Source organism: Pollicipes pollicipes, unplaced genomic scaffold (genome assembly GCF_011947565.3).
Source record: "Pollicipes pollicipes isolate AB1234 unplaced genomic scaffold, Ppol_2.1 Scaffold_4881;HRSCAF=5763_pilon_pilon_pilon, whole genome shotgun sequence".
Lineage (NCBI taxonomy): Eukaryota > Metazoa > Arthropoda > Thecostraca > Pollicipedomorpha > Pollicipedidae > Pollicipes > Pollicipes pollicipes.
This window is the reverse complement of record NW_023596576.1, coordinates 32,582,371-32,652,659: the sequence shown is the minus strand read 5'-3', so window position 1 is coordinate 32,652,659 and position 70,289 is coordinate 32,582,371. Positions and strand designations below refer to the sequence as shown.

General features: G+C 54.1%; 5 protein-coding genes across 6 annotated transcripts in view; 2 read left to right on the top strand and 3 right to left on the bottom strand.

Annotated features, from left to right (window-relative positions):
• Positions 1-14,030, top strand: part of sev (receptor protein-tyrosine kinase sevenless) — a 130,994-nt gene extending 116,964 nt beyond the window's left edge. Inside the window, exons 34-42 of the mRNA XM_037223375.1 lie at positions 7,922-8,220; positions 8,391-8,594; positions 9,309-9,541; positions 9,766-9,957; positions 12,470-12,636; positions 13,106-13,159; positions 13,597-13,618; positions 13,688-13,822; positions 13,934-14,030. Coding sequence (XP_037079270.1) covers positions 7,922-8,220; positions 8,391-8,594; positions 9,309-9,541; positions 9,766-9,957; positions 12,470-12,636; positions 13,106-13,159; positions 13,597-13,618; positions 13,688-13,822; positions 13,934-14,030 — 1,403 coding nt within the window. The remainder of the gene's footprint in view (positions 1-7,921; positions 8,221-8,390; positions 8,595-9,308; positions 9,542-9,765; positions 9,958-12,469; positions 12,637-13,105; positions 13,160-13,596; positions 13,619-13,687; positions 13,823-13,933) is intronic.
• A 1,258-nt stretch (positions 14,031-15,288) lies between these two features.
• LOC119100902 (ataxin-8) lies at positions 15,289-41,588 on the bottom strand. The gene is made up of 4 exons (XM_037224098.1): positions 41,388-41,588; positions 17,927-17,993; positions 16,674-16,795; positions 15,289-16,099 (listed from the first exon to the last, which is right to left on the bottom strand). Exons 1-4 carry the CDS (start codon positions 41,427-41,429, stop codon positions 15,899-15,901), a joined length of 432 nt encoding a protein of 143 aa, XP_037079993.1. The 5' UTR covers positions 41,430-41,588; the 3' UTR covers positions 15,289-15,898.
• Positions 41,589-42,025: 437 nt separating this feature from the next.
• Positions 42,026-49,425, top strand: LOC119101487 (stromal cell-derived factor 2). The gene is made up of 6 exons (XM_037224826.1): positions 42,026-42,182; positions 45,096-45,221; positions 45,419-45,617; positions 46,752-46,876; positions 47,708-47,804; positions 48,451-49,425. The coding sequence occupies exons 2-6, from the start codon at positions 45,158-45,160 to the stop codon at positions 48,614-48,616; spliced, it is 651 nt and encodes a 216-aa protein (XP_037080721.1). The 5' UTR covers positions 42,026-42,182; positions 45,096-45,157; the 3' UTR covers positions 48,617-49,425.
• An 8,375-nt stretch (positions 49,426-57,800) lies between these two features.
• On the bottom strand, positions 57,801-62,643 carry LOC119101288 (pacifastin-like protease inhibitor cvp4). The gene is given in 4 exon segments (XM_037224580.1): positions 57,801-58,158; positions 58,160-58,404; positions 59,343-59,462; positions 62,538-62,643. Coding segments are annotated over 4 exon segments (687 nt in total). The 5' UTR covers positions 62,599-62,643; the 3' UTR covers positions 57,801-57,897.
• A 4,444-nt stretch (positions 62,644-67,087) lies between these two features.
• LOC119099955 (uncharacterized) overlaps positions 67,088-70,289 on the bottom strand; it is a 4,978-nt gene continuing 1,776 nt past the window's right edge. The window contains exons 2-5 of one of the 2 annotated variants that reach the window (XM_037223059.1): positions 69,444-69,593; positions 69,090-69,194; positions 68,089-68,257; positions 67,710-67,802 (exon numbers count right to left, since the gene is read on the bottom strand). In XM_037223059.1, coding sequence (XP_037078954.1) covers positions 68,133-68,257; positions 69,090-69,194; positions 69,444-69,593 — 380 coding nt within the window. In that variant the 3' untranslated portion in view covers positions 67,710-67,802; positions 68,089-68,132. Of the gene's footprint in view, positions 67,803-68,088; positions 68,258-69,089; positions 69,195-69,443; positions 69,594-70,289 lie in introns of both variants that reach the window. The other variant, XM_037223060.1, reaches the window with a different exon arrangement.

The window sequence follows — 70,289 nt, the reverse complement described above, 5'->3', positions numbered from 1 at the left end:
CACCGAGTGCGCCGCTTCGGCTGCGTGCCTTCACGCGACGCGACCAGCCCATCGTGGACGCCCAGGTACGGTGCAGGCGGCGCCTCTCGGGACGGCTGACGGCCGGTGAAGGAGCTCGGCAGCGGATCCGGCCTCCGTCGTGTCATGTGCTCATAATGGATCTCACTGCAGAACATCTCACTGTGAGTCTGGCATCTAGGTCTGCTCCGATTCGGCTGCTTGGGTTCACCGGTCTGTTATAGTTCTGTAGTGTTAAAATGGTCTAATAAGTATCGTCTGCTATTGGGGTCCTCATCTGTTGCGCACTGTTGATCTGCAAGAGTGAGTTGATCATGTGGTTCAGCAGGTGTGATAAATGGCAAACTAGTTTTCCTTGAAATACATACTATACATTTCGAGGATGAAGATCGTTCTGGAAACCTGTCGTTGAGAGGTGGCGATTCAGGCAGCTTTGTCAAACTAGCGATTGTTACATGCGCCCCGTGCGCTAACACCCGCGGTGGGAGGAGGTCCCGTCGGATCCAGGCACTGCGCCTGCTCCTGACGGCCGGCACGACCCCCACTGACGGTCGGGTGTCGGCGCTGCCCCTCAGAACTGGACGGCCGTGGTGCGCTGGGACGCGCCCGCCTCCCCCCGCGGCGTGCTCCGACAGTACCGGCTGGTGGTCCGGCAGCGGCGGCCGGACGGCGTCTCAGTCAGCTTCAGCAACGTCACCGTCAACGGCACCCGCACGGAGGCGGTGCTGGCCGGCCTCAGCTCCGACTCCACGTACCAGGCGCAGGTCAGTGCTCGCGCCGCTTCGCTCTGCAGACTGAGGGGCTGCACTGGTGCGCGTCGGTGGACCGCTGTGAAAAAGCAAGCGAATGTGTACTCCGCCAGTGTTGGCATCCGCACGTGTCAGGCCACATAGGCGTCCTCTCGTCTCTTGGCTCTTTCCTAACCGTTGGTATTTGGTTAGGCTTAAATAAAACACGCTGAAAATGAAGCACTCTGAAGCGTTGTTTGGTCCTGTTTAACAGATATATGCAATGGTATATGCTGGGTACCATGCCACTCGACATTATGCAACGAACAAATTGCATGAAACGGTGACCAGACAGCTGGTCACCTCTCTCGGAATTTCTCCCTTCGATGTAAACACTGTCCGAGATGGTCGATCGCGCTACGCAAGCGGTGTTTTTGATACGCGGTCCTCAAAACGGCACTTTTATTCCACAGTTTGATGTCATGATGTCACACCCGTCCAGGTTTGGGCCCTTTTCCTGGCGTCGTGCCGCGTTTTCTGGTGTCGCGCGTCCATGTGTCTCGCCCCTCACGAGTCACACCCCCGCCGCTCAGGGTCGTCGCTCTCACGTCCGCCGGGGTCGGGGATCTCTCTGACCCGCTCACCTTCGAGCCACGTGACCGGGCCCTGCCCCGGCTGCTGGTGGCCGATGCCGACCGGCTCCGCCTGCTCGACCTCGACTCGGGTCAGGTCACTGACCTGGTGACCCAGGAGCGGGTCGTCGACGTGGCGACGGATGCGCGGCACCGCAGACTCTTTGTTCTGACGGCCGACAACGACATCCTGAGTGTGGACCTGCAGACGCTGGAAAAACACAAGGTACTATGCACGCCGTGTCGATCGCGCGAGCGGTGATCGGAAACACCCTTACATTACAGGCCGATCGTATGAAACACGTCAGGTCTGTTTTTATTTCAAGACCCGAAAACTGTTAAACGGATGGATTCCACAATTGAGCTTGTGTGAAGCTATTTGCTAGATGGCATGCATGCTTACTGAAGTTTTACTGAAATTCAGTAAGCGAAACGCTCTTGTGTCGTATCTCGCGGATAAGCGTAGTTTTGCCCCTTGCTATAGTTGTTGTTGCTGCTGGCAGGTGGAGAGTCTGCGAGGCACAGGCAGCAGTCTGACCTACGACTGGATCGGCCGCAATCTCTACTGGGCCGAGTCGCATTCCATGCGGCAGTTCAGTGCCATCTACCGGTTGAACCTGGACACAAGAGTTCCTGGCCGGGCCGCCGAGCGGGTGGTGGGGCACACTGGCCTCATCCAACGGCTGCGAGTTGATCCCTGGAGCAGGTCAGGGGCTCACTGTTGGCCAGTACCTGCGTGTGTACCGTGAAGATGCCATGTCGCTTGTGACGGTATTGGCGCCGCGTGAGCTCAGCCTGCTTGTACACATATCCGTATAATGGTATCAGTCACGGACTTATCGTCCAATGCCGACAGGCCTGGGACGAGCGGGACCCATTAGGTCGTCGTGATATGATACCTGACGTACTGATATGTGACATTGGTGTGCTCCAGCCGTTTGGTGTGGAACATGGTGGGAACGGACGGCGCTGCCATGCTGATGAGCCGGTCCAGAGATAACAACACCATTGTGCCATTCTTCAACGGTGACCAGCCTTCAGACAGGTGAGTGTTTTTAAACTTCAGATGGGTGCACGCTCTTTTAATTGTCTTTGACACGCGTGAACGTCGGGTCAGTTAACGATGCCAGGATTCAGTCTGGCTGTATAATGGCTATGAATTGGGGACGGCGTGCGATCCCAAGCACGCGACGTTCTTTGGTGCAACAAACATTCGAATGATAAATGACGTACCTGAAATTTTCGGGGAAACGCACATTTTTGTGACAATTTTTCCATGAGTCAGGCACGGCCATTTATTGTGACCAGCCAAGCCGGGCACCTCAGGATCCCCAGCAGCTAGCCACGTCTATCTAACCCTAACATAAGTTTTTCCATGTCCCGTGCAGCCTATCGTATGTTTGCAACCTAACCATTTTCGCATTACATTTTCATGTTTATCTTATTTTCGTTTCCCTACACTTTCGTGTTATGGCGACGGAAGTATAAAAGCCGCCGGAATATGTAAATGCACCGGTAGGCCAAAACACATACAAATCTCATGCGGCGCTTTTGCTCATCACCTCCGTCAGTGGCCACTGTTGGGCCATCGCAAGACAAACGTATCAAAGTTCGGTGACCGCCTCTTCTTCTGACGTCTCACGGCACGATGGGCAGTACGACAGAGCCACACGCACCGCCGCTGGCTAACGATGCCCCCCCCCCCCTCCCCCCCGGCCGCTCGGCAGGTGCAGCTGCCCGGCAGCCGGCCGCCTGGTGGCGCTGTCCGGCCGGCAAGCCGAGGCCGACCGGCTCCTCTGGCGGCTGGCCGACTCCGGGCGGCTGGTGACGTCTGACGCAGACGGCTGTCTCTGCCAGCCGCTGGCCTCCGTCCCCGACCAAGGTCAGTCGAGCCCCAGATCCCTCCTCGGGTGCGCCGCGTGCAGCCTGCACGAGCCCCACCTGGCACAGGACAGCTGACGGAGTTCCCGCGCTTATTTATGGCTGTAGATTTTGCGGATTTCTTCGCGGGACATGCGGCCAAAATGTTGTTTTTCGGCGTGAAACTGATTAAAACGAACGTCGCACACTGTGCACACCAGCTGCTTTTCGAAGACGTTGTTAATCTGTTTGTTTCTTTCGACGTCAGCACCGCTCTGTTTTCAGCTCACCACGTGGCTGTGTCAGACGACAGTGTGTTCTGGGCCACTAACGGCTCGGGGTCCGCGGCTGCCGGCGCCGCCTCTATATTCTCCAAGCGGCTGGAGTCGTCCTCGGATGGCGAGCGAGTCTACTCGGGCGGCGAGGTCCGTGGCCTGTGGCCGCTGGCGGCCCCCGCCGCGCAGCAGTTCCCCGAGAGCCGCTGCCTGCTGCCTGGTCCGCCGGCCAACCGGCCGAGGGCCATCGACACCAGAGCTTCGTCCGCCACCGTGCAGATGTCGCGCCGATCGCCGCCGCCCGGCTGCGGCGCGGTGTCGACGGCCGCGCCACGCTACACCCTTTACTACGGGCCCAACACTGGCGAGAAGCAATGCAGAAAGCATCTCCGCTACTGCCAAAACATGGTGAGTGTGGGCCCAGTGCCAGTGCCAGTGCCAGTGTTAGTACCCGCCAGTGTGCTGGCAGCGCCAGTCTTGGACAACAGGCGTATGTGCTGCACTACTGGCTGTTGTCTAGACAGCAGCAGATGGTAAGAATTGACGCAAACAAAGCTCTAGGTTGTTTTGATCCGTAGCTCACATTTACAGCTGCTCGTATACGATGCATCATACACGACAGCTCACATCTGGACGAGCTTATTGTCCATGTCGTGTTGCGTCTCGAAGCGTGGGTTTTCTTGCAGACGAACCGTTGACAAATGCGACAGAATCGCCAGCTGCATGCAGCGGTCGTCGCTTGCGGCTGTCCGCCCGCCGCACGGTGAGGCAGGCGCCGCGCCTCCGGTGGTCGTGCGTGAGCGTGACGTGCCTCCGACGGCAGACGGTGAGCGGCGACGAGGCGCGCCTGACCGGACTCAGGCCGCTGACGGCCTACGCGGTCCGGCTCGCCGTCAGCAACTACTACTCAGAGCTGCTGCACGCCCCGCCGCCGCCCACCACCAACGTCACCGTGCTCACCACAGCGCCCGGTCAGTGGCGTAGGGTGGCACTGCACGACAAGGCACCACGGCTCAATTTGACAAATTATTTGGTGCTTGGAAAAGATGAAACGATCGTAGGTTTTGCCCTCTCTGCCTTTGTGTGGTTGCGTCGTTCCAATTTGATGAGAAGATTATTCAAATTTCCGTCATCACGCGTGTAATTCTGTTGGAGCAAATGGTCACCTTCTTTCCGTGCAACTTTCACCCGCCATTTTGTACGATATTTCGGTACTTTGCTGCCGCCTCCGCTTCAATAATTCAGAACGATTGCCAACAAAATGAAACTGCTTGCAGTGCCTCAAATACTGAAGTGCAGTCCGTAGCGACAGCGGGCCTCGTCTTCCCTGACCAGGGCCTGACCCTGACCGCTGCCGCTGTTCGCAGCGCCGACCGAGCCGCGCGAGGTCCGCGCCGAGCCGCTCTCGCCGGAGGGTATCGAGGTCAGCTGGCTGCCGCCGCTGGTCCTCCGGGGACCGGCTCAGCTACCGCGTCCACTGGAGGCCGAGGGTGTCAGCGGCAGTCTGCGCGCCTACGGGCCGGTGTTTCGGCCACCGGAGCCGGCGCTGGCGCCGCGCCCGCCGCCCGCCGACGCTACTGCTACTGGTGCCCGACCTCACCGCCGATACCAACTACCATATCTGGGTCAGTGGCGCACGGTGGTGTCAGGAGGGGCTCACTCCCGTACACTACCACATCTGGGTCAGTCTCGGACGGCGAGGTCGGGAGGGGCTCACTACCCCCACACACTACCACGTCTGGGTCAGTCGCGGACGGCTCGGTTAGGAGGGGTTCACTACTCCCATACACTACCACATCTGGGTCAGTCGCGGACGGGCGAGGTCGGGAGGGCTCACTACCCCCACACACTACCACGTCTGGGTCAGTCGCGGACGGCGTGGTTAGGAGGGGTTCACTACTCCCATACACTACCATATCTGGGTCAGTCGCGGACGGCGAGGTCGGGAGGGACTCGCCACCCTCACACATTACCACATCTGGTCAGTCGCGGACGGCGAGGTCGGGAGGGACTCACTACCCCCACACACTACCACATCCGGGTCAGTCGCGGACGGCGGGGTCAAGGAGGGACTCACTGACCTCACACACTACATCTGGGTCACATCGTTTCAATGCAATTGACCACCATCTCAACTTTTCCATGCGTTTCTTACCAGCAGCGAGTCAGGCGTTACCTTACGTTTCTTACACCACCAGGTGAGCGCCCACTCCTCGGATGACAGCGCCGCATCCAATAGCAGCATCGTCAGTGCTGCCACCTACCCGTACCCTGAGAACGTCACCACTGGAGTACGCCAATGTCAGCAGCATTGTCGTCATGTGGCAGCACGCGCTGGACGGCACCATCAACAGGTACGGGAGACGCCTCGTGGATGGTCCTCAGGTGGAGGTGTGGAGCATACGATATCAGAGCATCAGAGAACTGGATAGTGCTGGTGCAGCATACAATGCTCGGTCTACAGTGGTTTCGCAAATCCGATGTGATCATGACACTTTCCTGGTAGAGTATCACCTTGCCATGGAACCGAATGTCACCTTGTGTCTTGGGTCTGTGCATGTATTCTGTAGAATTAGTTGCTGTCAAATGCGGATGTTCTGTTTAAAGTTTGTCTATGTGAGCCGGTTTAGGGACACCCCAGGCGCGGAGCTCCGCCGATTCCACGCCGCCTATGCCGCTCGTCTTTCTCCCGGTCCCGTCCCGCACCTAACGCCCGGCCGGGCCTGGGCCGAGCAGCAGCTGGCTCGAGTACCGCCCAGCCCAGCAGCCAGGCGGCTGGCTCAACGGCACGCTCAGCTCTGCCGAGACGGTGTCCGGCCGGCGCGTGGGCCGGTATCGCGCCGAGCCGCTGCAGGCGCGCACCGAACACCTGTTCCGCCTGCGGCTGCGTTACCGCTCCGGCCAGCTGTTTGTCTGGCCGCGCGACGCGCCATTCGCCTTCCATACGACCGGTGAGTGCCGCGCGCCGGCTCCGAACGCGTCAGCGATGACGGCCGGCTGGGAGACCGTCAGGCCGCGGCCCAGTCTCTCCAGCCTGCTGCCAGCGGCCGCTGAGCCGATCAGGCGGCCGGCTGGGAGACCGTCAGGTCGCGGCCCAGTCTCTCCAGCCTGCTGCCAGCGGCCGCTGAGCCGATCAGGCGGCGTTCTCAGCCGTGCTTTCACTCTGTAAGAACTGTCGTTACAGCTTACGCCCAATGTGTTGCCTTTGTAAAAGATGCGAAGTGTCCTTTGAATCAAAACGTGGCAGCCAGATATGTTGCTATAGCTAAGCTGCCAGATGCCACTGCGACAGAACCCGCAAATCCCATGTCACGATTTGAGCGAGCGAGCAAACTCAGCGAGCCGCAGCGTATCCTAGTGGGGCTGGATTGACGTTTACTCACCCCGCACGCCTCAAGCCCTCTGACGATCGTGCTCGCGGCAGGGGGCCGACCGGACGAGCCGGCGCCGCCCGAAGTACGCGAGCTCCAGGGCGCCGTGTACCAGGTGACGTGGCAGCCGCCGCGCGCTAACGGAGCCGCCATCGACCTGTACTGCGCTGGAGGCCAGCCTGGCGGCGCGGCGAGCTCGCCGCGGCGCCGAGCCCCGCTGGCGGCTCGTCTACAACGGCTCCGGTGAGCGGCCGGGCCTGGGGCGAACCCCGCGGACTCGAGGACGCTGAGCTGGCCCGATCCGGCTCGGACGTCCTCACCAGTCAACCGATCAAAATATAACCGATCAAAACCGATCGCCGCTCAGCGTTGCATTCCGGCCGCGCGTTTGAGCAAGGCCTCACTTCGGCTCCACGTCCGTGGCCTGCTTCGTCGCCTTGCCAACTCTCACAGGAGGCCCGTCTGTCGCCGTTCCTCAGACCCGTCGTGGATTATCAGCGACCTGGACCCGTCCCCCGGACTACCGGTTCCGCACGCGCGCCCACAACGCATACGGCTGGAGCGACTACAGCGCCGCCTCGCAGTCGTACCAGCTGGAGAGCATGCCGTTCAGGGCGCAGCCCTCGGACACGGGCGTCATCGTGGGCGGCGTCGTCAGCGCCGTCTTTCTGGTCATCGTGCTCATCGTCGTCGCTCTCGCGCTGCGTGAGTTGCGGGGAGGAGATGCTGACGCTGAAAGATTCACTGAAGTTCTGGAGTCGTGCTGCTGGACGAGGGCAAGAGATACCGGTGCTTTGATCGGTTTGGCGAATAATTTGGCACTTTAAATTTGTTCCCCGGTCCATGTTATTGACACCAGTACTGTCACCATTTCAGTGGTTTATGGATAAAGCAGAATGTCGTTTCCCGGGCATCACAAACAACTTGAGCCAGTTGCTGTTCCCTCAACGCCGTTTCGTCACCAGATTTGTGGAGAGGCGTCTCTGCACTCCCCGGCTCCTTCGTCCCAACGCTGACTGTCTGTCGACACTCCTCAGGCTTCCGGCAGCGGCCTGAGGACAAGAAGGCGCCGCGCTCGCCGGACCAGCTGCCTCACGACGTGGAGCTAGCGCAGCTGCGCGAGATTCCAGCCCACTTCGTGCGGCAGAACAACGCCCTGTACGCGCCGCCGTTCGCGGACGCTGAGGACGCGGGCGGTCTGCCGCGCGTGCGCCGCGAGCACATCACGCTCACCAAGTTCCTGGGCAAGGGGGCGTTCGGCGAGGTGTACGAGGGCCTGGCGCAGCAGCTGCCGGGCCGCGAGGACGACGACCACGGCTGTCGAGTCGCCATCAAGGTGCGCAGCCGACAGCGGATACCTGCGGCCACCTCTGGGGACCTATCTGTCGCGTGACGCTGTGGCTTGCGATTAATTTCATAATGACGAAGAGAAGTCGTGACGTGTATGGAATGGACATAACTGCTTCCCAAGCATGCTTGCTTTGATAGACTCCAATGCGTTTTCAGACGTTGGCAAAGGGAGCCAAGGACGAAGAGAAGATCGAGTTCCTGAAGGAGGCCCAGCTTATGTGCAATTTCCGACACCAGCACATCATCTCGCTGCTGGGGGTGTGCCTGGACAACGACCCGTACTTCCTGCTGCTGGAGCTGATGGAGGGCGGAGACCTGCTGAGCTACCTCCGAGCCAACCGTGGCACCGACTCCGACGGGGTACAGTGCCGACTGGGAGGGGGTCTTGTGCCGACTGGGAGGGGTCTTGTGCCGACTGGGAGGGGGTCTTGTGCCGACTGGGAGGGGGTCTTGTGCCGACTGGAGGGGGTCTTGTGCCGACTGGGAGGGGTCTTGTGCCGACTGGGAGGGGTCTTGTGCCGACTGGGAGGGGGTCTTGTGCCGACTGGGAGGGGGTCTTGTGCCGACTGGGAGGGGTCTTGTGCCGACTTGGGAGGGAGCGACTGGAACGTGGTGAGTCATGGGAGGTGGGAGGAACACGACGAGTTTTCATGCGCACCACAACGCGCTATCTGTTCCTTCATCAGAAATTTAAGGCTTGGCGTGCTTAAATGAAAGTGTAATTTGGTTATTAGTCATGCGATTATCACAATTCACTTGTCATATACTCCTGTTTGATCTCAGCTTCTTTTGCGCTCGTGAGCACATTTCCATCCAGATATTTAATGATCGACCTCGACGGAGCTTCGGCAGGTACCTGACGCAGATTTGGGACGCTGGGCGTCGTTGCACATGGGGTCCCCTTGACAGCGCGCTGCATTATGACTCACAAGTCTCCATCACATTCGAACTCGACAGACAACCCGGATACCTGGCGGTGCAGATGTCTCCACGGACTCACGGCCGTGCCGACTTCCGCCCCGAGCTCCTGGCGACGCCGGCCTCGGCGCCACTGACGTTAGCGCCGTGTTGCAGGCGCCGTTCCTGTCGCTGAACGACTTGCTGCAGATGTGTGTGGACGTGGCGCGCGGCTGTCAGTACCTCGAGCAGCTGCACTTCGTGCACCGCGACCTGGCGGCGCGCAACTGCCTCGTCACTTCGGGCGACCCGCAGCGCCGGCTGGTCAAGATCGGCGACTTCGGGCTGGCGCGGGACATCTACAAGAGCGACTACTACCGCAAGGAGGGCGAGGGACTGCTGCCAGTCAGGTGAGCCGCCGCGCCGGCCGCTCCACACCAGCCGCGCAGCGCTGCAGCCACCCGGGCGACGTTGCGACGTCGCATCGCCTTGTGCATCGCTGAGCCGCGTTTGCAGTCGCTCCTCCGCTGGCTTCACCGGACGCGGGCGCTGGCGGCCGTGGCGCTGGAGCCGGGGCGCTGAGCCGAGCCGTCTGTCGACCGCCTGGTGCTGACGCGGGTCTCCCGGCCGGCAGGTGGATGTCACCGGAGTCGCTGATTGACGGCGTGTTCGCCAGTCAGTCGGACGTCTGGGCGTTCGGTGTTCTGCTATGGGAGGTGATGACCAAGGGCCAGCAGCCGTACCCGGCGCGCACCAACCTGGAGGTGCTGCAGTACGTCCGTGAGGGCGGCACGCTCAGCAGGCCCGACCCGTGCCCGCAGCAGATGTGAGTCACGTGACGGGCCCCACCAGGCCTGACCGACGTGGTCCGCTGCGGGTGGGAGACACGTAGATGGATCGCTGGCCCGAACAGCACCGTTTGAAACAGACGAGTGTCGCACATCATTGCCTCAACTGCCATCTCTGGCCCAGTGCTCCCAGCACACCGCTAGATCGCGTTTGAGTCCATGGCGTTTAAAACTGATGTTAAGAAAAATTACATGTTTGCCCCCAGTGGTGTGGGCAAGGAGCAGGGGACACATGCCCTTTTAAGTTTCTAGGAGCCCTTCGAGTCCCCCAAAACCGACGATTAAGGGCCAGATTTGAGGGCCTAAATGGCCCGAAAGGCCGGAAGAAGGTCATATCCAGGAGCCCTGACCCGCCGCTTCGGGCACTCCCATGCTAGCCGGATGCTCTTTTGCACCGATCGGGGGCTCGTAATCGATAAGGGCCTATATGTCGGTCAGACACCATCAGTCCCACACTTCTGGCTCCGTGTCGGTATGGGTCTTAGGACCCATTTCCCATTCAGGGACAAAGCCGTAGTCAGCGATTTACATTGGTTGGGGCCCCAGCGTGTGTCGCGCCCTACCGCCTGGTGCTACTTGCAGCGGTCAATGCCGTGCCGTTTTACAGAAACTGCAACCCCGGCCCAAGAGCACTCAGGATAAGATTGATGTGATCTGTTACATCAGTCGATTCTAAAAAAGAATGGCTGTCCTCTGGCAAACATGGGCTGGCCTTTTTGATTTTTGATCTCATTTCAACCCACTGTTTCCAGCACTTATGAAAATTTCTACTTTTTTCTGGGCAAGGTGCCCCGTAAGTACAGCACTAGGGAGCACATCATCGTCCCGGTCAAGGGCTGGAGTGCCATCCCGTCGCAGCGGAGGGCCTTCCGGCTGTCATTCTGGCGACAAGGGCGCGGGGTCCCCTGGTTGATCTGGTGGCCCTTAAAAGAATGTATCATACCACATTGGTCGCCTCCCTGACGCGGGAGGCCTTCTGACCCACGCAGTTGGCCCCTAATCGACGCAGGAACAGTCATTAACGCAACAAGATCCCTGATTGCCGCAAGTGATCCAATAATTGGCACATAAACATAGTTCGGTTTAACAGACCCATGGCTGGAATTTGGTTGGATGGATGCGCTCTCATCGCTTTTTTCTCATCGCTTTTTCCAAAGTTCTCGGGTTTCCTTCCACTGTCAACGGGCCCCAACCAATGTGCGAGGCCCTCTGGCATGCGGGATTCTGTCCCCGTCTCTGTTCAACAAATGCCCCCCATGGCCGACTCAGGGCCCCTTGCCCATGTTATGGCCTGTTATGGCCCCTTGCCCCATGGCCTTGCCCCATGGCCTTGCCCCATGGCCCCTGTTAAGCGCATGAGCGAGAACGACTGTTGCGAAATAATTATTCCGTAAGTCTTTCCAAATGAATTCATATTCCACACAATTCAAAGATTAGACTGAGGCGCATCTGTTCTCAAACTTTGAGAATGTCCTCCGGACGGGTTAACACTTAAACGACACGAAGAATAGAGACTCTGCTTTAACGTTTTCACAGGGGTGTAGTTTTCTGTTCGGTTGGGTTTCAGCTCCCCGACCCTAGCTTTAGGAAGTGGGCAAATCCGGAGAAACCCCTGTCTGTTGGCATATTTTGGGGCAGGTTGGGTGATTTCTCACCGTTCATTCCTTCCCCAACTCATTTTGCGAAACTACGCCCGCGCTGTTCCAGTTCCACCTCCAGATTTTGTCTGCCCGTCGGTCGCAACATACAAAGTGTTATCCACGGGGCTGACGCTACGTGGCTTATGGAAACTGCAACGCCTGGCGTCCAGGTTTTGTTTTTTTAAATTTGTTAGCGCGTGTCCAAAACTACGGTACAATACTTTTTATCATGAATCAATTCTGACAGCGTGCTAAACACTTCTGGGCAAATTTGGGTTAGCCATGTTAATACAGACAGTGCATCCATCGATCTTTTACGCTCACGGCGTTCTCAATTTCTCTGAATAACCTATATCAAAATTATGGCACAAGTCCTGAGTTCTACCGGTCTAGAGTTTGATTAACCGCTTTAGAACAAGGAACGTCAACGATTTATTCCATGCAGTCGCTGAACGCCGAAGTTCACCAGCTTATTGACCTTAAATTTTAAACAGAATTTATCCCGCGGTAGCTTTTGGCTTCTGGTCCAGTAATAGAAGGTAATTATAGTGCTAAAACAAAGAAAACCGTGCCCCTCATTAACAAGTGGGCCATACCCGGCTTTTTTGGGAAGGCTTTAACCATCATGGGCGCTTTCCCAACTGTGTTCCCCTTGCCAAACGTTTGGCCGTGCCCCCGCTTACCTCTGCGAGGCGATGGGACATTATCGTCTCGATGTGCGGGTTGCGTCTAGGGCGGACCGTCTCCGACCTCTGAACGCCAGCGGGTCTCCCAGGTCCGGCCGCTCGATGCCGACCGAGGGCCTCTGTCGCGCCGTCCTGACACTCGCGCCCTCGGCCTCACGCTCCAGGTTCGAGCTGATGCAGCAGTGCTGGGAGTACGTCGCCGACGACCGGCCGACCTTCCAGCACTGCCTGCAGTGTCTGCAGCAGATCCAGGTGGCGGCACTGAGCCGGGCGCCCGGTTTGGTTCAGAGCGGCATGACCGTACACAACGCCCAGTACGCCCGCACACCCGGTACGTCCGAGACCGACCCGGCCCGCGCCGCCGGCGCCCGTCCGGTTCGACTGGGCCCCGGCCGACTTGCACTGCGCGCCGCCTGCTGCTGGTTGGCATTTTGAACAGTCGTGTGTGGCGATTTGTGCCTGACGCTTCGGCTCATATTGCATGATTGTGCATACTGTGCAGTGCTCGCTCGGAATACCCTCGTCCAGTTAAACATTTCATATTGCCATATCTACGATCAGAATTGTACGCTGTGAATAAGCAGGGGAGGCGGCACCCGATTAACCAAACATGTTTATGTCAACCTATTTGGATTCTATGTCGACCTATTCTATTCTCGCATTAACCTCTAGCTCACCCTCGACATGTTTCTTCATTGAGCTCCGGCCGTCCGCTTGCTTTGTAAAAACTCGCATTCGAGTAGTCTGTTCATTGCTTCACTATCTTTGCCAGCTTGGTTGATGTCTTGTCTCTGTCTTAGGCGCTTTTGATAATAACGCCTACACCATCGACGAAGAGGAAACCACCGAAGAAGGTGAGAAATTCAGCATGCTTGTCCTATGTCTGCTGCATATAGATGTACATGAATCACAAGCTCGGCCGTGGGTGGGAGCATGTGAAGTAATGCACATTGCCAACTCCAGGGCTAAATACCCGTATTCGGTACGCAATGGGCGAGGCTGCCGACCTTCCGAGACCCTGAGTTGGCGTCCAATCTCAAAGGCAAGGATCATCCATCAAGCCGCATAACCGTCAATCAGTAGAACGAGTCAGCGCCCACGTGTCACAAGACCGCACGCATTAACCTAAAACGGTGCATGGAAATAACGAATCCGCGGAACGACGAACACGTCCTCGGACCAAGTCAGCATCTGACCGTTAAAGACACTACCAGCTGTGTCACTCCCACCCTGACACACAAACATCTGTACCACCGAATGGCCTGTACTGACCGTCATCCCGATGCTGCAGGCGGCCGGTGGCGGCGCAGCTCGAGTGCCACCAGCGGCCGCGACAGTTCGCACCTCCTGCCGGCCGACGGCGACGCCGACTCCGTGTTCAGCGACTCGTCGGCGGCGCAGGCGACGCTGCCGAGCCGCGCGCGACTCCGGCTGCCGCAGAAGCACAAGTACCTGCAGCTGCGCTACGACAGCGAGTCCGGCTACGAGGTGCCGATCGGCTGTGGCGGCAGGCTCGAGTGCGCCGGGGCAGCGGCCGCCGCGCCGCCGCCGCCGCCCGGCTACCAGAACTGCGCCGCCGAGCGGCTGCCGGCCGGCTCGGTGGACGATATCCAGTTCTCGTTCGACAGTGCCGAGCGCGACCCGCGCCACAGCGTGGCCAGCTTGCTGTCGCAGATCAGCGGCGTCGCCATCGACGTCGACCCAGGCAAGACGTCCTGGTGTTAGTGGCCGTCGCGCGCCGGCTGTGAGCGTTTGCGCGCGAGCGGGACAGGCGGCGCCACGAGCGTGGCCGCGCCCGGACGAGGCCGGCTGGGGGCTCCGGGCCAGTCCGCGGCGCTGGACGTCAGGTGGCTAGTCAGTGACTTTGGCCGGCGGGTCGGCCCGACCGCCGAAGGGACCGCCGAGCGACCCCGGCCGGCCGACGAGGCCGCTCTGAATCATCAGCACAGTAAGCCCATTCCTAACGAGGGGTACGCCAGGCCAGCGGCCGCAGCCTGCCGAGTTGAGTTGCCTCGTCGGAGCCCAGTCCCTGCTTCGCCGGTCGATGGGGGGGGGGGGGGGGGGATGGGGTGCTGCTATTTACGTGTACAAAGCGACGCAGTTGCGGCAGGTCGCCGTGTCAATAGAGCAGTTTCGGTCCAACATAAGATTGCGATCCATGCTCCAGGAATACTGTTGCTACAAATAACAGGAGCGCGATCCCTGCTAGGGACACTGTTCCGCAAATACCTTGGCGGGATTTGGACGTGCTGCAACTGCTCTCAATCAGCATGTGGCATAGTGAGAAAAGTTACGTCAACAGCTGGGCGGCGTTCAGTGAACGTGCCCCATCTCGCCCCGCGCGCGCCTACGGCTTCAGATGACGCCTCCCTTCACCTAGCCGCCCCGGATCGAGACACATCACCTGCAAAGCTTCCCCAGTTACGCGACATGAGGTGTCGCACCCACCGATATTACGTGTATGCAGCAGCATAAGCCAAAGGTTCTTCCAGCCGACTGTGTCGGCCAGCGCGGCCTGCCGGCAGCCGCCGCAGCTCAGTGTCCTCCGGCCGGCGCTCAGTACAGCCCGGCGGCGGCCGCCCCGTCGGGTCCTGTCGCCGGGAGCGCGGCAGTCGCTCGTTGGTCCGCACCTCCTCGGGTCGGCCCCAGGACAGTGTCGGCTGTTTTGTGTGTAACGCGTATAGATTTATTGCGGATAATGCTGTGCCAATTCTTGCGATGACAATACACCATTCCATGATGATGTACGCCGTCGGGCAAGCTACGAATCTGTACACCCATCGTCAGCCGCTCCACAGCACAGCCCAGCCGGAGCGTCCGCGGGCGAGCCTATCAGCCCGCACCGCGGTGCGCTGAGAGCCGCTGGTCGCCTGGCCGGTTGGCCTCATTGGACGGCCCTTTATGTGCCCGCGGCCCCCTAGAAAATATGTCAGAAAATCAGATCTGTCGCCGTCCTGGCCGTTGGCACTCGAGCACACCCTGATCGCGGCATTACGTATGGTTGTATTCTTACAAACTTCTGCCGTGCAAATGTCGCCAAACTCAAGCCGTAGTCTACAGGACACATAACGGAGAGTGACAATGCGGCACACAATATACCCAAGCATTCAGGCAAATCAACCAAATGACTGCGATAAAAGCAACTGTCTCATTTCGTGTGCGACATGAGATATTACATTCCACCGACCACTCGCCATCAAAGACAACTGCCACGGCAGCATGGGCCCTTTGTCCTTGACATTCCACAACGTTAACAAAACTCCTTCGACAGCTAACACTAGTTCCGAGACAAGCGCTACGTTACCCAGTCATATCCGCCAGCAAATCCCCATTTAAAATGGCGGACAGCCAGCACAGTGGCGCCACGCAGCGGAGACTAAGCAATACATCACCAACGGAACGACGCCTCCGCCTCCGACCCACACCCCCTACCCCAACTCGTACGTGGCGATCACGTGTGTTGTCTGGTGCTGCCAGCCCTCTGTCCCGGCCAGAGCGACGGCGGCTCTTGTGCGCCGGGCTGCAGCGCAGCAGGGTGCAGTGCCAGTCCATTGTCTCCAGCTCCAAACTCCCTGAGCAGCATCACTGAACCACTACTGCTGAGGCTGCTGCTGCTGCTGCTGCTGCTGCTGCTGTTGCTGCTGTTGTTGCTGCTGCTGCTGTTGTGTAAAGGACGATTGCTGCTGCTGTTGTTGATGCTGCTGATGCTGTTGCTGCAACTGATCCTCCTCTACCAACTTCTTTAGACCTTCTGGTAGTCGGCCCTCATCAAGTTCTTGATTCCACTTCAAGTACTGCAAAATACATATGTACAGATGTTACTTACACTCATCGGGACAAATCCCAGGGGAACGCAAAGTAAAACCGGACGTGTGTGACCACATGACCACGCAACAGAAATGAGAGCCTCCTCTCGGCGTCTGCTCCACAGGTAGCTCGCGTCACGTTTGACACTAGCTAAATGACGACTTTAGCCATGCGCCATGAATGAAACCTCTACCTTTCGGGTGCCCCGACAAGAGCTTTGCTACGGCCTCGAAACGAGTGCAAGGAACTTGGACCGACCCGAAGCCAGTCAAATTATCTTCAAACAGGCGCCCGCAGTACCATTCAAATCCACTTACAACCCTTCAGCTCGCCTTCAGCTGACCAGTGGAAACCAAAAGACGAGCCCAACAAAGGCGTGACGGGCCACTGGCCAGGCTACCGCAGTTCCCCGTGGCCTGCTAATACCTTACGTCCCATCCCCCCGCCCCCCCCCCCCCCCCCCCCCCCCCAGAGACCACACGCTCTTAGGACCGCCACTGCCTTGCCTGCTGCGCGTTCGGCAACCCCACACCCGTCACCACGCTACCCACCACCGCTCACCTGCTCGAGCTCCTTGCGCAGCAGCAGGTTGGCCTGCTCGCGGGTGCGCACCACCTCCTCCAGGTATTGGTAGCGCAGCTTCTTCCTGGCGCGGCACTCGCGCGCGCTCTGGCGGCTCCGCTCTGTAACGGCCATCACATCGACGTTGGTCTAGAGCGCGGTTGCGCGCACGTGCCGCCCGGTGCCGGCCACTGACCCGTATCGGAGGAAACCAGACAGCTCTGCTGCCCTGAACGAGGCGCCGGACACGGCTCCACCAACATCTCCGCCCCTGATGCAGCAGGGGGCACAGCTGTGGTTCTAACACGCTTATAGCTGCCTCCCGCCCCTCAGTACGGTACGGTACAGTGTGGTTCCGTACCTCGCTAGCGGTACCGGACACAGCCCCGCCCCCGACGGGACAAGGTCCTGCGCCCTGATGAGGCGTTAAACACAATTTCATCCACCGAAAAGGGACGAAATGCCACCCATTGCTGTGATAAGATACGATGCTCAGCCCACCCCGACGAGGGACGGGACACAGCCGCTGCACCCTGACGAGGGATGGGACAAGCTCCTGCCCCCGACGAGGGACGGGACACAGCCTCCGCCCCCTGGAGAGATACGGGACACGGCTCCTGCCGAGGGACGGGACACAGCCTCTGCCCCTTGACGAGGGACGAGACACAGTCTCTGCCCCCCCCCCCCTCCCCTGACGAGGGACAGGACACAGGCCCTGACGGGGAAAGGGACGACGCTCTAACCCCTGATAACGCACGGGATTCAGCCCTGCTTCTGTGACGCTCTAACCCCTGACAACACACGGGACTCAGCCCTTCCCAACTTGGTGCTAACAAACAAGACAAACACGATCAATGTGCGGACAATAAATAAAGAAATGCCAAAGGAACTGGAATGATGCAGCACGGTGCCGTGCAAAGACTGCGATGTAAAATCGTAACAAAATTCCAAACCAGTTCGCAAGACTGCAAACGACTTCAAGTGATTGAGCCGTGGAAAGATTCAAGAGCATTTCAACGCGACAATGAAGTGTGCATATACTGCACAACTCAGGCTCGCATCATACGTACATTTTTACTTGAAAAATAATTTGGAAAGAGACTCAGCGGCAAGTTCTCGCACACCCGAGCACGCGAACTAGCGCCCCATTTACTGTGATTTACTTCCCCATCAATTCAGGACAATTCCGCCATGCCACAGGATAACGCGTCACCTCTCACTATCCACCACGCACTGATTCCGCAAAAACTGACCTAGCTTGACCCTCATCTCCTTGGGTCGCCGGGTGGAGGACTTTTTCGCCGCCGCCTCGCTTCCAGCCTGCAACAAAAGCGGCTGGTCAGAGGGCGCTCCGTGTCAGCGGCGGCAGACGGGACGGGCCGCCCCGCGCAAGACACGCAGGCGCCGACGGTGGTCGACGGCAGCTCAGACACCACACGCTCCAGAGGGTCGCACACCCGCGACGGCGGGCACACGGCGGCTCCGACACCGCACGCTCCAGAGGGCCACACACTCACGACGACAGACGGCGGCTCCGACACCGCACGCTCCAGAGGGCCACACAACCACGACGACAGACAGACGGCGGCTCCGACACCGCACGCTCCAGAGAGCCACACACCCACGACGACGGACAGACCAGGCACGGCCCACCGTCAGCAGCTCAATGGTTTTTGAAGAAAAAAAACGTCGATTCATCGCGACGAACCTGACGCTACGCCATCAGTCTAGCAGTCCCAGTTGGGCCACTGACCTCCACCTTTTTGAGAGTCTGACCTTTTTGCATTCGATACAAATGATATGATCATGCCATCTGAGGTCCGGCGCCTCTCGCAGATGAGCTACTGGGACTCAGAGCCACCAGCTGAGCTACCGGGACTCAGTACTACCAGCTGAGCTACCGGGGGAGAGTACCACCAGCTGAGCTCATGAAAATCAGCTCTACCAGCTGAGCAACTGGGACACAGTACTACCAGCTGAGCTAATGGGACTCAGTACCACCAGCTGAGCTAATGAGAATCAGCTCTACCAGCTGAGCTCCTGGGACTCAGTACTACCAGCTGAGCTAATGGGACTCAGTACCATCAGCTGAGCTAATGAGAATCAGCTCTACCAGCTGAGCTCCTGGGACTCAGTACTACCAGCTGAGCTAGTGGGATCCAGTACCACCAGCTGAGCTAATGAGAATCAGCTCTTTCAGCTGAGCCGCTGGGACTGGGACTACCAGCTGAGCTAATGAGAACTTGCTCTACCAGCTGAGCTCCTGGAACTCAGTACTACCAGCTGAGCTACTAGGACTCAGCTTAATCAGTCGAGCTACTGGGAGCTGACCCTACCAGATGAACTGCCGGGACTTAACTCTATCAGCTGAGCTACTGGGACTCAGCTTGTTAGCTTATTGCAATGCGTACTAGGACAGAGCTACGCAGACCACTCAACTGAACCATTGTAATGGTTTAACCGTTATGGTCAGTTATAACCCATTTTACTGTGTCCGGTAAAATACGGTACTGTACCGTATGCAATGGATCTACCATATTCAGGATATAATCCCTCGAGGTTTAAACGATTGGCAGTACCTTATTGCATAATATTTCAACGCGCTGTGAGCAGGCGCGCTGTCAGGCTGGGCCCCATCATTGTCATCACGCCACATGTCAGGTAATTCAAGACGAATGTTCTCCGCCAGACACCTCAAAAGGGTTTAGTAAAGCCAAACATTGACAGTCCGACCACGTGGGACAAATTCGCACAGCACAACCCCGGAAAAATCACAAAACGACAGGCATACCCTTGGTTACGTCCCTGACCTGGCTCTGTCTGGGAGAACCTCGGGTGGCGCGAGCTCTGAAGGGGCGGCGTGACACCGCGACCGCCCACGGGGCGTTGAAAAGGCCCGAATGGCCGCGCCAACACCATCGTCGCTCCCCTGCCCAGACCCCCCCCCCCCCCCTTGACCCCCCACTCTGGAAGATATACTTCCAGCCGCACGGTGGCCGTTTTGTCGCCGAAGAGGAGACTCAGCGCGACTGTAGATGGTGATCGCATGTTTTGGGGAAAACGTGGGACTTCCAGGGACTTCCAGAGAGCGCTCCAAGCATGGCAGAAACACAGGAAGCTGACCATTATCGCACTGGGTCACTTCCTTGCGTGAGACGACAGTCAAATTTAGATCAGGCACGGTTGTTACTTCTTAAAGGCGTAACCTCTGAGCCTTTTATCGCACTTCGCATAGTCACTCAACATCTCCAGGTTCAATGGACACGAAGATCCCGTACACAGACCTATAGCCACACAGCGAAGCGTTGGTTTTCCACGTTTCCATCAGCTCTGAGGAGCATATAGGTCAGTGACCCAATAAGGTAGCAAGTTAAAACTTTTAGTCAGGTGTACCACGTTTGCAGCTAGGCTATTCCTCACATCTTCCCTTATTTCCCTGACGTCTGTGGCAAGTGATTGTCTGACCATATACTTACATCCAGTATGGGTCATCGCCACCCTCCTGCTTAGCCACCTGTATTGGGTACTGCCCGTGGCGCAGTACCGTGTATCGGGTGTTAAGGTGTGGGACCTAGAATGACTGCTTATTTTGAAATATTTCTATTGGCAATGCCCGCCCAGATTGGGGCTATTTTACTCTATTCTACTCTATTTTTGACTGACTTTTGATTGACTCCATTTTTCCGTGTATTTGTCTTAAACGACATTTATGTTTAATCTCGTTCCCTCGCGTTTACCAGTACAGTTCGAAACGTCGATTTTTGCGGCATAACCACTGCTTTCCTCAAAGCATCGTTTCACGCGCGCCCGGGTGGCCGGTGGGATACCACACGTTCGGGTGGGGATCAATTTGACCCCGCCACTAACATCTCAAACCCTTACGGGAGCCGGAGATACCAAATTTACAGCGTGGATCAACCTGTATGTGAGCTCGCTTGCGTCAAAATTTAAGATTCCTAGTTTATGGACTTAATGTCGAATAAGGTCAAACATGGTCAAACTCTACATTGGTGCCCCAAGTGCCCCCACACCTTCTCACACAACAGCCTTGAACCTAGACACCCGTCCTAAGCAAAATACAACTGGTGTTCGCGTAAGGTTAGTGACCTTGTTTGACCTTTAAAACGTCATAGTGACTAGAAACCTACGAGATTCTTTGATTCTTTAACTTGAATGAGCGTCAGGGACTGCGCTAGGCTCTATGGTTCTTAAAAATGAGGTTAATCCGGGTCATTTTAGGTCAGTGACCTACTTGACCTTAGATACATGCATGGAACATATGTTGCAATCCCTGCTTTTAACAAAATCGAAATAGGCATTAGAAACTTCTCCATTACGCAATTTATCCAGTGAAAAACAGGTTGGTTTTTATCCCAGTCTGACCTTTATACCTGACCTAAGGGCACTGGAATTTGTCATAATCCTAAATTCTAGTCTGTCTAAAGAAAATATCTCAGAGGTGTACAACTTCGGTTAACGCTCCGTTGTCGCATCCGATTGAACGACTCCCTAGTAATGACATTCGCTGACAGCCAATGCCTAACTTTGACCTGTCATGGGTCAGCAATCTTACAGGGTACATACAATTTTTATTAAAAAAGATCCATAATTAAATTGTCTACACCTGGGCAGAAATTGCCCCGGCTACACTACACCTTTCAGAAATTATTCAGAAAAACCTTCGGGGGGGGGGTCGAACTGACCTTAATCCGAGAGCATGTTAACCAGTAACTCCTGCTACACTGAAGGCAGACTGTTGTATGCATACAAACACCCACCATGCTGAGAAAACCAGGGGCTCAAGGTTTTCCTTGCTTATGTGAAGCTATCGGGCTAACCCATGTGAGTCCTCGAAGGACACCAGTGGCTTGCGATGGCCCTCTCAAGGTTGTAACGGTCATATTTCGCAGTGACGCGACATATAACCCACGTTTGTCGACGAATTATCGCGCAAATGAGACCAATCTATGAATCAGAGCTACGAGATCAAATAATCCATGGTCATTTAAGGTCAAATGTGAAAAACTAACACCTATCAAGGAACAAAAGCTGGCCTATGAAGCATTTGGGCTTTTTTGGTTTACATAGGAGCCATTGTGCTGTAGTCCGACATGCACTATCCAACGTTCTTTGCTTTATTGCCGCAACATCATGGGTTGCTAAGATAATGGGTGCAGCCTACGTACACTTGTCCTGAAACTAATAACATAATTTTAAGTCCCGGGCCCACCCAATGATCGACTACTACAGGTACACGATCCAGTTTGCCAAGGAATCGTTACGGAATTTGCCATACGGAATCGTTTTTCCAACCACAATATCGCGCGGCTTTCTCACATAAAATGGATACCCAAATTCGCTGATTCCCCACTCATTTTCGCTTTACCTCAACCTTTGTTATAAAAAAAGGATTATATATATATATATATATATATATATATATATATATATATAGTTTTGTGTTAGTAACGGTATCTACTCTTGGCGAGCTGACATCCTACTCGTTCGTTTTGTGTGTTTCCATAACGAACCAAGGACTCGGACCTGGGCTGTGTGTATCAGATGCCGACTCTTACTTGGATTCGCCGCAGCACTGTCTCAAACTGAACATCCTATTGTCAAGCTCAAAGCGACTTGGAATAACCCGCCTCAAGTCACGTTGGACTATTGCCATTGCACACCAGCACCGTGACAATACTCGTATACAATATGCATATGTATATATATATATATATATATATACACATATATATATATATACACATATACATATATATATATATATATATATATATATATCAACCTATCAACCCAAACTGATATATATATATATATATATATATATATATATATAGGGTTATTCCAAGTCGCTTTGAGCTTGACAATAGGATGTTCAGTTTGAGACAGTGCTGGGGCGAATCCGAGTAACAGTCGGCATCTGATACACACAGCCTCAGGTCCGAGTCCTTGGTTCGTTATGGAAACACACAAAACGAACGAGTAGGATATCAGTTCGCCAAGAGAAAATATCGTTACTAACACAAAACTTGCAGCAGGGCACCTTATGCCTAACTCGTCCAAACCGAAGCCCATTCTAACCATCGCTCACCCTGTTTCAGGTCTTGGTCAGCCAGAAACCGCATTGGCATCCAATTTCAGTCACGCAATGACGGCTTCTACGAAGCCAAAGTATAAGCCAATCTGGCACAACCGAGCTCAATTACTTCTTTACAAAACCCACCTGACCTGAACAGAAATCAACCTGATCCACCAAACCTAACATGACCCACCCAACCCAGCATGACCCGCCCAACCAAACCCGACCCAACCTGATCCGGCCCAACCCGACCCAACCCAGCCCAGCCCAACCCAACCCAACCCAACCCAACCCAACCCAACCCAACCCGACACAAGCCCAAGGTATCCTTTTCACAGCGCGTGTTTTACCATTATCACGACCCCTTCATCCACAGTTCAAGATTGAATGAGAACCGAGGTTTATTCCGAGTTCCAGGTTTCCGGATTTTATCAAAGCCCAAATCTGAGTCCCCGGCCTAGAGTCAAGTCCGAGCCTGAAATCGAGTCAAGAGTTTTTCGTACCGGTGGCGCGGGCTGGAGTCCGCTCCACAGATGACATATTCATGGATCCGAGTCCGGTTGGTATCGGAATCCAGCACAGAGGGTAGCGTCCCCGGACCTGTACTGTGTATAATAACACGGGTAGAGACCAGACGTTCGCCGTTCACTACCGTTCGGCAATTATATTCTGTCTGCATCATGCTGAATGTGCAAACGACGGGCATTGCCATACGATCGCAACACCGTCCGAACCCATTACCTTTGCCATATGATCGCAACACCGTCCGAACCCATTACCTTTGCCATACGATCGCAACACCGTCCGAACCCATTACCTTTGCCATATGATCGCAACACCGTCCGAACCCATTACCTTTGCCATATGATCGCAACACCGTCCGAACCCATTACCTTTGCCATACGATCGCAACACCGTCCAAACCCATTATCTTACAAACCAAAACCGCTAGGCAAGCGTTTTATTCTAGTCTTGGCGTGCTGCCCAAGAGAGGTGTTATTCGTGGAACGAAGAAACTGATAAGCAACCCCACCCAGCCTTCCTGATCACGAGCCGTCGGTGAGCCTCAGATGACCTGGCGGCAGACGCAGCGGTTTGGCCCTACGCATCGCCTCAGTGATTAGCAGCCCCACCCACTCTCCCTGATCACGAGCCGCCGGTGAACCTCAGATGACCTGGCGGCAGACGCAGCGGTTTGACCCTACGCATCGCCTCAGTGATTAGCAGCCCCACCCAACCCTCCTGATCATGAGCCGTCGGTGAGCCTCAGATGGCCTGGCGGCAAACGCAGCGGTTTGACCCTAAGCATCGCCTCACACTCGGCTAGCTATTGCGATAAGAAGGAAGCGACGGCCTGTGCTTCTTTGAAATGACACTTGCTGTTTAAAACTTGAACAATTACACATGGGCAGTGTCCTAGGATTGCCGACTTTGGGTGTAAAGCACCACCCTAAGCAGGAATTTTTCACTCCTTTTCCACATATTTTATGTGAATTTTTCACTCCTGCCTGACATTGTCTAATCGCACATGCCAAACCCCTATTTCCTTTCGGAGGTTTTCAGATGTCATCCAAAACCGAGTTCACTTGAAACCACCCAGCATTAACGAGGTTCCACAGAACCTGGACACCTATGGCTATGTCCTGCCTCACCTACATCTGGATCATGTCTATATATGCACAGAGCAAGGGCGCCAGGTACCTCCAAGCCCACGAACCCCAGCGACCCCAGCCGCTTGCACGCACTAAGTTAAGTTTGTTTACAAAATGCATCACAATCTGCAGCTGTACGCCAAATGCAAGGATTTCACGCATCCCCTATTTTTTTGGTCTCACCACCACACCACGAAAGCAGAACCTGATGCAAACACCAGCAAGGCCCGGTAGAGAATTTACTTACTCCACGTATTTATTTTTCCCCGAGGAAACTTGGCCACTAAATTCCATCACTCCCGAAATGCATGAGTGAAAAGTTCAAGAAATGTCTTCTAAATAAAACTTACAACATGACTACCCCCATTTGAGCACTTATATTAATGATTTAAGTCAAATCAGCTGATTACAAAATTTTGCGAGAAAAGTACCAGTCGTTATATTTATTTAGCTACTTTTGTTTTGCTTGGTATCATACCACTGTGATACCACTTTATTCTTCCACACTTTTTGATTGTCTTGAGAGGTACCATCTGCTGCTTAAAATTTTGACCAATTTCTCTGCAAGATGCTCCAACTGCAAACTTGTAGGTGTTTCATACATAAATTGGATTAATTCGCCAGCTGCCCAAACGTGCTTGATATGCACCCAGGCGTGCACAATTCGCAGGGAATGAAGGAGACTTGAAGATTTGAAGCACGGAACTTATTTTTACCGCCATTTTTGCCCTCTTAAACCTTCGGTTAACCGTTTTCTTGGCTTATGGCGGCGATCAATAATGACAAATCCAAGCCTTTCAAGTGTCTGACACCAGGCTACCTGGCAAGGCTATTCTAATGCTGCCATGAAGAGCCTTGGGACAGACCTGACGCAGCTAATACAGAAGTGTTTTATGGCGAAGTTCTACCCTCTTGAGATGTTAATCATGCACACCCCTTACTTCTTCCGCATTTTAATCTCAACGTTGGTGGGCATGATTGATATTTATATTTGGGGAGTGAGTCGGATGACTCTGTCTGCCAGCACACCATGCAAAAGGTACGGAATTTTTGCTTTTAGGGAGCAGGAAGAAGCCAATAAGTCTCCTGTGGACCAAGTAATTGCTTACCTTACCTGCTTCCAACACATGATTGGTAACCAGAGTTCGCCATTTTCTGTTTTAATGCATCGATTTTTGCCATAAGACAAATTACGATGCCACAAGGCATGCAATGGGCTTATTTGCTCCATATTCTTGGTTATATGCCCCAAATTTCTTAAAGTGGCCCCTCATGGCTGCTTTAACCAGATGTTTTCTATAGTTGCCATGGTTTGCTGACAGCCAAATGACTATAATATATAAATATATATATATATATATATATATATATATATATATATATATATATATATAGATAGATAGATAGATAGATAGATAGATAGATAGATAGATAGATAGATACAGATATGTATGCACTATATTTTTAACACAGGGATACTCTAAGCTGCATAGCAATTACAATGTGAGGTTAATGCTGGTATGTAACAAATAGTCAGACCACCCCATTTAAAATGTGAAGCCAAAGTCTCAAACTTTGTCATTAAATATGAATAAACAAGCCCAGATGGATGCATTTCCTGCAGCTGAAAAGGCAAGCAGCAATACTGGCATGGCCATCTAAAAGTTGTGTTATTTTTGGAGAAGAGAGATTGTTTTATGGAGCAAACCCATTATTGCCCTTGACATAGGCTAACCATGACAATCAAAATAAGTTGTTCAGCGTGATTTTACGCGTTTTTATTTGTGTGTTGTCAATTTTGTCTGATGTCAAAAAGCATACACAAATAAACTGAATACAAATGCAAGTTGAAACCAGCCAAAAACTAGCTTTAAATATCATGTTTTTATCACAAGTGCTGCTGTCGACAGATAGGTGAGTTAAGATGATGTTCATCATATGGGCTACTCTTAGTTAGGTTAAGCTGGTCAAGTGCATGGCAAGTGGCAATGAGAATTGTGCAAGGATCAGTAACTCTTTACTGCTGCTGTGATACAAACACGTTATACAAAATGAGATGATGTAAGGCCTCTTTAGGTTAGGCATAGGCTACTTTTATGGAAATAAGCATTGGTAGTTTGCAAGAAACAGTGACAAAATATTTGTTTTCCCTGACCCCATCTTACCAGAAGCCAGAAGTATGTCCATTGTGCTCGACTTGGTGATGGGCTGATGTGTAGGAGTCCCAGGTTTTGTTTTAGTGTTTTCTGCTCGTTGAATTTTCTGTTGCTATTTTGTTACTGAATTCCTTTGCTTTATTTTGTTTTTAAAGTGCTGTGGAAGGGAATTGAAAAGTGCAGCATCAATTTATTGGTGTTAATAATTTGCCAGGCTCAAAATACTGTCATGAAATTACCATGCTTTAACACGCGTCCGGTTGGCCGGCTAGATGCCCTTCGCTCGGGCGGGGGGGAGGGGTCAATTTGAACCCCTCTGAGATCTCAGGAACTAAGAAAGCTAGAGACACCAAATCTACAGGGCGTCTTGACCTATACGTGAACTCACTTAAATCACGGTTTCAGCTTCCTTGGTCATGACCTTCAGGTCGAATAAGGTCAAACAAAATCAAATTCAGGTCGGTCCCCAAGGCGCCCCCAGAACCCAGGCAACTGTCTCTAGGCAAAAGTTCACAAGCCCATTTGAGGTCACTGACCTTGTTTGACCCTTTGAAGGTCATGGTGACCACAATTATACAAGACTGCTCTGAGGTTTGCATTTGAATAAGCGACAAAGATTACGCTAGGCAGTATGTTCCTAAAACAAAACGTTCAACAAGGGTCATCTTAGGTGAATGGTCTGTTCTGACGAGAAGTCAGTTGAAGACGTATAATGCAGTTCCTGCTGTCAATAAATTCGAAATGACAAAAAAAAACTATCCCATACAGCAAGCCCTAGAGTAACAAATCAGGTTGGCTTTGTCCTTGATCTGATCACCATGCCTGACCTTCGGTCAACGTAATTTGCTCATTCAATATTTGTGGTGCCTAAGAAAGCATCTCAGAGATGTAGGTCTTCGTCAAACATTCCGTTGTTGTACCAGATTGAACGATTCCTTAGAAATTGCCTTCGCTGAAACCATGGGCTGACTTTGACCTGCCATAGGTCAGCGACCTTACAAGGTACATCTCAAATTTGGAGGTCAAACGATCCGCTATGCAATTTTCTAGAGCTATGCAAAATTTGGCGCGGCTACGCCGCGTCGTTCAGAAACCATTCGGGAAAAGACCTCGGGGGGGGGGGGCAATTTGCCCCCCACCCGAGCGTGTGTCAATGTATTCTGTTTCACTTTAAAGGCCTAAAATGTTAAAAAATTACATAGTTTTGTCAGGTTCGTGATGTTACGTACATGCCAACTTGAAATAGATGTCTTTGTTTGCCGAAGTATCAGTCACGAGCTCATAAGTTCTATCTTTTGTGAATTGATTTTTTTCACTCCCGCAGGTCTTTTTGCGATGTAATTTTTCACTCCCACCCTAGTTCAAAAGCGATCCTAGCTCCCTGCACATCGTCCATCGCGTCACATAACACTTTGGTGCGCAGAAACAAAGACGTGGGTCTGTATCGTCTATCTGAGGCTAGGGGGCGTTGTGTTCGCGTCCTCCTCCCCCTGCCTCGTTGACCCAGGCAGCATACTATTATTTTATATATGTGTATATATATATATATATATATATATATATATATATATATATATATATATATATATTATGTTAGCCTTACACCATATTATTTAGCCCATGTTTTTCTCAAACAGACAAATAACGCTAAATTCTCACAACGAATGCACCGCAAAGGGACTTCTCAACTCCTTTTCTAATTTGTAGCGTTCTTAAGTGCATTAGTACCGTTCTGGTTGCTTTTACTGGGTCAGCCATATTCAATCTAGGTCACACTTTGACCTTTGCGACGAGATTTCGCAGCTTGGCGGTCATACAACTTATACCTCAAAGGCGCATGGCTTACGGCTTGAGAATGCCTTTCTGGCCTGGTTTTACACACTGGTGTAACTCGCCTAGTTCTTAACATAGCCGAACGGCCCAATTCAACAATCGCTTTCACCTCTTTGACTAACAAGACATGCCGCATGTCCCAGCGTTATGTTGTCCCCTTTGTCCTGGTACGGTCTGTTCGCCACATAAGCCAAATTAAGAACACACCTATCTTATCTAGCTTGATGAAAGCTTTCCAACGCCGTTTTCCGTATAGCTCCAGCTTGCTCAGTTTTTTAGATTTTCGAAGAGCCTTTGAGGCCTCTCCCAAGGAGCGAGGGTGCAAACAATTCTCGCAGGGCGATGGCTAAGGCTGGTGTGTTTGAGACCTGAAGGCGCTAGGCCGAAGCCCGGTCCGCAACATTTCAAGTGACCTCGGCCGTTGGAGACCCCAGTCCCTTGCCGTCCCTTGGACTGTGTCTGTGTCCGCAGGGCCGCATAGTATTTACTTCAAATGGCTCAATTCCAGCAGTCATGTCCTTGATATCCTGCAGCACAAAGACATTAGGAAAACTGGCCGACAACCAGAAGATGAGGTTCGAAGGCAGGCGCACGGTGACTCAACTAGCATAATTCTGAGCACAGCCAGACGTCGCAAGAACTGATACCTCCTACAGAGCAGCGCACACGCACGGCAACAAGCATCACTGCTGTAAGTCTACAACTGCTCCTTAGTCGGTGCCTTTGTTTATCATAATATTCCACCACGCTAAGTTTTGTTGGGGGCATGTTACTCAACGTGTGTACGGCTGGCAAAGGGAAAGAAAAATGAAGATAGCTTGCTCTTTTAAAATAATAGAGAATCAACGCATCACGGAATGCACACATCAACTCATACATTACAATGCATGCAGGCCAAAATAAGAATAACCTTGTGCTCATAGCAGAATGACCTAGTGCAGAAAAACGTATACTTACATAACGTCGCAACACATTTAAGGAAACCATCTTTGACCGCAGTCAGTCTACATGGATGGATGGCACGGCCTGGCAGCCGTGGCACCCACCATACTAACTTTCCTCGAAATCCGCCCGATTGATCGCCTTGTCACTCAAAATCGCTCGGTTCGGCGGGTTTGGCACACCAACTTCTCTCGACGTGCTCCATTCCGGAACGACGCACGCATAATAGCATGTTTACAGGCGTGGAAGTTTGTGGCGTTCGTGGAATTCGCACATTACTGACACAGGCAAAAACAGTTAGTCGACCGTTGCTCCCGACGGGCTGAGTGGTCCAGGCAGTTCTCCGCCCGCCCAGCGGTGCCGAACTACTGCGGCATCCTCTGCCTGATGTGGGTTATCATTCTGGGGTATCATCTGGTCTTAGGTTTATCTTTTACGCATCCTTTTTATCTTTTACGCTGCAGCACTTCTACAACCCTTTGGCTACACCACCCAGCCCGTGGGGGAACGGCACACCATAGTGTTGCACGCATTACGCCAGCGCTTGAGACCATTACACAGGACCGAAGTCCAGGAAACTAGCGAGCAACTGTTGTGCTACAATGTTCATGTTGTCGCACCTCTCTGGATGACAAACTGCTTTCTGGACCACATTTCTCGTTTCGTGCTCGAGGGTGGTAATGCCGCCTTTGGACACATCGTTTTTGCTCTGCTTTGAAACATAACGTCGAAAAGCTGTATGATGGGCTTGCGAGTTGACCCACTTACGTGGTGTCCACAGGCAGCGGCCGACACTGCCGAGCCGAGCCCACTTCCGTGGTGTCCACGGGCAGCGGCTGACACTGCCGAGCCGAGCCCACTTCCGTGGTGTCCACGGGCAGCGGCCGACACTGCCGAGCCGAGCCCACTTCCGTGGTGTCCACGGGCAGCGGCCGACACTGCCCAGCCGAGCCCACTTCCGTGGTGTCCACGGGCAGCGGCCGACACTGCCGAGCCGAGCCCACTTCAGTGGTGTCCACGGGCAGCGGCCGACACTGCCGAGCCGAGCCCACTTCCGTGGTGTCCACGGGCAGCGGCCGACACTGCCGAGCCGAGCCCACTTCCGTGGTGTCCACGGGCAGCAGCCGACACTGCCGAGCCGAGCCGCGCCCCCAGCCACGCGCTTCTCGAACAACTAAAGCAAACGTCAGCCGCGGGGGCGCCATGTTCTGATGGCGCGCTGCGCAATTAAACACCCGCTGCCACGTCGGCTGGCGCATCGCGGGACCAGAATAATCCGCTCCAGCCCAGGGGGCTAAGTGTTTAAACGACGCTCCAGCAACAAATCCATAAATTTGGTTTGCCTTTTAAGCTACATTAACAGACGGCATGTCCCTTAGGACCACGACCGCTGCTACGAAGTACTGTCCCGCCCACACAGGTGGGTAACATCACGATGTATCCGTCAACCAGGCAGCTACCGGGCAGCAATAACAGAGCTGTCCACATAATATATGACACATTTTTTGGTCACCCTTCATGCCCCTTCGCTGGTTACACACTGGGAACGCAGAGCGAAATTCACCTCCATTAATTACTCTGCCTCAAGCATAACGTCCCAAAAGGTAACGCCTGTTTAGCTCTTAAGAAGTGAGAGGGGAAAAACAACTGGTCTGTCACTTATAATGACTGGAAGCTAACGGTATGCAGTTTTATGATCTTAAAACATATATTCTTGTCAAATTTTGGTATGATATGCAGCTATAACCAGCTGCAACATTACGCTGTTTAACTACTCCGACCCCCACTCACCCTGCTACGTTTCGATTCGAGACTAGGCGTAGCATCACACACAACCAAGCGTAACATGAGGCATTACGCCGTCCCATCTCCCTCTCCCTTGTTACGTTCAAGTTCCGCTCCATCTACCCCCATTCCCCTTCCCTTCCATTCGCACCGTGCATAATTTCTGGTTGGCCCCCCTTACGTGGCGGCAACCACCGTCAGGGCCACTTGCATTAAAGATGGTTGGGCAAGTTGCCTATTTGAAGGTCCTGTGATCCCACCACTGGAGCAGGGCAACAGCTAGGTGGTCAGCCCTAGACCCGAGGTGGGCCGTGCCGCCTGGGTACCGTGTGGGCGACAGGTCGGCCGCTGGCCTGCGCCGGAAGGCCACTGCGGCCGCGGCCGGCGGCGGGCGTACCTGGTCAGAGCCGTGTTCCGTTCACCCCGGCAAACGTGTCGTCAGCCGCCAGGAGCGCCGGCCCAGCTGCAGTCAACACCCACCTACCCTTCACGCCCGGCCCGGCTCGACTGCGCCGCTCGCCGGCCGGCCGCCGCCGCCATCAGCACGCCCGCCACCGTCGCAGCGGCCGCCTACTACGCACTACAGCGGCGGCCGGCCGGCGCACGCCAATCTCGACCGTAGCGACGCCGGGCGGCGGCCCGGATACGGTCGCAGCTCGGCGCTGGCCGGGCCGCGGCAGCCGCGCCGGCCGCTGCACCGCAGTTCTCGGGCCAGGGCGCGGCCGCAGGGCGCGGCGGGCGCCGTGCAGACGTGCCCGGTCCGCCGGGTACCGGGCTAGCGCCACTGACGACGCCGCTGCCACAAGGCTGACAGTCGCCTGGCGACGCCTGTCTGATCAATGGCTTGTTTCTGTGCGAATAAAACGGACCACCGTCTCGCGCGATAATCCACTACTGCGTCGAATTGTCCGGCCGGAGAGAGCGCCGCGGCTGGGCGCGGCGCAGTAGGCCCACTGCGTCGTTACCCGGGCGGCGGCCGAGCTCAGCACGCGCCAGTCGCCGCCCGGCCGCGACGCACCTGGCCGCCAAGGTCGCCGGCGGGGGAGGGCAGCCGGCTGGCGCTCTCCGTTGACGTGCCGCACGCATTCCCAGGCGGTCCGGGCCGGGCGGCGGCCGCCGTACGAGTCAGTGCAGGCGACTGTGATCCGTGCCGCAGGGCAGGGCGGCGGCCGTAGCGGGCGACACCGGCTCGTGCCAGCCCGCCAGCGCTACCTCACCGCACGTCTCGTGTCTGGTGCCCGGCGCGTCATCACCGCCTGATCAACACTCAAACAGCGGCGCCCAACAACAAGGAGGCCCAGTCTCGAGCGGCGAGAGGGCGCACCGGGCCACAGTCGACGCGTCGATGCCACTTGACTGACCGATAATCTTGGTGTCGCGCGATAGGCCGGGCTGCCTTAAAACCGCGCGATTACACGGTTCGCTCTCACATCATCCAACTTAAAATGCGGTTGTTTGTTTACGGCATGAAAAAGGCATTCAATGATGGTCGTTATTGTTCCCCTCAGCGATAACTTAGCGAGACTCTAAAGCTGAACCCAACACCTAGCGATGCCATAAAATGGCCTGCAATATGCGCAGTTAGGTGGATTATTCCAAGCAGCCGCAAAAAAACACAATTGCCTCATCAGTGCACCGCCAGCATAAGCGCACAACGGTACACACTCGCCTCATCGCTGCACCAGCAATATAAGCGCACAACGGTATACCCTTACCTCATCAGTGCACCGCCAACATGAGCGCACAACGTTACACACTTGCCTCATCAGTGCACCACCAACATAAGCGCACAACGGTACACACTTGCCCCATCAGCGCACCACCAACACAAGCGCACAACGGTACACACTTGCCCCATCAGCGCACCACCAACATAAGCGCACAACTGAACACACTTGCCTCATCAGCACACCACCAACATAAGCGCACAACTGAACACACTTGCCTCATCAGCACACCACCGACCTAAGCGCACAACTGAACACACTTGCCTCATCAGCACACCACCAACATAAGCGCACAACTGAACACACTTGCCTCATCAGCACACCACCGACCTAAGCGCACAACTGAACACACTTGCCCCATCTGGGCACAACGGTACAGTCTGATTAAACGGGCCATGGCTTTCTCACAAAAAAGAACAAATTGAATGCAGCTTTCGTGCTGACTAAGAGAAATGTTGAAAATTGCAGATATGAGGAGAAACCCCTGTTCGCACCTGCTTGGCATTCGATTTTCCTCCCTAGCAATATCAGGCACACTTCATTGGTAAGCTCGAGACACATATAACCGGGTCCGCTAACTTCATTCCGTTAGACCCCTTTAGAATTAATCACGGATAAAGTCACGCATCACATGGTTGATATGGTACCCTTTTCAAACGTTTTCTTTTCATCATGTAGTAATTCGATAAAGTGGCCTTGAGATGGGCCCGATGAGGGAGGGGGCATTCGCCGGCGCTCTCAAAGATGGCGGTGCTGGCCTAATCGACAACACTGTAGCTTGGCCTTTATTGGGGCGGAGCAGTTTCTTGTATTACAGCTTTTGCCAAATTCCAAATAAAGTATGAGCGACTTCTCCAGCAGGCACAATGTCTTTTAACTGGTAGCTAAAGAGTGGCTGGTAAGACACCATTATCGGGGATACATTCCTCACCAAAATGCAGCCTCGCTGACGTTTCTTTCTACATTTTCGTTGCCAGGCCAGGTTTGGCTTTAAGGTCTGGTGCTCGTTAATCATAAAACACTGGCCAGAGAACGTAGTTCTAATGTTGACACCATCCAAGCTAAGGTGATTTTTAGTCAGCCCCAGCATCCAACAATACAGGAGAAAAATAAGCATAAGCGACGTTCGTCTTCCCTGCAAAATTTCATTTCACTCATTCTTCGATTTTTCAAGATCTGCTTGTAATACTGATGCTTATACCAAACTCAACAAGCGGGCTCACGCGTTGGACATGGAAACTTGCCAACCCTCGTAGCCGTATCTACATCGCGTGCATCCTCCAGTTGAAACCATGCAGGAATGAAGTGCATCGTGCTAAGTATGTAGCGCCCATTCCCGTACCTTGAACACCAATGTTAGATTCTCTCGTGTGGTGAGCCCGAGCTGCCAGTGGCCATTCTCCACCCAACCAGCGTGACAGGGAACAGGGCCAGGACCCGCCCGACGCCACACCCACAACCGGGGCTGGCAAGGGAGGCCTCTGGACAATAGCACCCTCGCTGTGCATCCAACTGCCAACAGACTTGATCTCACTTGGATAAGTGCGTTTGGCCATCCCGCTTCCATGCCCCGGCTGGGGACGGTGTTCCGTTCCCCACCAGCACACAACGCCGGCGTCGCCGACTATTGTCGCCACTGGACCGGAGACCTGGCCTCTGCCTGCTGACGGCACCGGGGCCTTTCACCGGGGACAGAAGCCGCTGCCGGTGTCCATACCGCCGCAGCAGGGGCCCGGCCGGGACAGGAGCCGCTGCCGGTGTCCGTACCGCCGCAGCAGGGGCCCAGCCGGGACAGGAGCCGCTGCCGGTGTCCGTGCCACCGCAGCAGGGGCCCAGCCGGGACAGGAGCCGCTGCCGGTGTCTGTGTCACCGCAGCAGGGCTCCGGCCGGGACAGGAGCCGATGCCAGTGTCCGTACCGCCGCAACGGGGGCCGGGCCAACCGACCGCATCATGCACAGCCGGCACGCCGTCGCCACGCCGCGCTCGGGGCCTCTCGTTTCAAGGCTGTCCAGGGGCTCTGGCGGAGCGTCGGCCGGCTGCGCTCCGCGCAGGGTGACGTGCCCGGCGCGCCGGAAGCCGCCCAGATGAGGGGCAGCATCGCGCTGCTCACCCGCCGGACAGCACCGGTCCGACCAAGCTGCCGATCACGAGCAGCGCAGCACGAACGCTCCACGCTGCTGAACCGAGAATGACCGTGCCCTCCTCTGACAGCACGGCAGCGGGACTGACCGGCCGGCCGACTGAATGTAAATCCCGCAGCGTCCCCGCGCATTCTCATACATTCATCACGCAGATATATGTGGCATGCGTAGGGAGTTGCGCACCTCTCAGCGCTGTACCGTATTACGTGCGCCCTAATTGCAAACGCCATTCTTATTTGCAGATGAATGACTTCTAAACTTCGAAGCCTGCAAAGATGGAGAACCAGATGAACTATTCATAGTCGTCGTTCCCTTACCAATTTCACGACTGAAGCAGCTGGAATGACTAAAATCTTCAATATTCAAAAAAATCACAGGCCCTTCCGGCTGCACCCATCAAGCTGGGTCTGAACATGGGCGCAAGCTACTTGGCTCTTGAATTGTATGCTTTCGTTATCTGGACCTCATTTCACAAGAACAATGAGACTAAATATTTCATAGGCCCGCACGTCTTGTACCCCCCCCCCCCCCCCCCCTCGTGGTACATGGCCTCAGATAGCAACCGGACGACAAAAACATGTGAACTAACTCATTCCAAACGTGCGCCACATCGCCCAGAAGTGCAAGAGCACAGAGTTTGTGCAGTGTGCGCAGGACAATGATGAATGACCTCCGCTCTGGCCGGCCCATCTTTTGGCATCATTTACACGCACTCGGGTGGGGGATTAATTTGACCCCCAACCCTGAAGGTTTTTTTTCGGAATGGTTTCCGAACGGCGCGACGTAGCCGCGCAAAATGTTGTATAGCCGTCGAAAATTGAATAGCAGGTCGTTTGGTATCAAAAATATAGCTGTACCTTGAAAAGTCGCTGGTCTACGGTAGGTTAAAGTCAGGTAACGGATTCAGTGAAGACAATGTCTAGGAAATCGTTCAATCTGATGCAACAACGGAGAGTTAGACGACGCCATACATCTCTGAGACAGCTTTATAAGCAACACCACAATTAGACGAGCAAATTCCATTGACCTAGGGCCAAGATAAAGGTTAGACCGAAGTGAAACCAACTTGCTTTTTTATTCTAAAGCTTACTCTATAGAGTAGTTTCTGGTGCTCATTTCGAACTTACTGAAGACAGGAGCCGCATTATACATCTTCCGTCGCCTTCTCAAAGGTCAGAAAAGGTCACTAACCTAAAATGACCCGGTCAACATTTTGTTTTTAAGAACATACTGCCTATCCGATTTCCGTCGCCATGACCTTCGAAAGCCTAAAAAACGTCAACGACCTTAAATGAATATCAGTCACCTCTTGCTTAGAACAGGCATCTAGGTTTTGGGGGCACTTTAAACACCAACCAGGAGGTTGATCATGTCTGCCGTATTTGACACGAAGGTAATAACCTAATAACCTCAAATTTCTGACACCAGCTAGTCAACGTACAGACTAACACACCCTGTGAATTCGGTGTCTCTAGCTCTCTTAGTTTCTGGGGTTTCAGGGTGATCAAATTGACCCCCCACCCCTCCCGGGAGAAGGGCATTCAGCCGGCCATCCGTGCGTGTGTTAGATTATTGCCACACTCAAGGCAAAATGCGACCCGACCCAGCACCAGCTCCGGCCCAGCGCCAGCTCCGACCCAGCGCCAGCTCCGACCCAGCGCCAGCTCCGACCCCGCACCAGCTCCGACCCAGCGCCAGCCCCGACCCAGCACTGGCTCCGACCTAGCACCAGCTTCGACCAAGAGCCAGCTCCGACCCAGCACCAGCTCCGACCCAGCGCCAGCTCCGACCCAGCACCAGCTTCGACCCAGCGCCAGCTCCGACCCAGCGCCAGCTTCGACCCAGCGCCAGCTCCGACCCAGCGCCCAGCTCGGCTGCTAGGTTCTCACCAGAACCAGGGCAGCACCGGCGCAGTACCGGCTCACAGCACCGCCCAACGCCATGGTCGGCGGCGGCGGCGACAGGCGCTGGGTTTGTCAGCTAATGTGACTTGGTGGCATGGGAGTGTGCGTCTGCGTCTGGCATGGGAGTTGGCACGCGTCTGGCATGGGAGTTGAGTCTGCAGACAGGCCCATTTAGAGCCGGCGTCATTCCCGCAGCTTATACACGCCCGCCCCGGTCCGGCTTTGCGTCTCTCGCCAGCCGCCGCGTCACCGCTGACCACTGAAGCCCAGCCGGGCTTCGGGCCACCTACGCCGGGTCCACACTCAGCAGGCCCGGCCACCTACACCGGGTCCACACTCAGCAGGCCCGGCCACCTACACCAGGTCCAAACCCGCTGGGCACGGCCACCTACACCAGGTCCACACTCGCCAGGTCCAGCCACCTAAGCCGGGTCCATACCCGGCGGCAAGCTCACGCCGTCCAAACCATAACGCACGGCGCATACCGAACTATCATAATTGGAAATCTGCCGCTGGTAGGTGGTGCGACTGCGTGAGGCAGCAGCCCGACGAACCCAACGTCGACTGGCACGTGGCGAGTTCAGCTGATCGGAAAACATGGACACAAGCCTCCCGAAGCCACCAAGTGCTGCTCGCGCAATATGTCGCGGCACGCGTCTCTCGGCTCCTAGCTGCGCCGCCGCACGGCTGGTGGACGGGAGCCGAAGCTCGTCAACCGGCGACGGTGGCGCCACCTCTCGCCCCATCGGCGCCACCAGCGCCACCAGAGCTCACACTTGCGACACGACGGACGAGGGCGTGGAGCTCTCCCGCAATACGTGCGATAGACGGCTTCACAGCAACCCGGGAAGTTCCAAAGGAGAGGAAAATTGGTGATTCCATCATCTTGCACGGATGACGCACAATACGCTGAAAGATTCTAACGGCTTTTTCACGAGCAGTGCACCGATCTAAAACGCGTCAAACCCGCCCTAACTCAACACGTCCTTGCCACCCCACGCGCGGGATCAGCTTGGGACTGAACACTAGATCGCATCTCTTCACGAGTGGAGCCAACATCTTCAGTGCCGTCCTCGTGGTGGAAGTCCTGGCAACAGTCATACACCCTGTGTTGAATCAGCATCGCACGCCACGTTGCAAAGGTAGATCAGGCTCTGGCTTCGCTGCCGCGCTGCGATGGCACACTCTTGCGATACGAACGGGTGCCTGAATCTGTTTTCCGTAGTACGCGATTATGCACAATGATGACGGCATCCACTATTACACCGGGACTACCACCAGCACGCACCGGCAGTCCACATCGGCACGGTCGCGGCTCGCTAACGCCTCGGTCTGCGGTGCCCTAGACCTGTATGGCCAGCTGATGGGCAGTCACGGTTCGATAGCAGCCGCCCACCCACTGCCCTAGACCCGTATGGCCAGCTGATGGGCAGTCACGGTTCGATAGCAGCCGCCCACCCACTGCCCTAGACCTGTATGGCCAGCTGATGGGCAGTCACGGTTCGATAACAGCCGCCCATCCACTGCCCTAGACCTGTACGGCCAGTCGAATGGTCGCAGTTTGGTGGCAGGCACCCGTCTGCCACGCCGTTTTTCTAGGAGGCCACGCAGCCTGGCGTACCAATCACCGACCGCCAGCGACAACAGTCCGACGCCAGCCTCGCACTGTTGCCGGACCACACGGCCTAGCGCACCAATCACCGACCGCCGGCGACAACAGTCTGGTGCCAGCCTCGCACTGTTGCCGGATCACGCAGCCTAGCGTACCAATCACCGACCGCGGGCGACAACAGTCCGACGCCAGCCTCGCACTGTTGCCGGATCACGCAGCCTAGCGTACCAATCACCCACCGCCGGCCACAACAGTCTGGTGCCAGCCTCGCACTGTTGCCGGACCACGCGGCCTAGCGTACCAATCACCCACCGCCGGCGACAACAGCCTGGTGCCAGCCTCGCACTGTTGCCGGATCACGCAGCCTAGCGTACCAATCACCGACCGCCGGCGACAACAGTCCGACGCCAGCTTCGCACTGTTGCCGGATCACGCAGCCTAGCGTACCAATCACCGACCGCCAGCGACAACAGTCCGACGCCAGCCTCGCACTGTTGCTGGATCACGCAGCCTAGCGTACCAATCACCGACCGCCGGCGACAACAGTCTGGTGCCAGCCTCGCACTTTTGCCGGACCACGCAGCCTAGCGTACCAATCACCGACCGCCGGCGACAACAGTCTGGTGCCAGCCTCGCACTGTTGCCGGACCACGCAGCCTAGCGTACCAATCACCGCCCGCCCGCAACAACAGTCCGGCGCCAGCTTCGTACTGTGGTCGGGCCACACAGCCTGGCATAGCAATGAGATGAGCCATGGCCAAGGCAATCAAAAATCGCCTTACAGTTGGTCGCAAATCCTGAACAAAACATTTCATCATAATTTGCATTAACCCAGATACGCCATTCCAGAATCAAGTGACAAGGCTGGTTATATGCCTGCTCACACAATCTCACATCAATATTGGTGGTCATAAATCCCCGAGGTAAACAGGTTAGGGTACCCATCTTTGTGTGCACTAACTGGCTGATCCCTTTACTGTGATTGGCCAATTGCCATGTCCTGGCCTCACCACTAATGAACCCATTGTACTACTTGGCTAAACCACAAGGGAAAACATGTCACAGTTTTGTCCATCTGGGTGGTAGAGGTCAGTGACCACATAACAAGCTATCATAAACAAACACTCTGAAAAGTATCTTGAGCACACCATGCACATGCCCACCTATTCTTTAATGGCATGACAGCAATGCCAACAGAGCTGATGATTGCCATATTAGATCATCACTTCCTTGCTTGTTCCTATTTTCCTATTTACCACTTCCCTCTGAATCATGTGTTTGGGAACACAAATTTGAAATGGCACCATGCATTTAAGTTATGTCCTTAAAAGGGCATATAATACCAATCTCACAGCAATGCTGCTGTGATAATCAATGTAAGGCAATGATGCTGACTGGCTCTGATCAGTTCATCTGATCTGATAGTTAATCTGCAATTTAAACTACCTCCACCTACCCTTGTATAAATTAACTTTAACTTTACACAGGCTTGGATTTGATTACTATGGCAAAATGTCAAACAGCCAAGAGCAATTGATATCATAGCTAAGTTAGTTTTATGTTACCAGTTTCAGACCTGTAAGGCAGGTGGCTTAGTCAGCTATAGTTCTCTCATCTTCAGGTGGGTTTCTCATATACAGTGTGTATCTCAAGATGCATTTATCAGGTAATTATTAATTGTGCTAACCATGCAACCAGGTAACTAGGAACCTGTCCACAGGATGACAAACCTAACCCAGTTTCAGATAGGAGGCTTCAGGATGTTTCCCAGAGGTACAGCATAAATTTTGCAAATCTGATCAATTCTAAGAGAAGCTATGTCAACAGAGAAAAATTATAGGTTCTCATCAACTCTGAACAGCACTATGTTCTGTCTTTAAAAATGGATCTACCCTACCAGGCACCTTTACAAACCTGTCCACCAAAATTCATGCTTGTGTGTGCCAAACCCAGACCAGGCAAACAGTGCTGAATGTTCAAATAATCATCAAGCACAAAAATGATTTTGAATTATTTCTCCCTCAAATTACTATAGCAGCATTATTATTGGTATAAATACTGTCTGTGTGCAGAAATTGGTTGCAATGTGGGCCAAACTTTGGTTTTCTTGATCTACTATGGAAATTAACAGAAATTATTGCATCTATATCTCTGCTACAGTCTAACATGCTCAGCATAAAAGCTTTTGTTTACACTCTGGCCCTGTATGTATCAGCTTTCAGGCCCAGCTGCAAAAAATCCATAGATTATGCTGGATGACTATGGAACAGCAGTGCACCGCCTTGAGCCTGCATGCACTGACCTCAGTGCAGACCAAATGTTTCATCCTGTTTAAATCATGCTTAGTTTTCAATTATTTTGTGAACAGATAGTTTGGGAGTATTTTGCCTTAAACTACCTTGGCATGCACCAAACTCTAAGCACCTGAATGTAAGGTGTACATGTCCATTACTATGAGGTCCCTGCTGTGCCAGATATTCCCAGTGTAGCATATACTTTCTGTACCGACCCTCTGGCAGAACCATTTCTGTGTAGTGAACACTGCATTAGCCCATGAATACTGACCATCACCATACAGTAAGTATTAAATAATGTGTTGTTTATGTACCACGAGCAGTATATACATAACATCCGAGGAAGCCTCACACAGTAAATGTAGGTATCCACGGCTCCTTGACTGACTCACCAGGATGCGTTTGTCACACACTTACACTAAGTTTCTACGCCTTACATTACCTTCACCTACACAATTCTCCAAAAGATAAGTCATGTAGAAAAGAATAAAGAGCCAGCCACCCCCAATATATGATGGGATCATGCCCACGAAAACCAACCTCATTGACCTGAGTTGGCCATGAGCTTACCTCCGGATCGTCAAGCTGCATGCCGTCGTATCCCTGGGCCATTCTCGAGATGCTAACAGATACTGTGAAATACCTTCCTCCAAGACAAACAGCAGTCTACACCATAATTCACTGATACAACACCTATTTACCAGACGCCCCCGTCTTCCCGCACCATGTGTGAACTGAAACCTGAACGCGAGCACCAAACCAACATGGCGATGTTTACAAACATTGTGAAATCGTGAGTGACCTTGAAACCTACATTTATTTGAGATAGCGACTAAAATCCAAAGATATCCTCCCCTTTTATTACTGAAAGTTCATTCATCATTTTTAATAGACGAATATCTTATGCATTTTTGTATCGATGACTATTATTTTTGCAATGCTTGGCGTGAGGATGACGTCGGCATATTCATGCTGCCGTAAATTAAACAAGTGTCCCAATCACTTCAATCGAGCGCCTAGGTGGCAATGTTTTATCGGAACAGCGCAGAAAATAACAAAAGGTAAAATCTTTCTACAAATTTTTGGCGGTAGTAAATTTATTACGCTGGTTTCAAAATAACCCTTGATGAAATATACACCAATCAACGCTAAGGACGTGTTGATATCCTTCCTACTCGTCTTCTGTTCGCCACATTAGCCACGTCGGTGGCTTGGCAGACGCGCCGGTACCAAAGCTGATGGAGGCTGGTTCCACATCATTTGCTCCTCTCTTTCAAAATTGAAATGTTGTAGCGTAGCTATCTGTATGTGTTATTAAGTACGTATTAATTGTTTCATTCAGTACACAGCGTCGTTGGAATAGTGGTAAGTAGTTTGCAGATGATGTGTAATAACCTAGCTTATGAGCAGCAATTTGTTTTCTTAAAGTAAGTGTTGCTTGCGTTTTGGGTTTGAAAAACTGGCTTATATTAGGCCTGAAAAGTGTTGTCCTCTTGTTGGATGTCAGTGAAGTTTGCTTATCATCAAGTTGTTTTGGCATTCTTCTTAGGTGCATGGTTAAATAATATGTTTGATGAGGGGTTTTTCAAGTTTTCAACCCTCTTCGGCTGAGTCCAGTCTGTAAAGAAGTTATCCACAGCGCCAGGCAACTGTTAACCTAACCTAACCTCACCTAACCTAACCTAACCTAGTCTAGCCTAGCCTAACAACCTAACCTAACCTAACCTAGCCTAACCTAACCTAACCTAACCCAACCCGCCACCCTATCCCCTTCAACCCAGTGTCCCATTGGCATCCATGTTCCATGCCATATATGTGTATGGTATAAAGAAGTTTTGTTTAGCCACCATATTCTCATTTTGCTTTTCGTTCCCATGCAAAGACGTAATATTTCCCCACCATGTTGACCAATCTACAAACAATGCAGAAGACTGCTTGGATGCACAAGAAGCACATCTTATTGAATTATTGTTACCTTGGCCTCATACATTTGTATGGTTCTTGATGCGCAGTAATGTTGTGATCATGCAGTAATGCTGCAATCACGCCTAGAAATGGTGCCGGGGTCATGATTGCTATGTGTTTGCGCTCGGATGGTCGCTATCATAGTCATTTAAGTTCCAAGGTAAGAGCTTAGATGACCTGTTTTATTATTAATTACGATATGTTCCGCCTTAAAAATGATGATTGATGTACAATGCTCTTTATCAACATGAGGTAGGAATGTATACCCTGACCCATTTGGCTGCCAAACTATGATTGTTCTAATTTGGGATGTATTTGTGCTGCAGTTATGGCTAAGATTTCAGGGTTATGCTGGTCACATTCAGCATGATATGTATTCCTTTGCAGTCTGGAGAAAAGGCATTGCAACTTGTCTTTTGCCATATTGCCATCTGCTAAGCCCAGGCTACTTTTTAACCTCCATGGTCTGGAGGCTTGTCAGTAAAAAGATTGTTGCATGAAGCATGTTTTGAATGGTAGCTAGACCGTGCCTTATATGGCCATCACCAACAAAAATTGAGGCTTTCTCTGTGTAAATGCTTTGAGCCATGATGATCTAAAACACCGCAGATGTCTTCAGGCTTTTTAGGAAGCCTGAGCCTTGCCGAATGCATGGTCTTGTGTCTGTGTGCACTATTCTGGCATATGCAGGGAGGAGATGCCATGGTTCAGGTTGGCATCCAGTTGAATTGATTATCAGGAATGACTCTTGTGGGGCCTTTACTACAGCTGTCTTCTTAACTGTTTTTTGACGTGATGGGGTCTTTAGTACAACAATTTAGATAAAAGCCTGGAACTTCCTGTATAAGACTAGTTCATAATGCGTGAATGAGCCTGGCAGTAAACTGCTGTACTGCACCTAGTAAGTTACTGATAAGCTGAAATTAACTCCATTCTAGCTGGGCAACAACACTAGTTTGCAAAAAATATGTCCATTGCTCTTGTGTATGCAACATCAATCCACTGAACCTTTGCCTCCATGTGCTTAAGTCAGGCCAGATCAAATTGCTAAATCAATGTATGAAGGGTGCAATTGAAATATTTTTGCCTGAAAATACCTTTGCAACATCATTTTGACATGAAGCCTCAACCCGCTATGTGCTGAAAGTGGTAATGGCTGCCTTACTACTTTAGGCATGCTCAGATTCACTATCTAGGATTACTGTGGGATTATTATGTACAAGTGCTAAAACTGAGTACAAAAGTACTGAGAGCAATGTACACAATATGTTGTGGTAACTGGGTTCTTCTACAGCCATGTATCAGTGTTCTTGCCAATCTCAGAAGGAGCACTGGCCACCCAATAGCTATCTGATCTGTATCACTGCTAACCTTTGGATAGCCCTGACCACTGTGTCCAGAGCATGCCTCTGTACTGAGAGCAATGTACACAATATGTTGTGGTAACTGCGTTCTTCTACAGCCATGTATCAGTGTTCTTGCCAAACTCAGAAGGAGCACTGGCCACCGAATAGCTATCTGATCTGTATCACTGCTAACCTCTGGATAGCCCTGACAACTGTGTCCAGAGCATGCCTCTGGAATGTCAGCCTGGAGTCTGTGTCTACAGCAATGTGTCACCCAGAGCTGCTATATGCTAGCTCAGTACCTAGTGTCAAGCCTCACCTGAGGGTTGTCACCATCCAAGGGCAATACTTTTCAATAGTTATGTGCATGCAGCCCAAAAAAAGGCATCAAAGTCATATAAAAATGGAGCCCTTTAGCGAGCATTCTTGATCAGTCCTTGAGAGCCAGGCACATGTCTCCTTCTCAGTTACTCTAGGCTAGCAGGGAGGTGTGCATTGCCAGACATAAGGCTGAGAGGAAGGCATCAGTTGTGGGGCATCAGGCTAAGAAGGAGATGCTGATGGACGGACCATGTCTTCACCACATCCATGTTCTTTTAGTGTTATCAGTTGTGGCTTTGTACATTATTTTTTGTTGGTTGTTAGATAAAAGCAATGGTTAGGGAAAATCTTCATTCTGAATTATGTCTATGTGACCAGTTGTTGGGGGAAATTAGTTAATTGTTAAGCATGTTGTTTTTTATCTCAAGGCTGTTTTAGTCACATGGTGAAAAAAATTGTTGAAAGTATATAAAACTGGTGTCATCTGATGATTTGTTTGATATAGCTCCTAGAACATAAGCAGTACTACTTTACTGTTAGCTTGGTTTTCATTGATATGTCACTGATACAGCTGAGGCTCAGCCTTCTTGGGCTGCTGTATATCATTCATACCCAATGTTGCTTAACATGTTTTATTCTGTTTCAGTCACTGAGGAGAAAACACAGCATCTTGGGTGCTGAACAGTGCATATAAAAAACACTTCCATCATGAAGTCAGATAATCAACCAGGATACATTATTTTGTTGCTCTCTTGTCTCTCTTCAGTGCAAGGTAAATATTTTAAGTGTCTTACCATGTCAGGGCTATGCCATTTCTGGGTGGTATGAGTGGTGTCATCATTAAGCAAACTGAAAAAATGATGTTTGTGGAGATGGATGTGCGCTGCTGCTGTTTTGCGCGTGGCGCACGCCGGAGTGGCCATCACCGACCTCTGACGCGTCCCGTCCCGTCCCGTCCCGTTCGGGCAGGCTCGTTACGTGTGGACGACGTGACGTGCGGCTCGGTGGTGAAGCTGATGAACACGGCGTACAAGTCGCGGCTGCACTCGCACGACGTCAAGTACGGCTCTGGCAGCGGCCAGCAGAGCGTCACCGGCGTCGAGGATCAGGACGACGTCAACAGCCACTGGTCGCTGATGGGCGCCTCCGGCAAGCACTGCGACCGCGGGTGAGGGCGGACGCGCGGTACATGGTGCAGCCGAAGGGAGAGGCGGTCGGCGGGGTGTCTGATGGCACGTTAAACGTATGGGGATAATTCTTGAGGTGAGACCAATCCAGGGGATCACAGTTCCAGGGCGACGGCTGGCTGACTGACGGACAGGGGTACTTATCCGCATGGTCGGAGGGTTATTCGGAGGGTCGCGCGGCACTGCTGCCACGCAGGCAAAGCGGTTAGCCATTGATGATAATCGCTGATGATTGTCAGATCAGTGTCTGGATGGATGCTGCTCATCAGAGGGCATAATCTGCCATTTTTGAACAATAATTTGAGTCATCGCGATTAAGAGCAGCCAGTGCATTGCTGGGAAAGTTAGAACTTGTGGCATTGCTGTGGCATTTGCGTGATGATCTGTGCACATAGACGTCAGTTGGTGTCTTTGCAGTCCCATCCTCTGGTATGTTCTCCACTATGGACAAATGAAGTAGTGTGTTTTATGAGTTGTATTGTGTGCGGGGCGTAGTTTCGCAAAATACGTAGGGAGGGGGGACTGAACAGTGAAAAATAACCCAAGGTGCCTCCAAAATATGCCAGCGAACAGATTTCTCCCCCCCCCCCCCCATTTTGTCCACCTTCTTTCCAAGGTTTGGGGCTGAAGCCTTTCCCCGTCCCCGCCCACAAACCGAAAAGGAAACTACACTTCTGATCGCACGGTGACTTTGGGGCACGAGTACTGGCGACGCAAAGCTTATTGCGTGCGTCGTGCACCCACTACCCTAGTTGTACTGCCCAGTTCGATGGAGAATTTTGCATCCGCCTTTGGCCGCACAAGACTGGAGAACTGCACGTGCTGCACAATATTCGGCTGCTGAGATCACCCTCGTTGGCCAGTTGCCACCTGACCTTTCAGTGTCCGTCGGTCCAAGCAGCGCGCCCGCTCCGGGTTTAGTACACAACGCCGCTGTATAATTACTGGTGACGGGCCCAGTACCTGTTCAGTAGACCTCGCACGTAAAGCGGATCAGTTGGAGAAGTGATTTACAACGATATACTTGATCTATGTAGAGTAGTGAACGCTCTGTTTAGCTGCATCATTTCGCTGAGCAAACTTGGTTTGACATGTCCTGAACGCTCTTGTCCCAGTGAGCCGTTACCGTGTGGAACGAAGCTGCGACTGCAGCACCTGACCACCAAGAAGTTCCTTCACTCCCATCACTTCTCGTCACCTCTGTCGAGGAATCAAGAAGTTTCGGCGTTCGGAACTAAAGGTAGGTCTGATTTAAGGCATTGTTGTACGCGCTATTGTGGGTGAACCAACCGGTAGTTACTCCCTGCTAGAAATGTGTCGGATGCGTTGTGCTGGCGTGTAGCGCCCTTGTGCCCCTGACTGTCCCCGTGTTGACTGCGGCCGGCGGTCCGCTGCGCCGCGCCGCCGGCTGTGCCCCTGTCTGTCCCTGTGTTTACGGCAGACGGCCGGCGGTCCGCTGCGCCACGCCGCCGGCTGTGCCCCTGTCTGTCCCTGTGTTCACGGCAGACGGCCGGCGGTCCGCTGCGCTGCGCCGCCGGCTGTGCCCCTGTCTGTCCCTGTGTTTACGGCAGACGGCCGGCGGTCCGCTGCGCCACGCCGCCGGCTGTGCCCCTGCCTGTCCCTGTGTTCACGGCAGACGGCCGGCGGTTCGCTGCGCTGCGCCGCCGGCTGTGCCCCTGTCTGTCCCTGTGTTTACGGCAGACGGCCGGCGGTCCGCTGCGCCGCGCCGCCGGCTGTGCCCCTTTCTGTCCCTGTGTTTACGGCAGACGGCCGGCGGTCCGCTGCGCCACGCCGCCGGCTGTGCCCCTTTCTGTCCCTGTGTTTACGGCAGACGGCCGGCGGTCCGCTGCGCCACGCCACCGGCTGTGCCCCTGTCTGTCCCTGTGTTTACGGCAGACGGCCGGCAGTGCGCAGCGCCACGCCGCTGCTGCGCCCCTGTCTGTCCCCGTGTTGACTGCGGCCGGCAGTCCGCAGCCTCCGGTCTGGCGCTGTTGGCCGCTGGACCGTGCCGTGCCGTGCCGTGCCGTGCCGTGCCGCGGCCGGTGACGGGTGACTGGTGCGTGCCCGGCAGGCGAGGGTGACTCGGGCGACAACTGGGAGCTGGTCTGCTCGGGCGACGACTGGCGCCGGGGCGACACGGTCATGCTCCGACACGTGGACACGGGCGCGTGAGTACAACGTTCCAAGATTCATCCACTAGGGTGTGCAGGATGTAGATATAAATTCGTGCTACCAGAATCCTGCCTCTTCGGCGGTCCCCGCACACAATTCATCTGCGCTAATCCCTTGCCCTTCGACCCGACCCGGACATCTGACCTACTCAGTCCATTTGTCAAACCTAAGGCGCATCAATACTGGTTAGACAGCCGCCCGGTTCGATGCGGATTGGCCGATTTTGAGCAACGGGAGGGGCCACTGACAGTGAGCTCAAAGCCGGCGTTGTAGCTTGAAAAAATATCGACGTCTCTGCCACCCAAGTGGCCGAGTATTGGAACACTGCGTGAGTTGGTTAACTCGCCGCTGCCGCCGGCCACGCCAGCCGGTCAGGGGCGCCGATAGAGGCACGGACGGAACAGCAGTTACTGCAGGACTGAACGCCCGATGTTGGAGCGTGTCGTACTAGCGTGTGCAGGATGGCAATGACTGAGTGAGGTCCAGGCGTGGCATGGCGTGCTGTTGATCTTCATCAGTGTGCCACTGGGCGGCCGCTGTGACACTGGTGACTCTGGCCGAGCTGTTCCGGTCCGCTGCCGCCGGCCAGCCGGTCCGAGACGGGTTCACATGCTGACGGGTGGGCGCCGCCGCCGCTGGCAGGTACCTGGCCATGTCGGGCCACAGCTTCGGCCGGCCCATCTCCGGCCAGATGGAGGTGGTGGGCATCACCTCTCCGGACACCACCGCCAAGTGGAAGGTGCAAGAGGGCGTTTACATCAAGCCGGCGTCCGACCATCACCACAACGACGGCCACGACGAGCTCTAGCGAGATCTGCTGTGATAGCCGTGTACGGAGGCGCGCGAGCGTATTTATTTGGCGTGCGGCAGGGATGTGGAGGTGACGGCAGGATGCCCCGGCTGGAGAGGCGGCTCATGGACGGTATCGGGAGCGGTGCAGGGCTGGGCTCTGCCTGTGGACCAGTCGGCGGCGGCAGTGGTGAAGTCCAATGGCCAGACTCGCGCGGCCTGGGCCGCCACCAACCCACCGGTGCCCGGTCAGGGGCTGGCAGGGAGACAGGTCAGCGGCGTTTGGGCGCGCTCGGGTCGCGGCATAAAACAACGTGACGTCCGCTTCCGGTCTTGTCATGAAGCGTGTCTTGCAGTCAGTCCATGTCTCGGGAGTGAGTTTTGTTGGCTTGCGTGCCATGGATGGCATCGTAGTTGTTTTGTTCGGAACGGGAACAGTGATTCTGCACTGCACGACTGTTGAAACATGTAATGGGCATGTGCACTCCGTTTCGCAGACACTGAGCGGGGAATAAACATCTGTTAGTCCAAGCACGACTCACGTCAAAATGCATTTTTCGCCAAATACGTGTTGGCGCTTCTTCTTTCCGTGCCAGCCATTGCAATGTATGAAGGACTCCTTTCGACTATCTAATGGGTGTTGTTCCGCTCACTACTCATGGGACGTGTGGACCGCGGCACTACATGTTCGTGCGCTGTGTGATACGACATCCGGTTGTTTTCGTTGTCCTCAAACCTGTCGTTACAAATTACCTCGTGTGTCACTGAATAATCGTGCCGTCTCACAGTGACTGCGTGTTTACACTGCAAATGGAAAGTGTACTGGGATCTCTGTCTGCCGGTCTCCCCACGGCACCGGCTGTCGGCATCCCGCGCACGCGCTGGATCCCAATCTACCTTGTCTTCGAGCCCGTGCCGTCAGATAAGGCTGGTCTCAGCGGGCCCGGGCCCGTGCCGTCAGATAAGGCTGGTCTCAGCGGGCCCGAGCCCGTGCCGTCAGATAAGGCTGGTCTCAGCGGGCCCGGGCCCGTGCCGTCAGATAAGGCTGGTCTCAGCGGACCCGAAGAAAGCACTTCAGAACACTCCACGCTTCGAGCGGAGAGCGGAGACCAGTATGCGAACAATGTGCCTGTACAACTGGAGCCGCATGATTACGAGAACGGCTTAAATGTTTCCTCGTCAGACATCCTTTGCTAGCTGGGTCGTTCCGTACATGTGTTGGAAAGACGCCAATCGCCGGAATTTTTCGCCGTCTACATGGGCGATGTATCAAGTGTGCTTCAGGGCGTCGCTCGGGTGCTCTTCTTGCCTGAAAATGTAATGAAGGTCAGTCTTACTTCGCTGGTGTACGTGGTATTGGAGTAGGCTTCGCTGCTGCTCACTGAAGTGGTGCTCAGTTTGCTGAACGGCGCACAAAGCAGCGTCTGGTAAACGGCAAAGCTGACGGCTTGCCATCAGTCAGATGGCAATCGTCGGGAGGCCGGCTTGCCATCAGTCAGATGGCAATCGTCGGGAGGCCGGCTTGCCATCAGTCAGATGGCGATCGTCGGGAGGCTTATGGCGGCGGCTGCCTCCCACCCTGGCAGGAAAGGTGGCAGCGCCGGGGATCGAACCCCTCACCCCTGGTTTTGAAGGCACGCGGCGTGAATAGGACAAGTGTCGGAATGGCGAAAATTTGCATGACGAAATTAGCGTCAATATTACCTACCGTACCTGCAGGGTTTCCCATGCAGTGACAGGAAGACGGATTGGCTCTGCCCTTGACCTTACTCGTAACAAGGGTTCTCACCTTCAAAAATCAATGTGGGGGGGGGGGGGGGGGCTCAGCCGAGACGGTTGACTTAACCTACCCGAAAACCTAGTTTCCTCGGGGTTTTGGTCACTTGGACTTCGTCTCCGCGTTGAAATTTAAATTAAACTGGATATTTCGTGGACTCAAAACCGTTTTCCTGTTGGGGAATGGCTTCCCACTTCAAGTTACGGTGGGCCGTCGTGCAAGGCTAGGAATGGGGCGTTACGGAGAGACGTAGTAAATCTTAGCGAGCAATCGCTGACGGCAAGCGCTGCCGCTGATTGTGTTGCGCAACCATCGTGGCCGCAATTGTGTAATAAATGTGCCTGTCACTGTTGAAGAATGCACGAATTAGGCTTTACCTGGGATACCCTGTACTTACCTACCGCTACTACTTAGCTACCGCGTAATGCAGTATATTGTTTGTTTAAATGTGGGCGTTATCAAAGGAAAAACGTGTCCAAGACTGGCTTAACTGGCTTATCATAAGAAGAATCTCGTATGACAAAAACACTACATGCGTACATGATGCAGTTTGGTGCAAACTTAGCATGATGTTTATAGTGACGTGTTCAGGTACCTCCTGCCTTTTATACCAAACGTTAAGCTAATTGTTTTGTAAATATTTTGCGCAGTATTTCCCAGTTGCTCATATGCACTGAGGGGACTCAGAGACCACTGGAGGAGGGGGGAGCTGAGAGGACGACTGGGGGGGCCTCATATGCACTGAGGGGACTCAGAGACCACTGGAGGAGGGGGGAGCTGAGAGGACGACTGGGAGTGGGGGGGCGAGAGAAGCATTGGGCAGGGCTCAAGTCAGCATAGGGGACTCAGAGACCACTGGAGGAGGGGGGAGCTGAGAGGACGACTGGGGGGGGGGGGGGGGGGGCCGAGAGAAGCATTGGGGCAGGGCTCAAGTCAGCATAGGGGGCTCAGTGCTCCCCGAAATTATATGAGGTGACGACGAATATGAACTGTGTTGTATACCAGCTAGAACGTCACGCCAACTGGCGGTTCCATTTGTTGCTGCGCGCCTCAGTACTCTCCTTAGCGCTGCACTTTCCCCGGCATTTTGGTAAAATGAAACGCATATGCATGTTTCGCTCGCCGCGAGCGACATGTAATAAAATGCGCTGTCATCTAGTAGTTAGTACGAGAACGAGCACTATAGAACAAATACTAGTCATATGGGGAATGCCTCATTTCATCCATGCTCCAATGTCCACCGAGGGGAAGTCGCATCAGTTCCATCAGCCAGCATACGGGTTGCCGCACTGGCAAATGGGACAGCCTCGTCGGTTGTAGGTGACGCCACAGTCGGCCGGGCACTGGCGCTGCCGACAGGAGGCCGGCACGGGACGCGGTGTGGGCGTGGGCGGGCCGCCGCAGTCGCAGGACGGGCAGCCGTCGGCGCCGGGCTTCTGCCCGCAGTCGGCCGGGCAGCGCGGCACGGGGCAGCGGGCAGTGTCGGGCGTGATCGGCGTCGCTCCGCACGGGCAGATCAGGCAGCCGCGCGAGTCGGTGCTTTCGCCACAGAACGCGGGGCAATAGCTGCCCGGCGGAGGGCAGTCGCCGCCGGCGGGAGGAAGAGGCTTGGCCCCGCACGTGCACACCACACAGCCCTGGGAGTTGGTTATCTGTCCACAGTCTGCGGGACATGTGCTGCCCTGGGGAGCACACTCGTCGGAGGGCCTAGGGGGCAGAGGCTTGGCCCCGCACGTGCACACCACACAGCCCTGGGAGTTGGTTATCTGTCCACAGTCTGCGGGACATGTGCTGCCCTGGGGAGCACACTCGTCGGAGGGCCTAGGGGGCAGAGGCTTGGCCCCACACGTGCACACCACACAGCCCTGGGAGTTGGTTATCTGTCCACAGTCTGCGGGACATGTGCTGCCTTGGGGAGCACACTCGTCGGAGGGCCTAGGGGGCAGAGGCTTGGCCCCACACGTGCACACCACACAGCCCTGGGAGTTGGTTATCTGTCCACAGTCTGCGGGACATGTGCTGCCCTGGGGAGCACACTCGTCGGAGGGCCTAGGGGGCAGAGGCTTGGCCCCACACGTGCACACCACACAGCCCTGGGAGTTGGTTATCTGTCCACAGTCTGCGGGACATGTGCTGCCCTGGGGAGCACACTCGTCGGAGGGCCTAGGGGGCAGAGGCTTGGCCCCACACGTGCACACCACACAGCCCTGGGAGTTGGTTATCTGTCCACAGTCTGCGGGACATGTGCTGCCTTGGGGAGCACACTCGTCGGAGGGCCTAGGGGGCAGAGGCTTGGCCCCACACGTGCACACCACACAGCCCTGGGAGTTGGTTATCTGTCCACAGTCTGCGGGACATGTGCTGCCCTGGGGAGCACACTCGTCGGAGGGCCTCGGGGGCAGAGGCTTGGCCCCACACGTGCACACCACACAGCCCTGGGAGTTGGTTATCTGTCCACAGTCTGCGGGACATGTGCTGCCCTGGGGAGCACACTCGTCGGAGGGCCTAGGGGGCAGAGGCTTGGCCCCACACGTGCACACCACACAGCCCTGGGAGTTGGTTATCTGTCCACAGTCTGCGGGACATGTGCTGCCTTGGGGAGCACACTCGTCGGAGGGCCGAGGGGGCAGAGGCTTGGCCCCGCACGTGCACACCACACAGCCCTGGGAGTTGGTTATCTTTCCACAGTCTGCGGGACATGTGCTGCCTTGGGGAGCACATTCGTTGGAGGGCGGCGGTGGGATGGGTTTAGCTCCGCAGCTGCAGTGGAGGCAGCCGCCGGCGCTGACGTCCCTGCCGCAGTCGGCCGGACAGATGTAGTTCTGCGGCGCACAGGCCGTGGCCGGCGGCACGGGCCGCGCGCCGCACGTACACCGGACGCAGCCGCGCTCGTCCGCCACCTTTCCACAGCCCGCCGGGCAGGTGCTGTCTGCAGGAGCGCACTGACCGCCCACCAGACCTGCGAACAGCGACACCGAGAGGGCGGCGTCAGGGTGGGGGCCGCCACCGGCAGCGCTGCTCGGGTCCGCGGGCCAGCGGCCGGCGCCGGCCCAGAGCGGCCGCGATGGTCTGTAGCGCAGCAGCAGCGGAGGCGTCCCTGGTGTCGGGGTCTGGAGCATCATCAGTGTCGTGGCAGAAGGGGCGTCGCAGTCCGTCGATGCCGCTTGCCGTTGGTGACCAGCGCCGGCGGGCCCGGCCGGGCGGGGTCTGGAGCAGCGTCAGTGTCGTCGCAGTCCGTCGATGCCGCTCGCCGTTGGTGACCAGCGCCGGCGGGCCCGGCTGGGCGGGGTCTGGAGCAGCGTCAGTGTCGTCGCAGTCCGTCGATGCCGCTCGCCGTTGGTGACCAGCGCCGACGGGCCCGGCCGGGCGGGGTCTGGAGCAGCGTCAGTGTCGTCGCAGTCCGTCGATGCCGCTCGCCGTTGGTGACCAGCGCCGGCGGGCCCGGCTGGACGGGGTCTGGAGCAGCGTCAGTGTCGTCGCAGTCCGTCGATGCCGCTCGCCGTTGGTGACCAGCGCCGGCGGGCCCGGCTGGACGGGGCTGTTAGCGCCATCGCCGTCACTGTCAACCGCTGCCCGGCCCCCAGCGTGGGGTGCGCCGACATTCGACGGTTGTTGTGCGGACCGCCGCGTAATCTGATTGCATGCCTCAACAATAGCCTTTCAAGGACCAGGTGACCTCGTCACATCTTGTGATTACCATTTCTGCAGCGTAATTTGGAGGGTTGCGTGCGCGCGTGGGCTGCATTTACAATGTTGACAGCGCAGGATTTGTCCTTGTAGATGCGAGACACGTCAACTCAAAGCCACCTCAAGCGAGACGAAGGCGAAGCGACGGTTGGGTATGACGGCTGCCTCGGCTGTCAGCCCCGCGCGACTTCTTACAGTCCGAGCACACCTGCCTTGTGCGATCACACCTGCCTTGTGCGACCTGCCTTGCCTCTTACGGATACGCCATAAGTCTGGGTTAATCAATGATGGCTGCCGTGTTCCACCGCTGTCCTGTGGTTTTGGAACAGTATGCAAAGGAAAAAACCAAACCTTGCGCTGTCAACTCTTCGATTGGAGACCACGCACACTTTCAACAAACTTCCAGTTGCGAAGCCGTGAACTGGTTGGGTGCGAACAACTCAGTACATTTAAAAACAATTGGCAGCCAATTACTCGACATGAAATTGAAATTTCTCCATTTTTTGTCAGCAGATAAGCGTTCACGGAAACGTGTAGCAAAAACTATCATAAGCTGTATGTGACAAGACGAATCGCCCGCCGGTGTGCATAAAACTTCGGAGAAAAGTCCTGCGCTATTGACCGCTCTTCGTTGCTGGACCTCCAACTTCATCGAAAACATACTGTATAATTGTTTTAATGATTCGATGACATACGGCTAGCAATGCACACTGGTATGACTACCGCAGGCAAAGTCTGCCGTCAGGTTCGCTCTAAGTCCCGTCCTCGCAATAAACTAGACATTCCGATCGAGCGCGGGCAGGCAACTCTCTGGCACTGTGGGCGGTCACACCTGATTAGGGTGCAGCATATGGATTTCATGGGACCTGACGTGATTTGGTACCACAGGAGCCCACTACCTTTCTACGCTCATGGCCACAGCCTTCAGATCTCACACGAAACCCTTAACAAGCTTCGAACATCTACCGCTCCGCTCGAAGAGCGAGTCACACATGTGGCAGAAAGTCACGTGGCGGCCTTGGCACGTTGGAAACCCCACCAGCTTGAAGGCAACGCGTTCGCAGGCATTCCCATGGTCACCTTAATACACAAGCTGCCATGACTGGCCGTGAATTCCGTGGGCTGCTAATAACGCCCCAGATTTGATCACGCCGTGCGACAGACGCCCAAATGTAATGACTCACGAGTCGAGGGCAGGCGCCCGAGGCGCGCCTCGTCATCTCACGCGCAGCGCCGGACCTCGTCGGCCCTGACCCTGACGCCAGCGACAGCGCAGCACGGTGACACGCCGGCAGCTGTTCCTGCCGTCCAAGGATGCCGTCTGTCGGTGCTGGCCACGCACAGGGAGGCGGCCAGCTGACCCATTTCTCCGCTGGCTCCCCTCGGTCGGAAGCCGCGGCCTTGGTGCGCCTGAGGTCCGTGTTGTACTGTCCGGGTCGGCCGTCGGCTGTGGCCCCAGTTGCGTCAGGGGTCCCGCCTGACGACGGCCGGTCAGAGCCGTCGCGACGACACGACACAGGTGTCGCGACGACACCTGTAAGGCTGTCGGTTATGACCCCAGTTGCGTCAGGGTACCGACTGACGCCGGCCGGCCAGAAACGTCATCGCGACACCTCTGGGACCATAACCGACGGCCGGCCAGAGATGTCGTCGCGACACCTCTGGCCTAGGACGCCATCAAAGCCTAGGCTGCGTTCGTGAGGCGTCGCGGCCTCATGACGCTCGTCCATCAGCGGCTGGCTCCTGCAAGCACCTAGATCCACCGCTGCTGTCATCGAGGTCATACATGTGGGCTTACATTCATGTGGGGGGCCTCGCTCCCCATGTTTGCTTCGCCTTTTGCTCCCTCCCTAATATGCAGCCCACTCACCCAACGTCAAATGGGCTCTGATGACAAGAATCAATTTTCGGGCCTTCTCGGGAACACTTCATTGAACATTGCACCAGTGCGGACGAACATGGCCCGTGGGAGTTAATAACAGCCATTTGCCGCCCTGACCCTGCTCACACTTTCACTGCGTCCCGCCCGCGGCGCGGTGCGCCAGTGCGCGTGCTGACCGCCTCGTCTAGACCCCGCCTCGGGCTGCCGCCGGCGCGGCGACCCCTGACTGCCGGCCGGTCAGCCGAGGGTCAGCTCCGAGCGCGCCGCGGCTGTCACCGGCCGAACGAGCGGCGCCGCTCGCTGGCGCCACTTTCGGGGCCGGATGTCACCGCTGCTGAGCGTGTCATGGGAGCGAGGTGGCCGTGTCGTTGGAGCGAGGCGCCGCCAGCTGCTGCGACGGCTGGCGCCGCCGCTGATAATGGCCAGACGACGGCCCGAATCGGCAGAGTTTCTGGTGGCCCACCTCCCGGAGGCGGTCTGGACTCGGACTCAAACTGCGGCTTTAAAAGACAGAGGACTGTAACTCGGACCCAGATCTCAGTGATTGCGAATCACAAGAGCGATTTTGAGAAATCATATACATATAATTCTGGCCGTCGCAAACCTTTTATTCGGACTTAAGTGAACTGACACTGAACTCAGAATAAACTCCACCAAAAGACTTGTAACCTTACTTTGTACCGTTTGGTATGGTTGTAGTCTAACCATTTGACCTTAGTTATAAGATATGCATGAACAACACCAGAATAGTTTTGATGTACATTCAACGAAAGACACCTGTTAAAAACACGTTTTCGATAGCAAAAGCATGCCCTTAAATACCTTCTTGGCTTAGAGAGTTTGGGTTAAATAGTTTGGAGGTGTCAAAGTCGGTTCCGTTTGGTCTGGTTAGGTCTCATGGCGCTAAGACCCATGACCATTTTTGTCCTAAACGATTTTGCCCCCGGATGTCCATAGTCATCACGATATTTGCCACATGATCCTGTGAGATTCTGATGGATTTGGCTTCGGGCTCAGGGTCATATGACTCGGATCCGAGTACCTAGGACTCAGACTACACTCATGTACAGCGGGACGGAAGGAACCTTACCTTTGACTCGGGATCCTAGGGTTCAAGACTCGGACTTGGATAAGAGACGCCGGGGACAGGACTCGGAATCCGTTTTTTTGTGCTCAGGCCCAGGGCTGTCAGGTCGAGGCTGAAGTGAGATCGACGGGCTCGGGAAGCTGCGAGTGGCAGGCACTGTCAATTCAAATAACTTGGAAGTGGCTGCTGTCAGCTTTACTTCATTCTCCGTGCAGAACTTCGCAATCGCTTCTTGTCACGTCATGCATTCACACCAACTGCGCCATTCCGTAAATCATGTTGTAGCTTTCGTACAGTTTGTGCGCATATGCCATTAAATCACTTATAGCAGGTGAAGTTACCATATCCTTCCGATATTTAACGTGTATTTGAATCAACGATAAGTCGATACGCACATTAGCCATTAGAAATTCCTCGGAACCGCTAGCGAACAAAATAAATATGATAATTCATAAACAGCGAGCACGCATCCAAACTATTAAACTAGGCCTGACAAAATCCATTGCGGTAATGTAAATGCTGCGAGAAATCTCAGACTTTTCACTTTGACGCAATGTAAAAGAGATGGCAGCACATACCGTGGTCGCATTTTCATGGTCAGAATAGCACGCCTGGACACCACATCTCACCACGAAGGGAAGTGGACCGATCACAGGAGTCGACATCCATTGGCTCGCGTAGAAATCGAAAAATAAAAGATGGATATTGATGTAGCAGTCATGCATAATCAGTAGATGGAATGAGAAAGGTCTACGAAGAAGTCATGCAGGTCCCACTAGCGACCATTTACAGCATGCACATCGATGCAGCTGCCCAGGCGCGGCGGTGTCGAGTCGTGCCCTTCGCTCCGAGCCGCTCCGACCGGGCTCAACGGCCCAGGAACTGCTGAAACCCACCGCACTGGCGCCGAGAGCAGGCGAAGCGACCGTTGTCGCAGAAGCACGTGTTGCAGTCCTGCTGGAACGACTCGCCGGGCCGGCAGAAACCTCCCTCCTGCTGTCCGCCGCCGCCGCCGTTGCCGCCGCCGCACTGGCGCCGAGAGCAGGCGAAGCGACCGTTGTCGCAGAAGCAGGTGTTGCAATCCTGCTGGAACGACTCGCCGGGCCGGCAGAAGCCTCCCTCCTGCTGGCCGCCGCCGCCGCTGCTTGCCGCCCAGGCAGAAGCGGTTCGTGCACTGGAACCGTCCGCCCTTGCACGTGCACGTGTTGCACTGTTGCTGCACGCGCTGGCCCTCGCGGCACTGGTTGGTGGACGGGGCCGCTGAGCATTCGATCAACGTGCAAGCAATGCGGCCGTTGATGCAGTTGCAGGTGTTACAGTCGCGCTGGAACTGTTGACCAGGGAAGCACTCTGCCGGCTGAGGCGTGGTGGTGCCTGCAAACCAGCCGGAGCGTCTCACACGGCCGTCCGCCGGGCGGCAGTGGCGTCTCCAGGGAGGACAGGACCCGCTTACTGGTGCCGGCGAACGCTTACTCCCTGAACACGTCACTGCCAGAAAGCACGCCATGCGAACTAAGTACGGGTTATACATTTCTCGGAAGTAATGTCAAATCAACACCGGCGGGCGGCGACAGGACCGAACGCGGCAGTACGCGCAAGACAATGAGTAAGTACTGCTGAGCACTGCATGGTTAGGCGGTCGCCTGCGGGATAACGTTAGGCGGTGTTTTGTTAGAAATGTTATCGCGCAGGGCCGTGTGTGTGCATGCCGTTTAGCAATGCTACATGTGCGTAATGCTCGTGCATACATAACCGCACATACATATCCACAGCAGCTTCCCACTCCTTTGGCTGGGATAGCACCACACATTTCACTACACGCTAATATAATTATGCGATGTATTTCCATCACCAACTCATGCTTCTCAACATTTGCTTTTGCATGCATCGTTTATTTCTATCGCCATTCATCGCATTTATTAAGTATAATGAATCATATTTGTCTTTTCCCCGTTCAAGTTTAAATAACATGCTTCTTAGCAACGATTGCCAGTATCAGGTCATGCCAGCAGACAGAAGATATTGACGTAGGAATTCGGTCATCCCAGAAGGGCCATGTTGGAGACTGTGTCGTGACAGGTTTGCTCCATGCCGGCTGTTGACCGCACCCGCGCGGTGCAACGTCGCGTGTTGTGTTATCGTGTGAGATAGCTTCGACGCCACCAGACAGTCGGCGTCCTGTGAGCGGTACGCCGAGCAGAGACATTCGACGGCTTCCAACCACCTGGACCGTGCAGAAGTTGCAGACACTGTCAACAACTGTTTTTGTGCGGCTCGCTATCTATCTGTGACTAGTTTTCGTAGAGATTTACCCGTGATGCCGGGAAAGATGTTTGCTCCAGTCTGACCCGTCTGACCAGTTTGGCCCTGGCCTCCGAGCTGACTGATGAAGCCTCCGGCCAGGTTCTGGATGAGTCCGCCGATGCCGCCTCCTGCGAAGCGGGTCGGCGGGCCGGCCGCAGTCAAAAGGCGCGAGATGGTGCCGACGGGACGGCACGGGGCGGGGCGGGGCGGGGCGGGGCGGGGCGGGCGGGACGGGACCGGACGGACGGGACAGGATGGACAGGACGGGACGGGGCGGGCGGCGAGGACGGCCCAGGGTGGCGGGGGCGGCCCAGGACGGTCCAGGGCGGCCCAGGGCGGCCCTCTGGCTCGGTCCGGCAGCCTCGGCACCGGCACACCCGACACCCGACATACGTCGGCGACGGTGACAAGGCAGGCACACATCACCGACAGTCTGAACGCGTGCCGGCCGCTTGATATGAACGGATGGAAGTAGTTTAAAGTCCTTGTTGCGCTGCTCGTGCAATATGTCGCCCTGTTCTTGGGGGCGTAATTCAGGACTGTGTTTTAAGCACGCACATTCACTTTAGCGTAAGGGGTATATTACAGGGTGGTGCTGCTGTTGAATAAGGCGCTGCGTGTATGTAAATAAAACGACTTCTGAGCGTTTTTTAAGATGTGTTTTTGATTCTGGTATTCTCAAAAGTGCCTCTGTTTAAAAATGGGTATACTGTTACAGCACAGCTCATTTCTAAAGTCATCCAAGCCTTCTAACTTCAGCATCATGTGTTTGAATGTTGTTCCTCGTGCTGACAGCCTACCGTATTCACTTTCTTGTTCAATGCCCTCGCTTTATCTATTTATTTAAACGAAAAACGAGTGCGCAACGACAGTGCCTTTTTGCAGTGCCATGGAATAGGATAGATGAAAATGATATATACATATACACGCACATATATATATATATATATATATATATTATATATATATATATATATATATATATATATTATATAATTATATATGTGTGTGTGTGTGTGTGTGTGTGTGTGTGTGTGTGTGTGTGTGTGTGTGTGTGTGTGTGTGTGTGTGTGTGTGTGTGTGTGTGTGTCTGCGTGTGTGTGTCTGCGTGTGTGCGTCTGCGTGCGCGTGCGCGCGTGCATGTGCGTGCGTTCGCGCGCGCGCGCGCGTGTGTGTCTAATACCTTTTGTTTGTATTGCGATAAGGTGCATTGTGTTGCAGTCCACTTCATACCTTTGTCAAAGTGAAAGCGAACGTGCAACGCCGGTGGCATTTTTCGTAGCCATGTTTCCACACCACTTGTGCATATTTACAGTGTCACATTTTCGGATTTCATACGACATTTGAAGAATTCGAACAGAATTACACCACAAAAAAACAGGGCACCGCATGATCAGGACCGCCGGAGGAACGCCGTCTACGTTATGGCCCTTATTCCACGTGATAACGATATGTTTTGGGGCCTTTCCTCGCCACAGCCATTTGGACTTGAGATTAAGATCTGTCGAGGAACTAAATGAGCCACATTTTCTTGTGATGGAGAACTTGTCATTTTTTAACTTGCCTTTGATGCTGCATGTCTACTCGCGCTCCTTGTTTTCGAACAGCCTTCGCACGGTTGGCAACAAATATAATGAACTACGAGTTTGAATACCTTCAAACGGAGTGCGATGTAACCATCATCGAATAAAGCCAGCAGCTCAGCAAACAGCTAGCTGACCGACGCGCTGGTGGCCGGTTTACAACCTTCGAAGCCCGCATCAGGCAGGAGCAGATGGGCAGATGTGTCGTGCATCGACGGCATAAACACATCCAATGGCATGGTATGATCAAGAACATCGGGACAACTCCTGCTCTGTCATGCCTCTCACGCCTCGTCAATTTAATGGCAAGGTATGATCAAGAACATCGGGACAACTCCTGCTCTGTCATGCCCCCCACGCCTCGTCAAAGCACATGGACATCGGGACAACTCTTACTCTGTCATGTCCCCCACGCCTCGTCAAAGCACATGGACAAGGCATCCTCAAACCCAGAGGCTGCGAAAATAACGTGCCCGAGACCCTGCATGTAGCCTCATTAGATCGCGAACGTTTCAATAAATTGTTCGGTTCGTTCCAACTTGTACCGATTCGTTCACTTGAGACGTGTGAAAAAGCGATGTGTCCATTTGGACAGCTGACAGTTCTAAAAACCTAACCTTGCAACTTGAGCTTGAGAAAACAAAAACGCAGGTGAGCGGGATGGATAAGCAGTCTCTGCATCTATATAAAATATGCCTCATGCTTGTCGACATGGACGTGAGATCCCAGAACTTAGCCAGGCCAGCAAGACCTTGAGGCTTATATTTTGAAAACGAGGCTTCTTAACCCTGCTTTGCTTCAGGTGAGCTTGATATAGAGGAGAAAGGCAGCTCCTAGTTTTTTTCGGCATGATGAATTCAAGGCTCCTGCGTGGAGTTGGCGACCCTGAATATACCGGGAGCTGCGAGTCAAACAACGTTGTAGTGCTAAATAAGATTGAATTGACGGTTCTATAGTGAGAGGTATGCTCAAAAGAGGTGTAAAAGAATAAATAGAGAGAAGTGTGCTCATCCTCAACAGATCAGCACAACTCGAGATGAGCATCTCAAGAGATGCTTACACTCAGGAGGAGCACACTTCTCCGAATGACCGCAGCTCGAAATGCTAAGTACCGTCAATGTGATCGTGATTTAGCACTAACGTCGTTTAACAAGGACCTCCAGGTATATGGAAGGTCGTTAACGCTCCCTAACAACTTTTAACATTTTTACCTCAGGTTAGTCAATTTCCAATGCTCTCCACCAAAATGGATCCCGAAATATCCCACGGCAAAATCTGAAATTGAAGTCTTTACCCTAGAAGATCCGTTGACAAACACACTTTTAAAGTAAAGAATCTTGAACGTCAGAGGACCTTGCGGAAATGGACAAAACGGACCCGCCATCCCTAAAGTCCTTTGGGACTTTTCCAATAGAGCTGCGATTCTGAAAGGCTTTGCATCAGACATTCACAATCCAACACGGGAAACACACCGCCGGGCTCCACGCCCGTCCGCCTGCCTCAGCAGAGCTTCGTATCCGTACAGTTGAGGGTCGTCGAAAGAACTGCCTGCTTTTCAAGTGAACACACAGCTACAGCATCAGTGAAGAGCATCGGTCCAACAGCGGCCGGGCCATTTACCTGGCCGCCTCTGGGCCGCGGCGGTCGTCAGCAGGCAGCCCACGACAAGGAGGAGCTTCATGATGTTCACGATCAGGGAACCGGCGCCGACCAGTCGTCTCGAGCTCTCCGCTCGCAGTGCGGCGGCGGCGGCGGCGGCGGAGGTGGTGGAGGGCCGCCAGCGCCGCGGGCTAGAGCGGCGCTCGGCCTCTCGGTGCCGGCACACGTTCAGGGAACTGCGCGCCGTTAATGGGAGCCGTTCCGCACGGTGTTGGGCAATACCGGGGAGGGTCAGCCAGACGGCAAGAAGGACGGCTCGCGAGAAGGGATGACTCGAACGTAGGAGTTTGGACGGGGCTGGAGGGGGAGGGGGGGGGGGGGGCGAGCAGGGCGAGGTGATAGTGGAGGTGACACCGGATTGTACTAGTGCGCGCGAAGGCCATTTTTTGTAGGCTTCTCAAAGTGTCGGTTGACGCCACAGCACCCGGGTAGTCCGCATCTAGGGAAGACACATCTGATTGGTGCAGATAGGTGCGAAACACCTGTCAAGTTTTGTAACAATATCATGCCGAGCTATCGACTTCGTTTCACTGTGGCATAAATGGCAGGCACTACCCAGAATGCTAACACATTAACACCGGACAATACTACCATCCAGAGGTGAAACCCCATATGCTAATTTCTAGTCACTTAGCGTTTTTTATACTATCTGATTTGTTTTCTCATGTTACAGGCGGATATTTAAACCAATAGTTGAAATTTTCACATACTTTTAGCTAAAAGAATTGGCTAAAGGTTTGTGAAAATTTCAGCCGATTGTTTGAATTACTGAAATCAGCATGAGTACATGAATCACATGACATAAAAAGTGCAAAATGGCTGAAAAATATTATCTAGGGTTTTACCTTAGGACGGCAGAATAGCCACCGGTGCATTGTGCAATAATATATAACGCAGTGAGGCTTCATAAAGGTACATATAAATATATGCATTTTACCGTAACAACTTGCTGCGTGTTTCTCGTGCAGAACTGGATCTTCTCGTCCCGGCCAAGACGTACACCCAATCAGATGGATCCTAGGACCCTTGTTCCGGACCACTCCCCTCCCCCCATCTTCCTTTCCTCCACGATAGAACGTGGGTGTCCGGAATCTGTACGTGCGGTCCAAGCGTGTGCCTGCAGTCGACCACTTCCGCCAGGCCTTCCATCTCCAGCCTTTCGAAGATGTCGGGTTCACACGCGCGCGGCCACAGCAGCGTGTCTGCCGGACGCGGCTCCACTCTGGCCGCGCTCTTGACCGGGGTGACCGCCCGCGCAGGGCCTCCCGCCCCGCCCTGCAACTCTTCCCTTTCGCTGGCGGCCGCCGCGGCGCTGCCTCCGACGCTTTCTCCCGACACAGACCGGGCCAAGCTCGTCTCTCTCCGCACACACGGAAGAGGGCCGACTTAGTGCGGAGTTGACAGCGTACGCTCTGGCATTGGTAGGCGCTGAGAAGCGCGACGGACGAGTAAAAGGCATGGACGGCTCGGGAGCGTTACTTCACTTCATACGCGGTCTTTCCAGGGCAAACAGTGCGGGCGGATAGCCCACAGAATGAGGCGTTAGGACTGAATAGTAAGAGCGAAACACTGGTGGGTAGCGTTCTACAACCACCTTCAATATTTTTTTTCTTATTTTTAAAATTTGATCTGAGCCCTTTGAATGGATGGATTTCTGGGATCAGCGCTCACGCCAAGCAGAGCTTGTTGTGTGAGCCCTGACCCCCACCGTGCGATCGCGCAATTCCAGGCCACGGCAGAATTTAGTGGCGAAAGCTTAACGTGCCGTAACAGGCCATGCCTCCCAGGGGCAAATAAAAAGCGCCATAAAGCGACTCGAACCCACCATGCCACGGGTGGGCGTATCGGAAGGCAGACACTCGAACCAACTGAGCCAAGGGGACGGACAAATAATTAAGAGTGGATCTAATGGACAGAAAGTTCGTGTAGTAAGTAATGCATTCATGTCCGGATTTATATTGCATACGGCGAAAACGTGGCCATCAAGCAGTTCGTCATTAACACATCTGATCGAAATTTAAAGACGGTCACGTGTTCGCAGTTACGTCAGGAACACGTACCAATGTCCACATGACCTGTAAAGGGCCAATGTAAGACCTTATGCCAGGTAGAGATAAAACCGCAGCACACGGCAAAATATGACCTGTAAAGGGCCAATGTAAGACCTTATGCCAGGTAGAGATAAAAACCACAGCACACATTACTCAATCATTAGTGCGTCGAACACATCTCTGGAAACGGTTGAAGTGACCTGTAAAGGTCTTCGTATTTGCACCAGGCGATTGGGGTGACACAAGCGTCCCTTCATCACTCGTCAATAATGTGTCAAATTCAGATTTAAAACGGCCACATTGGACGTCACGACGTCAGGTGTATGCACATTTAGCAGTTCGAGGAAAAAGTGGTAAGTAGCAGGTACGTTTAATCCGCCAGTAATGAATCTAACCATGAAATAAGAAAACATCAAATGGCAGCCCGACATGCTGTTACTGCTAACTCAGCATACAGCGATGCAGTCATCACCACTGTCACCGCAACTCTCGGGGGACGTTCATAATTACCGCAAAGTAGGTATAGTTATATATATATATATATATATATATATATATATATATATATATACCTGTGTGTGTGCGTGTGTGTGGGTGGGTGTGTGGGTGTGCACGCGTGTCAGTGGGTCATATGGCTCACGAGTCATAAGGTAACGAGCCAGAACTGAATTGGCTCTTTGATTTTGCAAGTCGTGAGCCATGCGCCAGATGATTCAACACAAGCGATGGGTCTAAACTGAGCTTCACCTATACGAGTGAAAAGGCTATCAGCCATGAGCTGAATCGGATTGCAAAAATTGTGAGCCGGTCCCATGCCAGCTAAAAAAGAGTCGAGCCGAACACAAGAAAACGCCCGACAAAGCTAAGTCAATGCTGATTGGCAGGTCACACCGGAGATTTTCAAACCTTTTGGCTGCAATGGAAATCGCCTGTAAGCCGACATGACCTTTTTGCTAAAACCACATCCTGAAGGCACATTCCTACCTGCTGTCGGCCTACCCGTGTAGTGTTGGCCGACTACAGTGGTGAGGAAAAAATACTTATAATTACGCCCCAAAAGTGCAGCCCTGCGTTCACGTCATTGTGGGAGCGCTACCGGCCGGGTATGTCAATCGCTCACCGGCCGACATGACGTTTCTTGTTCGAATCCCCATTGACCTCCAACTCCTAAGCGCGGCCTGCCTGCCAGTAGTCACGTCCAGAATACCACTGATGCCGGAAAAAAACAAATACCACTGATGCTGGAAAGTCATAATCGCGCGCGAAGGGTGCAGTTGTGTACCTTCGACAGCGCTAGAGACTCGGGACTATCAGCTTCAAGTACAACACACTTGCGATTACGGACTTCGCCTTACCCGGTCGATCACCCCAGGTGCATGCCTCACTGAATGCTAGCGAGACGGCCGCGGCTGGCGACTTCCCACGTTGCGGCGTCCAATTAAAACACCTAAAACTTCGGGAAACATCTGGACAGCAGGCCTCACGCTCCGCCCAGAATGCAACTCGATCTGTTGCCCCCCTCCCCCCCCCCCCCCTGGAAAAGTCGGAGGCGTAACTTCGGGAAACATCTGGACAGCAGGCCTTACGCTCCGCCCAGCTGTTGGCCCCCCTGGAAAAGTCGGAGGCGTAACTTCGGGAAACATCTGGATAGCAGGCCTCGTGTTCCGTCCAGAATGCAACTCTACCTGTTGGTCCCCCTGGAAAAGTCGGAGGCGCCGCCCATGATCGCCCCAGTTTGCGGAGCCTTTCCACGTGCAATTAAAGCCACACACATGAATCCATCCACAGAAGCATGGTGCAACGAATGCGAAGAGAAACCCGATGGCCGCCGAGATTGGCTTTATTGTAGAGAATCGAGCACAAAACCAGATTCCGCAGCCATCATCGGTTGGATACGAGGACCAACCCGACTGTAAAAGTCCAGTAGAAAAATACGCCCAATCGGCCTATACTTCAGAACGGAATGTGCATCAAGTATTAATGGCAATGTCTTCACACATGCACCGCGTCCTGTATGTTACAGAATGAGCGTTTGATACGCGAGACGGGAGCTAACGTGCCATACCCGCACATGGTGGCGCTGGCCGCGCAGGCCCCACACGCCACCAGTGAGCGTCAGCAGTCTTAATGGACGGATAACAAGTGCGACATACAGTGAGATACAGGAACAGATTCACGGTGTGGACGGATCGATCGAGGTCACCACGCAGGCAAAACTAGGAGACTCCGGCCATTCTTCGCTATACAGTACCGGTCAAGCCACAGTGCGCTGCGTGGCACGACCTCAGTCAAGCACAGACGATGATACCCTTCCCTGCGAGGGATGCGCCAGCTTTCGAATGTTGACTACGCTGCTCACTCAGCCCAAGACGTTGACTTAGTCATTGGACGGGAATCAGCAGCACAGCTGTGCTGGCGCGCACCGTACCCCTCCCCCCCCCCCCCCCCCAATTACACACGAGTGCGCGTTACCGTGCCACAACATGATTGTAACAATGTTCGGTGCTTTCTTTCACCCAGGCCATTCGTGCAGAATTGAACGTACTCATTATCACTAAAAAAAATTTACACATATGCGGACTATCCACAACCAGGCAAAACAAAAGCGGGTTCAGACTGAACGTGTGGCAAATGTGCCGAGATTCTGTGAGCCGCGCCAATGGCTGCCGCGTAGGCGGTGGCCATTCATGGTTCAGGATGCCGGTTCAGGCGCGATCCACTGGCGGCGCGACGGTCCCCCCAAGCCGACCGCCGTCACTGAAGCCTCCGCCACTCCAAGACGTGCGCCTATCACCGTCACTGAAGCTTCCGCCACTCCAAGACGTGCGCTTATCGCCGTCCTGAAGCTTCTAGCATTCCAGGACGTATGTCAACTGCCGTCACTGGAGCCTCCGCCACTCCAGGAAGTATGCCGATCGCCGTCAACCATTGTCACTGAAGTTCAGGCTCAGCCGAGATCGACCGAAAGCACCACGCGAGCTAGACGGCGACCGCTGCAGTTGCGGCGCTAACTGAAGTGCAGATTCGGACTTTGCCGACGGATGGCGCCACGATCGCTAGTAGTCTCCCGCAGCCGCCGCGGCATTCACACTGCGAGCGATCTTCTTGTTCGTGATTTGAGCCTCGTTCCACACCAGCACGCAGAGCACGAGCTGCAGGAATGCAGCCACTACCGCTGAAACATAGGAGCGTCGCGTTCAAGACCCAGAAACTTGGAGCCCAACACGTGCCCGACCAAGCAGCCATTCTCGTCGCTAGTTGGTACATAGCGCGTCATGCCATGATAGGTTGTAGCGTTACGGGTGCAGCATTTACAGGTTTCAGCGCATGCAGCAGTAATGAGCTCCTGCACTCCGGCGCTGTTACCCCTCCGGCGCAGGGCACCCCAGAGCTGGTCCCCTGCCACGCCCGACGCACCTCCGCGTTAGTCTCGCCCGCCGCAACCCACTGGTTAGCCTTACCCGCCGGCCGCCGAAGCCCTGAGTTAGTCTCGCCCGCCGCCCGGCTACACGGTCGAGTCAAGCGTGCGCGGCTTGCCGGAGTAGCGGCCCTCCAGCTTCCGCTGCTTTATCCGGGCATCCACCAGGAATAGAGACATGTCGACAAAGGCGAGAAAGGCGGCCAGGACACCTGGCGGCACCACGCCACAGTCAGTGCACGCAGCGACACGAATCAATGATGGGCGAGAGATTGCGGAGATTACAGTGAGGGGCGGGCCCGTGATCGTTGAGTGTGAAGTGGTCTGCCATTGCCGCTGCCGCTGCTGTTGACACCGCCCAGTGCAGATTACCAGCCGACACCGGTTAGTTTCAAGCAAGCGATATCGCTTGTCATCAGCCGACCCCCGGCCACAACTGACGACGACACCCCCCCCACACGCTGAGCGCCACCAGATGAAGCAGATGCACGTCTGTCAGCGCCTCTCCTCTCTCTGGACAGCATCATCTGACGCCCACCCGCCAGACCCGAGGTGTACATAACATGCACCGCTCGCACTCCCCTGACGACTCGGCGGCAAGCCCGCCAAGGGCCCGCCAGCTGAGTGCGTCAGCGTTCCTTGCTCGCGGGGATTCAACATAAGCACAGCGCCATAACCATCTGTGCAGACGCAGACGCGTCGTCGTGATCAGCAGCGGACCCTGTCGAGCGGTACCATGTCAAAATATCAGATATATATACAATATATATAAATATAATTCTGATGCACGCATATATATATATATATATATATATATATATATATATATATATATATACATATATAATTCTAAAGCGTGACTTGAAGCAGATAGTTCACACATACCAAGAACACATGGGCTATAAAGCACCAAACAGCTCTTTTGTCGTCTATTTAACCTGCAATGCAGATGCGCTCGATTAGGAGCATGTGATTGTCCTTGTCCGCCAGCTCGATGGACAGGTCCCGAGTGTAACGGAATGACGGTGTGTGACTTGGACCTACCGAGTCCGTAGCTCCAGGAGAGGTAGTTATGCTGCTTATCCGTGGTCCATTCGTAAGAGCGTCCCATCGCGCCAAAAATGATGACCGCAAACGTGCCAAACACCCCTGTAAGAGCGCAGACGTACCACGTCACGGGGAGTCGATATCGTTACCGGAGACGACCGGCGAACGATCAGTCATTTAACGAATTGCTGCGTAATTTCGGCACTGAAAATAGGTCACAATCACTGCCCACTTCACTCTATGCATGCTTCACCCACAAATCCGCAGAAAGTCGCCACTTTCCGTCCACCCGTCATCAGAACATCCAAACACATCTATATGCAGAGCGCTTGGCTGGCAACCATGGCGTACCTGAGAGCGCCATCAGCACGGCCATGGTGCGCAGGAAGCAAACCTCGCGGTCCTCGTCAATGCAGAGGATCAGCATCACCACCAGCACAGCGCTGACGGCCGTACACAGGAAGCAAAGCGTGTAGAACATCTGCACTGCTATGAAGAATGCTGAAAATGAGGACAAGTGAGCGTGCCATGCACAGCACTGAGCCTCACCTCAAAATGGTGACTACACTTTCAGTAAAATAAGTTTTAAAGCAGCACCCCAGCCATGGGGATGGAAACTACTCAAAAATAATGCCATCTCTTTCCAGGTGTTTTGCTGAACAGGACATCATGCAGCCACAATAAAGCATATTGTTTATTCATGACTGAAATGTTTTGAAGTTAACTACAAAAAACTGGTACAACCAACCTATTAACAAACCATCCCCCCCCCCCCACCCACCCCCTCCAACAAAAAACCCAAACCTGTCCTTCACAACAATCTATAAACTATTTATATAGCATTTACATTCTGCAAATTTAGCAGTTAGGTTTCACACTTCTCCACACAAATTTCAATATAGTGGTTAACAGCACTGGTTAAAGCAGACTACACTACAGGCAACCCCAGACTGGTGGTTTCATGTGTCTGTCATTGGGGCTTTACGACGCACTGAGCTGCTGAGGCTATATGGCGTCACCTGCCTCTCACCCTGGCAGGAGGGGTGGGCACCGCAGGGAATCAAGCCCATACCTCTGGTTTCCCAGATGCGCAGTCGTTAACACAGACACGTTAACCACTACACTACTGGCAAAGTCAAATGAGAAATCATGACAGTACGATAGAGCTCGGATCAAAGCCAAAGCTGGTAACTCCAA

Bases quoted from the DNA above. Each gene is read 5' to 3' on its own strand.
- LOC119101487 (XM_037224826.1), top strand. From the start codon at position 45,158: ATGAAGTCAGATAATCAACCAGGATACATTATTTTGTTGCTCTCTTGT. The intron at 45,222-45,418 runs GTAAATATTTTA...CCGTTCGGGCAG, and splicing joins TTGTCTCTCTTCAGTGCAAG to GCTCGTTACGTGTGGACGAC. The intron at 47,805-48,450 runs GTGAGTACAACG...CGCCGCTGGCAG, and splicing joins CGACACGTGGACACGGGCGC to GTACCTGGCCATGTCGGGCC.
- LOC119100902 (XM_037224098.1), bottom strand. From the start codon at position 41,429: ATGGCCCAGGGATACGACGGCATGCAGCTTGACGATCCGGAG. The intron at 17,994-41,387 runs GTAAGCTCATGG...CTTTTGTTGCAG, and splicing joins TGCAGCTTGACGATCCGGAG to GCTGGAAGCGAGGCGGCGGC. The intron at 16,796-17,926 runs GTCAGTTTTTGC...TGGCCGTTACAG, and splicing joins GGAGATGAGGGTCAAGCTAG to AGCGGAGCCGCCAGAGCGCG.